The 60,957-nt window shown below is 41.6% G+C and overlaps 5 protein-coding genes across 9 annotated transcripts in view; 3 read left to right on the top strand and 2 right to left on the bottom strand.

Moving 5' to 3' along the window:
• The window catches only part of STARD3 (StAR related lipid transfer domain containing 3), a 43,357-nt gene extending 38,081 nt beyond the window's left edge, over positions 1-5,276 (top strand). For both annotated transcript variants that reach the window (XM_042474741.1, XM_042474740.1), the window contains 2 exons: positions 1,900-1,993; positions 2,433-5,276. In XM_042474741.1, coding sequence (XP_042330675.1) covers positions 1,900-1,993; positions 2,433-2,537 — 199 coding nt within the window. In that variant the 3' untranslated portion in view covers positions 2,538-5,276. The remainder of the gene's footprint in view (positions 1-1,899; positions 1,994-2,432) is intronic.
• A 2,841-nt stretch (positions 5,277-8,117) lies between these two features.
• On the top strand, positions 8,118-16,740 carry LOC121933055 (melanoregulin-like). Its single transcript, XM_042472268.1, has 5 exons — positions 8,118-8,254; positions 12,626-12,785; positions 13,598-13,688; positions 15,334-15,500; positions 16,284-16,740. Exons 1-5 carry the CDS (start codon positions 8,178-8,180, stop codon positions 16,521-16,523), a joined length of 735 nt encoding a protein of 244 aa, XP_042328202.1. The 5' UTR covers positions 8,118-8,177; the 3' UTR covers positions 16,524-16,740.
• Positions 16,741-28,139: 11,399 nt separating this feature from the next.
• Positions 28,140-32,250, bottom strand: LOC121935734 (titin-cap). Its single transcript, XM_042477557.1, has 2 exons — positions 32,027-32,250; positions 28,140-29,693 (listed from the first exon to the last, which is right to left on the bottom strand). The coding sequence occupies exons 1-2, from the start codon at positions 32,173-32,175 to the stop codon at positions 29,297-29,299; spliced, it is 546 nt and encodes a 181-aa protein (XP_042333491.1). The 5' UTR covers positions 32,176-32,250; the 3' UTR covers positions 28,140-29,296.
• A 6,111-nt stretch (positions 32,251-38,361) lies between these two features.
• PNMT (phenylethanolamine N-methyltransferase) lies at positions 38,362-42,921 on the top strand. Its single transcript, XM_042474422.1, has 3 exons — positions 38,362-38,521; positions 40,336-40,546; positions 42,358-42,921. Exons 1-3 carry the CDS (start codon positions 38,362-38,364, stop codon positions 42,785-42,787), a joined length of 801 nt encoding a protein of 266 aa, XP_042330356.1. The 3' UTR covers positions 42,788-42,921.
• On the bottom strand, positions 41,493-60,441 carry PGAP3 (post-GPI attachment to proteins phospholipase 3). 4 transcript variants are annotated; one of them, XR_006104585.1, is made up of 10 exons: positions 60,206-60,440; positions 57,908-58,005; positions 56,662-56,814; positions 56,022-56,084; positions 55,124-55,185; positions 54,086-54,222; positions 52,633-52,837; positions 49,266-51,738; positions 42,883-42,961; positions 41,493-42,363 (listed from the first exon to the last, which is right to left on the bottom strand). XR_006104585.1 is itself a non-coding variant. In XM_042474420.1 (8 exons), exons 1-8 carry the CDS (start codon positions 60,393-60,395, stop codon positions 51,675-51,677), a joined length of 942 nt encoding a protein of 313 aa, XP_042330354.1. In that variant the 5' UTR covers positions 60,396-60,441; the 3' UTR covers positions 45,986-51,674. The 4 variants fall into 4 exon arrangements, 2 of the variants coding, with proteins under 2 accessions (XP_042330354.1, XP_042330353.1); XR_006104586.1 differs by lacking the exon at positions 42,883-42,961; XM_042474420.1 differs by lacking the exons at positions 41,493-42,363; positions 42,883-42,961 and having other exon boundaries at positions 45,986-51,738; positions 56,662-56,784; positions 60,206-60,441.
• Positions 60,442-60,957: the final 516 nt, after the last annotated feature.

A 60,957-nucleotide genomic window follows, 5' to 3' on the forward strand; every position in this document is an offset into this window, starting at 1 on the left:
AAGATCGATATTCAGCTGACTCAGCCTAGTTTATCACCATATGAGTCAAAATACTTGATGTTTGGTAAACTGAATAAACTAGTACCTATTAATCACCTCTTGTCGCTATTATAAAGCATCTTTTCCTTGATCCCTCAGCCCAAACCTTGTATTCTTAAGAAGTGTTGGAGTAGCTCCCATAATCCCCCAGCTGTGTTGGAATGCCCAGGTGGAGGAAAGCTTGTCCCCTTTGTACTTCTTGCCCATATATTGTTTAATTGGGGGGGGGGGAATGAAATAAATTATTAATCCAAATTAAATTAATCTGAAATGTAAGAATCAATACTTCAACCATTATAGATCTTGTGAAAAAATGATCAGGTTTGGGTTTTTGCAATCTTGCAACAGGGAAATGTTTTTAAGATGATAGTGCTAGTTACCCAGAACTCCTTTTTGCACCTCATATTATGTTCCATCTCCTCATAAAAATGAAATTGCTACGAAGGTGCTCATGGTTAGAGTTGAGAAAAGTTGTGGTCCCTTACTTTTTCTACAGCCTTGAGGGCTAGAAATTTGTGATATTTCACTTTAAATTGGAAATTCTCAGATTATGTGTCTCATTATACAGGAGACTAAATAGTCACATTATTTTAGTATTTCAAAGTAGCTTCCCATATTGTGTCTGAATGCATACATGCATGCAAATGTGAATAGCTCTGCACCCTCTTGTTTTGATGTGACCAGAGGTCAATAAACCTTATTCCTAGAGAAGTGAGGGATTTTGTGGTATCCACCAATGACTGATTTTCAGTGAGCTGTCTCTTCAGCAGCACTCCTGAGTGTCTGGTCTCTTCCAGCTTCTATCTTGTGATGAGCTCAACTTCTGCCTAAGCATCTCCCAACAACAAGGCCTCTTTTGTTGTTATCAGAGTCTCTGCCTCAGGTGACCAGCCAGGGAAGGGCTTTGCTTACCATCTTCATTTTTTCTGAGTAATAGCATTAAAAAGTCATTGGCCTTTAGCTCACTGACTCTGCAGCTTCTGGGGAAATTTGTGAGGAGGGCAACATTCTTTTCACACTTCAAAGCACACAGTGAAATATGGTGTGTCTAGTCTCCTTGTCTTTTTCAAGAAGATTGGATTGCTAGCAGTTTAAATACTTGAGAAATGAGAGTAAGCTTTCTGCATCTAATGTCAAGAGTCAGAAACTAAGAGCAGTCAGCTCTCATTCCCAACATACTCTTGGGGGGAAATTCACCAGTCTCTTTTGTCTTGCTGTTGGTGAACAGTCTTCATTCTTCTCAATTCCCTATGGGGACAGGTTCCAATGGCAGTTTGAAAAACAAAGATGGTTTTATGTATAAAACAAAATACAAACAGTCCTGCACCAAATTCAAAATCTGAATCAAGATCTTCATTTTGCGGCTTCCTGGAACCATAACATACAGTCTTTATAACTTCTAAAATCCTAATGTCCTGGTCTCATTTCAGTACTGTATATCTATGACATTTCCATCCCCTGTATGAATTGATCTGTATATAATCCCTGTTTTGGATGTCCTTCCCTTGCTTCTTGGCAGCCTGTTTTGTGAAGGTTCTTATAATAACCCACCAGAACAGTCTAGGCTGGGTTTCAAATGGGAGGAATTTGAATTTTTAATCTGTGGCTCTAATACTGTATCACTGCAACCATTTTAAATACAGTACTTAACCAGATGTATTGGAGGAGAGGTTTGTATTTGGTGTTTTCATTCCTTAAATGTATGTTGCCTTGTGATCCACAACTGTTTAGGGAGGCAACTGAGATTATCTAATTAATAGCTACTTTACCTTAAAATCACAAGAAATTGCTTTGTTTATCTACTTGCTTCTGTTGTGACACACACCCCTCCCAATTTCTTCTGCCTTTGTCATTTTCTAGGGCAGAGAATGGTCCTGGGGGGTTTGTTGCTCTGAAATGCCCCACTAATCCAAACATCTGTACTTTGTTCTGGATCCTCAATACAGACCTGAAGGTAAAGTAAATCTGTCTCTTTATACTTTGTCTGAAATAAATATATTTGTGACCTCAAAGAAGCTTGTTCCACCATGGTTAGTGGGAGCTATAGTCCAAAAAAGTCAATTTTCCAGGCTCTGGTTAGGATTGAATGGTAGGTGAAGTACTCTGACACAAGTGCTAGTTGGATTCAGAGAAGCTTCCTCCATTAGAATAATGGTCTGACTCAGTACAAGAGGGTTTCTGATTTAAATCAACTGCACCATCTTAGGGAAAGTGGCCATAGTTTGGTAGCTCAAGCATCACTGTGGTTTCTGCAGTGAACATAATGTCAGAAAGCAGAGTGTGAGAAGACCCCTGTCTTCTTTGAGGACCTTTCAGTCAAAGTTTGCTGTTGTAGTATTTCTTCTAAGATTCATATGGACATGATGTTAATTCTCTCTGTTCATTTCTTGTAGGGTCGGCTCCCCCGATACCTTATCAACCAAAGTTTGTGTGCTACCATGACAGAATTTGTGTTCCACCTACGTAAACGGATTATGGAAGTCATGGCACGGTCTTAGGTTCTTAGCATCTTGCTCTGATGTTGCCTTTTGAGCATGCTCAAACAAACCAACAAGGTCCAAAAAACTGGATTTTCTTATCTTCGTACTGATGAGGGAAGATTGTATCTCACCACTGATCTTGAGGGTAAGGCTGAAGAGCTTTGACAGTGTCTTCATGAGGCTGACCAATTAAAGGATGAGATGATGATCAAATGGCAAACAGGAGACAAGACCACAGATGGTCCAAATCAGTGCAAATTAGAAAGAAGCATGAAGGAGGCTTCCTCAGGTCTTTCTCTGACCTGATGTAGCTAGTATCACTACGAGAACATGAGCCATTTCTGGATTAAGATGTGCCAAATTCTTTCATGGACATGCTTCCAGAATCTGCTAAGTGCTTACCTCTATTTCTGCCTTTGTTCTCTCCCCGGAATGCCTACCTCCCTGGGCATGATCATACTGTCTTTGCTGTGTTTTCATAAAACTATTCAAATGCCTTCCATAACAAAAAAAATGCCATCAAGTAATCCTGATGAGATGTGACAACGGTGCAAAAACTGGAGGTTTGCTTTCTAAACCAAACAGTTTTCTAGCTCACTACTGTGTCTCAAGACTCCAACCTTTCTGAAGGGCTGTATACCTAGCATAACTACCACTGAATCTTGAAGAATCTACTACCCAAATGTATGGGTATATTTTGTTGGCATATTTTAGAAGAGATGACAGAGGAAAGAAAATCAGCTACCAGTCATATTCCTGGACTTGAAAGGGACACCAAGCTGACATCTGTCCTGAGTGTATTGCTATCTCTATTCCACAATGCTTTCTTTCTAATTTCTCTTCTTCTTTCCCATGTGTAACAATGACTATGAAGAAAGGTTTTTTTCCTCTCCATTTAAAGTGACCCTTCTGCCGTGGCAAAAGTACCTGAATTATCTAATTATATTCTGCATGGGGAACCTAAGGCCCTTTTCTCTAGCTCTAGTATCTGTGTGTGTGTGTGTGTGTGAGAGAGAGAGAGAGAGAGAGAGTGTGTGTTTATGACAGAGAGAGAACATGCACATGCCAGAAAGGAGCACTGCTTCCTCTTGTCCTTATTGTATCATCTATTGTGGGTTGAAAGTGTCATAAAAATATGTGGAATTCATTTCGGACAGAGCTATCAGCAGAACAAGTGTCCAGAAGGCAGTTTAGGACTTTCCTATTTCCCCAGCAAAAATCCTAACTTGCTTTGCTCTTCTGCTTACACTGTTGGTACACATCTTTCTCATCTGAAAAAACTGCATTGGCCCACAGATGAGTTTGCAGATTTGAGGAGTTGTTTCTCTTTATCCCAGACTTACCCCTATTACTGGATAGATCACTTGTGATGTAGTGGTACAAGTGCTATCGGAGCATGTCTGCAGAACTCTTGTGTGCAGTTGCTAGAAGTTTGGCACAAATGGGAATCAGCATTTCAGCTCTTTTAAAAACAGGTTTGTTTTGGGATATAGAGTCTGGTCTGAGCAATACAGGCAGAAGTGAGATGCTCGCATTTTTAACAAGTGCAATATCCCTCACACACCAAATTAACCTACTGAATCTATACATGAGCAAAGACTGTGAATGTGGAAGTGGGGAAAAAGGTTTGACTGAGTTTGGTTTGGCTGGTTTTTCACTCTGAGGGAACTCCTGAACTGCACAAAGTTAAAAATTTCACTTAAGTTGTGGCTTTTGCTGACATATGTAGTGAAAAGGGAGCCTGTGGCAGATGAAAGCTGTGTTTTAAACAACTGTTGGATGATATACTCGCATGCTGCTCCTCTCCAGTATGGACATCTAAAATATCCCAGAAACTGCATGGGGTGTTCCATGGGTTCCTTAAGGTGTTCACCACCACCTCAACACAAAATGACTTCTGAAGTTCATCCGATGCTTTCATATGTGGGAGATGACTCCTCAAGAGATTTGTGCATTTTTTAGCTTCAGAATTTGAACTGGGAAGGTAGACTTGTCTACCTTCTGCTTGCACTCAGGTGCATATTTAGACCTTGAGGCAAAATGTAAGTCAAAAGATCATAGGTTGGATGGAATAACTATTCAGTGTCCTGTTTCTTGGGTAAGTAAGGTATATGATCAACTTCCTTAATAGCAGGGGAACTAGCAAACCTGCCAGACTTTGCCTGCAACCTTTAGGGCTGTTTTTGTTTTGTGTTTTTCCTTTTCAGCATTCAGCACCCTTCACTTCGTTATGCTGCTTTCTCTCTCCCTGCCATGGGAATGCCTTCTCCCATCCTTTTTTATTTGTGTGGATCAGTTGGTATTGCGTCCTGTGCAGTGGTGAAGCTTGTACCAAACACAATTCCCTCCATTTGAAATCTTTGGTATCTTTGCCAGAGATTGCAGGGTGCTGTGCTGTTACAATGGTGACCTTCCAATAGTGGAAAAGACTAGAGGCTCACTATCCAGATAAATTGTCAGCAAACTACTCCCCTTCAAGTCTTTTTTTTTAATTGCCAACATGAGACTCACAGGAAATCACATTTCTAGGAATCAACGAGTAAAACATGTTAAAGCGCCTTGGGTGATTCGTAAGCATTCCAGACAGACTGTGGAAAGAAGCTTGCGGACTTTGTGACTCTAATGCACATAACTTTTCCTTGACCGTGTGTGGGGAGTGGATCTCCCCATTTCCTTTGAAAAGCGACTTGAATAACACATATGCCTTTTGCATCAGATCTTTGTGACTTAATCTAATAAAATCTAATAAGAAAAACATCTGTGCTTTAGTGTGTCATCAATTTAGGGTAATTACTCTGTTGCCTTCAATTTTAACTTTTATGCTCAGTTAAAAAAAAGAACCGAAGCAATCCAACATAAGATAGTGAAAAAGCCTTTGTTCCCCCATTCTACTGTCTTCATTGGAGAGCCTCTTCTACCATAGCAACTCCTGTTCTGATGTTACCAGATGTATCAGTGGATCCATTTACCAGTAGCAGACTCACTCTGGATTTTACTACCAGTCTCCCATAGCAGCTCTGAGTCAAATATCAATGCAGGTCCCTAATTCTACTGGACATCCCTTGCCTTTACAATCATAAACCTACCATATATACTTGACTATAAGTCAACCTCATGTATAAGTTAAGGGCAAGTTTTGGGGCCAAAATTATGGAATTTGATATGACTCATGGATAAGTCAAGGGTAAAACTCAGGGGCATTTAGCAAATTATCTAAAGGATGAAGCAAATCAAAACACTGTCAGAAACTTAGAAAATTCCAGCAGACATAGCTCTTTGTGCTCACTCTTAAGGCTGATGGATGACAGAGTAGAGGGGATCATTGCTTCCAGGACACATTATACTCTTCCCTTTCACCAGGGGGTGTTTCCTTCTTTTTAATAAGAGTTAAGATACAGATTGACCTGTGGATGTTGACTCAGGGTTTTTTGGTCAATTTTGTGACCTAAATTACAGTACCTTCTCAGAAGTCCCTGTGTGTTCAATGACTAGCTCCCAAGGAAACATGCTAAGCAATTTCAAAGTAATATTACCTTGATTATTAAAGCCATTATGATATAGTGGTTTGAGTGCTCAACACCAGAAAACCCAGGTTCAACTTGGCCTTGGCCGTGGAAACCTGCTGGATGACTTTGGGCAAGCAGCAATCCGTTAAAGAGGAAGGCAATGCTAAGCCACCTCAGAACAAATCTTGGAAAGAAAATCCTAGGATAGAGTTGTCATAAGTCAAAGTCAACTTAAAGGCACATAACGATCTGATCAGCCCTGCAGGCTAGAAACAGCAGAGTCTTGTGATAGCTTTAAAGACATGCACATTTATTATGATATAAGATTTCATATACTGTAGCCCATAATGAACGTACCACAATTAACCAGATTCTGGCCTTGCAACTTTATCAGTCCTAGCCAGTGGTGAGCACATTGGAAGAGCATCACGTTGCCCATCCTGGTTTATACCATAATAAATTTGCTATTTACTAAATACTACAAGATTCTCTTCTTTAAATGTGACCGCCTCCATGAGTAGGTTACAGTTTTAGATTGCAAAGAATCCAGTGTATTGCCAACCCTTGCACTTAAAAGCTTTCCACAAAGTGGTCTGTTACCATTAGCAGTGTGAAATTAACATTCAGGAATCCTGTTTAAGAGTACAGCATTGATCTGTAAACCACTCCTGTAAGTGAGTAGGGCAGGGTGGGAGCAAAAAGCCAAAATCTGGCATTTTAATTGGAGTTGGTTTTTTGTTTTTTTTTAAAGACTGAGCCACCTGAGATCACACTGTGAGTTAATAGCTGAGCGGAGATGCACATCGCCTGAAAAGGGCAGGAGGAGAATTGCAGAATGAGCGTGTGGTTAAACATGGATGAAATAAGGCATATACCTCAGCTGATTTTATGTGTTACAAAAGGCCAGCAAATAATTGCTTAACTTGCTTAATGGTATTGTCATTGGCTATTTTTGTTTCGGACATCAAAAAGTGGTCTACTCTTGCCACTCCTATTGTTGAAGCAGGTGAAAATGCAAGAGTAAGCAGCCTGCTGTCCTCTCTCTATATATTTTAGACTGTAACTCCCACAGTCCCTGTCCATTAGCCATGCAGATACATCTTCATGTAGTCCAAAACATGGTTCTTGTGGTCGAAGCATGAAGAACATCGGTCTGCTTGTCCTTGATCTGAAACTTCCTGCCTTAGCCACCATTCATTCCCCTTGCATAAAGCCTGCATAAACTTGAATCCCATTGTGGGAGAAAGGTGAGAAATATAATATAATATAATATATATCCCTCCTCTGAAATCTTTCAAGAAGGATTTTGACAGCCTTGCTACTTGGATCGGAGGCTCCGTTACAAAGCCAAGCTTGGTGTGGGGGTCCAACAATGATGCTCCTATATGCCTGTGGTAGGCCACTGTCTGGGCCAGAGTCTGAAAATGTAAGGGGTGTGTACATATGTTTTTAAAGACTACATCTCCCAGAATCTCATGAGCAGTGTGCAAAAATATGTACACACCCCTTACATTCTGAAATTTATCATCTGAAAAATAAAATTTTCCAGATTTTGGTCATGGCCTACTTAGCATCACAAAGGCGGCTATGAAGATAAAAATGAACCAGCTCCTTTAATGCTATCCTGGACTGTTTGGAGATGGATAACACACAAGTAGAATGGTCCGTTATTTTATATACCAGATTTGCTAAAACTTCTAGTGACCAATAGAGAAGGGGGAGGAAACTTCATTCTGCTGTTCTCTCAGCTTTTTGTACATTTCTCTCTCTCTCATCTCCCTTCATGAGGTTACGCTGTACCTCACAACTTGCCTTTAACCCTGGTTTTTTTTTTCCCTCTTGAAGTTAGGAAAAACAAACCAACTTTTCATTTCATGTAAATGGCATGCCCACAGTGTACTATTTTAGACTGCCCATTTTCTTTAAAGGCCATGAGCTATGGAAGAAAGAGCTCACATGATAACTACTTATGACCTGGAGATAATGCTTAAAGAGAATTTTAAAACTGCCTCTTTCCAAGCCCAGTTCTTTTGAACTAACATCTGCCCTGGCAGTCCCCTCTCTACCATTTTCATTTCATCTTATTACATTTTGATATGCTGGTCACAGGAATATCTTAAAACCCACCAACATTCGCGAAGCAGAGTGAGAGATGGATTTCTGGTGCAGAGTTTGCTGTTGCTGCTGCTATAATGAAGAAGAACTGGAGAAGAATCCACTGGTTGTTGGGTATGTGATTCAGCAAACTAGCATCTCTCTAAATTATACAGGTCTTCAGTTCTGTCAGGTTCCACAATAAGTTATGCAATAACATATCTTTGTATGGATTCAAAGGAAGCTGGTGACTATGATCTCTTTGTTCAAGGGAAGGAAGGAAGAGAAGTTACTGAGAAGGTTTATCTGTAGCGCAAGCAAGGGAATCTGCCATGCAACACTACAGTGTGAGATCCTCTTCTTAAAGTACCAACCAGCCATGCCCTACTCCATTCCACTTACCTTCCTAGGCAACAGGCAACTAGCATTTAATGCCTACACTGAGCATGCTGTGTCTTCATCAGGTGCTTTGTGAGGTTTTGTATGCATCTGTGTATGAATTCAATTTGTTTCTAACGTTTTATTTACTTTTGCAAACCTTGGGATTCCTCCAAGGGAGATTCTGGGACTTAGGGCCTGAACAAAGAGGCCAAAATGAATCTGCTTCGGGTCACTTTGGAGGTATGCTGTTTAAATGACACACACATCTTAAGAGGCCAGAAGCTGCACCAAAGCTGCGCTCCAGTCCTAAGGACTGGAGCATGGCTTTGGCGTAACTTCCGACCTCTTAGGACGCATGCATCATTTAAACAGAATACCTCCAAAGTGACCTGAAGCAGCTTTATTTTGGCCTCTCTGTTCGGGCCCTTATGTAACTTTTCTGACCTCTGCATTTTGGCTACATAGAGAAGAACAACTGGGAATTAATTTGCTGTTACTGCACAGAAAATTATCCCGGCTTGTTTGCCTTGACTGTCCTTTACTATCCTTTGTATCTTCAATCTTGCGCTTTTCAATTGACTTCCTAATTTTGGGTTTATTAATACAAAAGCCTCTTGGAAAAGGCCAATGTAAACTTCAGCAAATTATGTTAATCCATTGTCCGTTGGGCATCAGCTTTAATTGGAAAAGGTAGACCTGAACATTAAAGCTGAAGCTGCTGTGTATTTTAAACTATAACTTTGTATCACAATAAAAGACTTAAAAGAGAAAATATTAAAGACAGATTTTCATCCCAAACATTGACGACAAAAGCCATAATTCAGTAGTAGGACAGATGCTTGGAATTCTTTGAATTCTGATCTCAGCATCTTTGATAGAAAGACTGGAAAATGCTGCTGGGATTTGGCTGGCAGAGACACAGCCAGTTAGAATAGACTAGGCCCCTTTTCTTACTGCACTGAAGTAAGTGCTATGGTTCTCCTTTAACTGCAGTGGTTGCATCGTATGGAATCCTGGGATTTACAGTTTGGTTATAGCACTACTGCTCTCTGGCTGAGAAATCTAAATGCCTTCTATCAACTGCAGATCCCACAGTTCTATAGGAAATAGTGATCTGATAGCAATTAAAATAGAATCATGGCACTATAATTGAGGAATGTGGAAGGGCTCCAGGGATGAGCAGAATTGAAGACAGATCTAGAACTACTGGTAAATATCTGTGATTTTGTAACAGATCAGCAAGAATTTTTTATTTGCAGTTGTTTAACCACAAGGGCACTATATAACCTCTTTTGCAAACCATACAAACACAGAGACAATCTGATTACTGAAATTTTGAAAGCTTGGGAGTAATGAGTTGAGGATTTTTGCATAAAAGGAGTATGAACTCCATTTAGATCTGGTACTCTACATTGTATGGTGGGGGGGAGGGAGTGTGGCACTCAGATGTTGTTGAACTGATACTGTCTCATCAGCTCTAATTCATATAACCAATGGTATGGGATGATGGGAGCACCAGTTCAGGAACATGAGAAGAGCCACATAAGTTGATCTCAAAACCTGTAGTATACAGTACCAAGCTAGGAAGATCAATTGATATAAAGCAGCTTTATATGTTTAGATTTAATATGAGTGTTTTCACTTTTCCTTCAATATCTCACCCATGCACACACACTGAGATTTTAGTAATACAAAATTTAGTAATGAAAAATTACTGGTTGTCTTCTTTCTATTCATATCACACATCGTGTCCTAGATGCCTACCATTATTCCTAGCACACATCATGTCCTATGCTACTCTAGGTACCATGGACACTGTTGAATAAATCCCAAAATTCTCTCTCCTTTCAAAATGTTCTAAAGAAAACCATATTTTATCAATCCTTTATTATTATATTTTGTTGAGTGAAACGGTAACAGTAGAAACACCAAAATAAGAGAATAACAAAGGAAATTCTCCATCCTATTTGTGGGCAGAGAAATTTGGAGAGAATTTCAGTTCCTCCAGAAAAAGTAGAAATCCCCCAACAGTTTCTCAGAGATGACATTTGCTCTTAGCAGTTATTGGGGCACAACTTGTTTTTATAAGGTTTTGTTGTTTTGTTTTTCTAAGGCCTGGTTTGTTTGATTCCTCTTTTGGTGCTGCCACTGTAAACCCGGCCACTATTTTGGCTGTTCTTGGGACATTGTTCTCTCTTGGTAGAGAGAAGACAACCAGTACACACACAGGCATGCATGCACAAACACACGCTAGCAAATTGTGCTTGGGTTAGTGTCTCTTTCATACTACTCAGCTATGGCAATTCAGCTTCAAACCTCCGGAAACATTTTACTGAACAGAAATATTAGGATTTCTGTTCTGATTTTCTCCTTATGGTCAAAGAAAGGTTTGGGTAAGGGGCTCATCTAGACAAGGCTGAATGTGTTCATGGGTTTTATTGTTGTACCTACCTCTAAGAGCTAAGAATCATTCCTGTGAGGGGCAACTTAGTGACCTGGATACTGTTTAGCCTGGAGATGAGAAAGTTAAGAAGTGACATGATAGCAATGCTTAAAGATTTCAATAGGTGTCATATTGAGGATGGAGCAAGTTTGTTTTCTGCTATTCTAGAAATTGAGCCATGGCTAGGGTTGCCATATTCCAGTCCCTTATATCCAGGCATCTGATCTGCATATTATGCAGATTATTGTAAGTATGCATATTATTAATTTGCATTCTGATTATGCAAATTCAATACATTAATAATTGCATCTTTTCTATCATTATGTTTCAACCTCAGCACCAGCATCAAGCTAAGAGCAATCCTTTTCTTCTTTTTCCCCCACTTGGTGTGAGATGGAATTTCAGGAGGTGTCACAAAGAGTGCCTTGTATCCTTGACTCACAAGTCATGAGTCACCACTCACTTTTCTTCTGAATAAATTAGAATCTAACTGCTCAATTTGCATTTGCAGTTTATGCACTGAATTAAAAGCTTATCATTTAAAAATTCAGTTTGTTCATCCGCAGCATTGTATGAGGTTCAATTTGTGGTTCAAAAATTAGAAATTAGACTTCTTCATCATTAAATGAGAGATTACTTTTTTAGGGGGTGCAAACATTACTCAAACCTGTCCTAGTGATGCAGCACATAGAAAAGATTGGAAACCACTGAGCTACAGCATCCCCAGCAGGTACCTGTCCAGCCTCTTTTTCAATATGTCCAGAGAAGGAGATCCCACCAGGCCTCTTGGCAATTGGTTCCATTGCCAAACTGCTCTTACTGTCAAGACGTTCCTTCTAATGTTAAATTGAAATCTACCCTCCTGTAGCTTAACACCCTTTGACCTGATCTGAGGCAGCAGAGATCAGGCCTGCCTCCTCCTTCCTATGACAGCTCTTGAAGTATTTAAAGCGTGCAATCATGCCACCCTTCAGTCTTCTCTTCATCAGTGTCCAGCTCCTTCAACCTTTTCTCATATGTATTGTTTTCCATACCTATTATCATCTATGTTCCCCTTCCCTGAACCCATCTCAACTTGTCCATATCCTTAAAATGAGGTACTCAGAACTGAATGCAGTACCCCCAGATGAGGTCTGAGACCAGTGCATTATATAGCAGGATTATTACTTCCCTCAACTTGGAAACTATGCTTCCATTAATGCAGACTAAAATCGCACTCACCTTTTTTGCTGCAGCATCACATTACTGGCTTATGTTCAATTTATGATCAACAATAATCCCAAATTCTTTTTCACATGTAGTAGTCCCATCCTATAACTGTGCATTTGGTTTTTGTGGCCTAAATGTAGAATTTTGTATTCATCCCTACGGAATTTCATTTTATTAGTTTCTGACCATTATTCTAGTTTAACAAGGTTCTTTTGAATTTTGTTCCCATTTCCCAATGTGTTAGTCACCCCTCCCAATTTTGTACTATCTGAAAACTTGATAAGGATTTCCCCTACTACATCAACTATGTCATTGTCAAAAACGTTGAAGACTAACAGCCCTAGGATAGACCTCTAAGGCACTCCATTTGAGACCTCTTTCCAGTTTGAAACCCAAATACAGATGATGACTCTTTGAGCACAGTTGGACCCAATCTATTATGGATCCATCTAACAGTATTTAATTTCTTGCAGCGATACACTTCAGTACATCACCAACTTGCAGAAACGGCGGCAAGCAGAAGCAGCAAACCTGTGGAATGAACCTGTGGACAAAACCCACATGGAGAGGGATGATGATCATGAGCTATATATGCTGCTGCAGAAGAGGTCAAAAATGCGCCGTGGATCAGAGGTCAGTTGCCTAGGCACATGGAACATTTTCATAGGCAGGAGAAGTTAGCTGTGTGGCTGTCCCCCACACACAATCAGATAGAGCTGGGCATGTGTTTCCAGTCTTGTGTTACATTCCGTACTTGTGTGTCACTGAAAGGCTTCTTCTCAGATAAGAATTTGGATGATGCCTTGAGCCAATAGGAAAAGCAAGGTATAAATGTGGGAACTAAATTCAGGTGAAATCTCTTGCAGCTGTAATACAGGGATTGGAATGATGTGGCCTTCCTCTCAGACTGCATCTGATCATTCCTTACCATTGACTATACTGTCTAGGGCTGCTGGGAGTCATAATACAATAGCATTTGGAGCGTCACATGATTCCTACCTATGGTCTAACACAGAGATTATATCATTGCTGAACTGCTTTATACAAGCTCATTGTCACGGTCATAAGGACTAGGAGGATGTTTTGGGTTTAAAATTCAATGTAATTCCCAGGAAACTGAAATCTATGCCAAATAATACAGTATGCCAAGAGATCCTGTGGATGTCATATATACATGGCCCTAAAAGTTTTCTACAAAATATGCAGTTATCTCACTCAGCCTATCATCAGAATTTCTAAGTTGGTTAGTTGAAAGTATATCTCCATCTGTGTCTTTATTCCTCTTACTGTCTCCCATGTGCACACAAGCTCAATTCCTATATCCTTCATTCTTCAAACAGATCTTGCCCATCACAGTGATTCATGTTTTGCTTGCTGTTATAGTGCAGGGATTCATTTTTAATGCTCTCTCTTAAAAATTAAGTATTATTATTACCTTAATCAAGGGCTACCGACGTTTGAGCTTTGACATCATTGCCCATCGACAGATCCGTCAGAAAGTGAAAGACAGATGGAAGCAGGTTCTGGACGTCTTAGGTATGATATCCTTGATCTTCATACTCTGCCTTTCTAACACTGGCCAAATAAAAATGTGTTAGGAGAATATTTACCATTACTGATTTTATACCGTTCAGTTTCTATTCACTTTCTCATCTTTTGGCTGCAAAGGCATTGTTCTCAGCAAATGTGAATGGGATTGTTTTATTTGAAAACCCTAACAATGGATCACTTTCAAATCCGAATGTTCCTCTTTGTCAGGTTGCGATTATATCTGCAAATTCATTTTACATGAAAAGACATCAAGGTCCCGGTGTTATCTGCGACTATGTGATCTTACCTATTGTTGCTGGAACTTAATTTTTGAATTAAATTTAATTAATATTAGGAATGGAATCTAAACTACAATATTAATTGAAAAATAAATGCATTCACCATCTGATTTATTCTGAAGAGAATGTTTAAAATTTACCAGCAAAATGTCACAAATTAGTTTCTGATATTCTTGGTAAAATATCTGACAAAAACAAGTAAGGTCTACAGAATCACTGTTTTGATAAGTTGTCCAAAATGCTGTGATACCACTGAATGCTCATCATCATGCTAGCTGTGTCATGCTGAAGGGTAAAGTAGCTGCCAATTAATTGATTTGATTGATTATGTACTCTGAATATAGAGAAAGATCAGTTTGTGGCTGATGAGAAAAGGAAATTTAGATCTTTTTGTAACCTGTGAAGACTAAAGTAAACAAAAAGTGATACTGTGAAGAATCCAGGAATTACCCTTTGAATTGGAAAGCTGGAAGTTGACTATTGAGTAGAACTTTGATGGCTTAGATATGTCCTGCCAGTACTGCTAGTTATGCCTAGAGAAACAAGCCTAGGTACTCAAGTTTCACCTCTGGTTCTGGGCTGATGCTTGATTTGGGGGCTCAGAACTAAGCCCTACTGGATCAGTTATAAGATGTCTGTTCTCTGGCCAGTTTTGCTTGGAACACTGCAATGATTTGTATCATGTATTTAGCTTTGAAAACAGTATGAAGATGCAAGCTACTCCAAAATAGAGCTGTAAAACTGTTAACTGGGATGGGATGATCAGAAGATCATCCATGGGGTTTCATGTGCCCATACCCCCAGTTCATTTATGGGCATAATTCAAAGGGGAGATCTTGACCTTTAAAGCCCTAAACTTTAAAGATCAGACCATCTCCTCCAACATGGGAATACTTAGAGCCTGAGTACATCTTCAGTGGACTTTTTTCGGGTGCCCTTACAAGGACAATGCAACCCCAGGCATGAAGAGATCTTCACAAAGATGCTTGCTTGCTCCCAGGTGAAGATGTTTTTGTTTCCACATGCCTTTGAAGCTTATATGTGTTTAATGTTTTTGACATCTTGAATATGTTTTTTTTTTTTTAAAAAAAATCAATCTTAAATGTGTTCAATTTTTTATTGTGTGTGACTTTGTACTGATTTTGGATACTTTTGTTGCAAAAATGTTTGTTAAGACACCACTTTTTTTTTTGGTTTGGATTAAGCTTTGTTTGAGCAATTGTTATTGTTATGGGAAGTTGCCCAGAGAATTCTAGCTATCTGGCAAGATATAAAACCTGTGTGTAAGAAAAATGGCAGAAGAACATTGTGGGTAATGAAAATGGGGGTTAAATGGTCACTTGTCAATGCAGGATTCAAAGATGAAGCAGATGGTCTTCTCACTGTCACCTCCAGCACCTCATATGAATCCCTTCGCAAGCCTCAGGAGGCCCGCAAGCTCCATACCGCCTTGGCTGAACAGACAACCATTTTTGGTCGTCACCGTGGTGGCCCACCAGAGAGATATCTTTTTGTCCTTGTAAGTAAGGAAGTAAACACTCCTTAGCAGAGTTGCAAGAAGTTAATAATAATTGGCTGTGGATTTTGAGATGTGAAGTCCAAGTAAATCCCCCCCCCCCCATCTTTGCCAAGTCAAGAGTCATCCTGGGACCACATGCAGCGCTCAGCTGCCCCCTGTGTAACTGCTGTCCCCAACCACTGCTATTCACTGGCTTCCCAGATAAATGTTTTCTCCTCATGTGTAACAGTGAGGAAAACAATCTTGGTGAAGATAGCAGGGGAATGAGAGAGGAGAAAGTGTCTCTCAGCTTCTTGCCTTCTGACCTTGCCTCCCAAAAAAATATTATTTGCTGGCAACAAAGAATCAGCCATCTAAATGCTGACTAGTGGGTTTCATTGGACAAGAAAGGGAAGTTTAAACCCTCCACCATTTTATGTGTTGAGATCTGGAGACAATCAGGGGTGGGTTGCGGGGGAGTTAGCTTACAGTTGTAAACTACTTAGACATTGCTAGTTCAGTATGAAGCGGTATATAAATGAAGCTGTTTGTTTGTTTGTTTGTTTGTTTGTTTGTCTGTTTGAGTGGGGAGAGAGATGAAAGAGTGTGTGTGTGAGAGAGAAAATGAGAATATGTGTCCGCACACTTGTACACAGCCATTTGATATTGCCCTGGGCCAGAAAAAGTTGTGCACCCCTGCTTTAGGGGGGTTGTGTTGTTAGCATTGTGAGTGAACATGTATGCCTACTTCTTCAATATCTTTGTCTACCCCCCCTACACACCTTCCCAATCCTCCAATTCCAGGATAGGCTCCTTCTCCTGGATATAGGAGATGACTTTCTTTCGGCAGCTCGTCACTTTTACCCAGTGGAGGAGGAAGAAGAGGACAACACATCTTCTAGCGATGGAGGTCCTCCAACCCCTGGTCCTGTCTTAGTCAAATTGGGCAGTGAAACTCAGGAACAGGCTGGAGTGGAAGAGGAAGAAGAAGGAGATGAGGAGGAGGAAGAGGAGGAGGAAGAAGAAGACCCTGATGTAGAATAAGGCAAAGAGGAAGAAGCTGAGGAAGACACAATGGAGTGTACCCAGCTCAACCTCTGGATGGAAAAGCAAATGCAATGTTGATGAGTTCAGAACTACAATAGATTAATGGTTGACTCTATCACATTGCTATAGTGAATTACAGACTTGTTCGAAATCTTTCTTGACACCAATCACTCGCCCCTTCTTTTTTCCAGTGAACCCATTTACTTTTTGCTAAATTTTCACCCCCAAAGGTACACAAGTAGTTGCTTTTTAGCACTGAGAACATAGACAATTTTTTTTTCCTTTGGGGGGGGGGGGGGGGGGGGGAATGCTGGATGTTTTCTACAACTGTTTCAGGAGCACCAAAATCAGCATTTTCATTTCACAGTCCAGCATTCCAAGCACCTCTGTTTGCCAGGGGTGGGGATGAGTTAACAAAGATTCTAGCTCCAGTGGGGTGGGTAAAAATAGGTTTGAAAATGAAAAGGCTGAGTTTGATGAAGTCTCAAAAGCCCAAGGAGAGGCTGATAGGAGAAATACTGTGTAGCTTCCCTACATTATTGGCAGAAGCTGGATAAATTCAGGAAATGTGTCAATATATGCAAGTCAAGTTCCTTCGCCTGACGCATGCAGCTTACAGGAATGGATTTTTTGGCACAGAAAGAGAGTTACTTAGATCTTGGCAAGATGCTGTGGGGTGGGGTTGTTGTTGGTATACAGTGTATAAACATTGCACCCTAGCCTGCCTAGAAAGGGCCTTTTCTGTACGCTGTGAAAATAAGATCCCCTTTCCCTCCTCCTCCTCCTTTTTGCCTGTCCACTTTTGTGCTTCCTGGCCACCTGTTCTCCTGTCATCACTACTCTCTCCTCATATCTCTGTGTACAAACTGTCCCCTGTTATACAAGCCAGTTGAGCCTGGATGACATGATTGCTGTTCCCTCCACTGCTAATCCTTCTGGCTCCTCTTACTAAATAGCAGGGCCTCCAGTTGTTGAGAACAAAGGGCCAGCTTAGGAAATTCTTCCCATCTCCCTTTCTCCCTCCTCTCAAAAAGTCCAGCCAGCTGTTTCCTGACATCTGTGACCCAGAGTTCAAGTGCCAGTCAAGATTCTTGGCAAGGAATGTAGGAAACCTATGGACTTGCATCCCTCCTGGACTTGCACCTCCTCCTACCCTTACTGTCACCATCGTCCTTTCTAACAGCTGAGAAGAAAGACATGGGTTGTTAAAGGCGTAATTGCCCTGGGACGACTTTACTTCTGTCTTCCCTAAAGTGTCTGTGGTTTTACACTCTCACAAGAATCTCAAACCTCTTGTAAGGAAGATTTTGCAAAGCTACTGTGCGGTTTGTACACATAACCAAGGCTGGCCCTACCATTCAACACCTCAGGCAGCAGATCTGAGGTGTCATGAAAGGACACCAATTACTTAGCACATTTCTGTTATTGTATTTTGAGTGCCAAGAATGGGAAGCTCCACTTGTGAGATCTGGTGCCCAACTTGCCAGGGACACCATGCTCTGTTATTTGAGGGGAAGAGAGAGCATAATTTATTGGCCTCCTTCAGGCATCAAAATGTCTTGGGCTGACCCTGGTGACACTCTGCTTTCAAGCTATATAAGAATTAGCAATGAAAATAAATTAATCTTAATCACCACTTACTATATATTATTATATTAGTATAGTATTAGGCAAGTATAATATATATATCTCCTGCATTTTCACCAGGCCTGGGATTCAAGGTAGCTTTGTTGTTGTTGTTGTTGTTGTTGTTGTTGTTGTTGTTTTCCTCCAAGTTGTTTCTGACTTATGGCAATCTTGAAGTGAACTTCTCACGCTATTTTCTGGGACTGAGTGTGTGTGACTCACCCAAGATCACCAGGTAGGTTTCTTAAAAAGTTAAAAGAAGTACAAATAAAAGTCTACATCATTAAAACAAACAAAAGTTTAAAAAAATATTAAGTTATAAAGATGAATGAAACGCATTATAAAATCAGATCCATTAAACAACAAAATAAATACCTTTTCCCCCTGAGCAATTAGGTCCTAAAGACTTGTCTGGAAGGGCATGATGGGAACCGTAGTCAAGGGAACATGAAGGGCTGGAAGTTTACCAATTTGAGCTTTAAAAAGGAAAGGCATGGGAAGGCATGAGCAATATCGATGAAATATCTTAATTGAAGTGATATAATTATTTTGGACTGAGATAATATGACAATCTGGCTTTCTCCAATGAAATAGTTTGTAGATGGGGGGAAATTAAAAATTTTTAAATGGTTTCAATAAAATGTTTCTTCAGTGTTGAGCTACCATGATAAAATTCCTGGACTGACAAGAATCTTTGCAGTTTGAGACTTGGTTCTACGCAATGTTCACATCTGCTTGTTTTGCAGAGAAACCATCATTGAATGTGAGAGGTAGAAGAGGCACCAGAGAAGTTTGATTATGTCCTGCTTGTGAACTGTTGGGGTATCAAAATGTCCACTCTTGGAATCTTCTTTCAGTCTGATTCTGAGTTCCCTCACCCACCCCCCCCCCAAAACACAGTTTTTCCAAGTTTGATTCCTTCTACACCTACCATCTACAAGAGGCAGATGATGACATGAAGTTTCTGAAGTGTCCAACTCCACCTGGCTAGCATGTTGCTAACTGTTTAGAATGATTAAACCTCCTTCTGCATCTCCTGCCTTTATCCTCCAGTTGATGGTTGCAAGGGCATCTGCCAGCCAAGACTACTCTATTTAAAGCCTTTCTTCCCGTCTGGATTTGAGAGATACAGACAGAGAGGGCTGTTGGTTGGGGTTTCAAGAGGCAGCAGAGCTGCTTTTATCCTAAAGTCTCATGTTCCTTCTGCTACATCCACATCACTTTCCCACTTGCTGGATGTTCTGACCTTTGGTCACGTTGGCGACTTTGTGCTGTTATGTTAGGAAGCAGTCCCACATGGAGGGAGTGGGCTTTTTAAAAATAACAGCAAATAAACCAGGGTGTTATCACTTACAAGGCAACACATGTTTTTTTGGAGGAGGAGAGGTGGTGATAATCTGTCTGCACAATCCTTTTATAGTCCATCCCATTGCCTCTGGGAATGATTACCCCTCTCCAGCTCACCTTCCTTGCTTACCCTGTCACCAACACATAACATACACAAAGGGTTCCTTCTCTCTGTCTAGAAACCAGAAACAGGATGCCATAGCCTTGTTCTATTTTTAAAGCTGTTCCCCATTTAAAGAGAGATAAACAGAGACAGCATCCTATTTTGCTTCCAAATGCAGAAGTGCAATCTACTCTTTTTTAACCTAGGAAAGCAGAGAATACTAAGCACTACGGTGGGATCACGTCCACTTATCAGAGGACTCACCTTGACTGGGAATATGTGCTGAGTTATATCACATTTATAAATTAATTATATCCATTTTATGTTGCATCTTGAGATATCTTGATGTCTTCACATCCAAACACATTCCTGACTTTTCAGAGCAGCACATTTAAGTTCGTTTGTGGGTGTCTTGATAGGGGTCTGTCCAACTTTCTCAAATCCCCCAGAAATGCTTTGAAAGTTTTGCAATCCTCATATTGTTTCCATCTGTTTCTCTTCCAGTGTCTCCTCAATCTTTTTTAGATTGAAAATATTCTTTAGAAGTATAGTGCTAAAATGGTAAATTGTAGTAGTGCAAGACAACCTTGCCTCCACAGCTCTGCTCAGTTCTTAAAGACTTGTGGCTGTGGATTCCTTGATTGACTTTATCCTTTTGTTATGCAATCTTCCTCTTTTCCTGCTGCCTTCTACCTTCTCTAGCACTAATGTCTTTTCTAGTAAGTTGTGCCTTCTCATGATATAACCAAAGAGCTTCAATTTAGTTATTTTGTCTTCCAAGGAAAGTTATGGCTTGATTTGCTCTATGATGCATTGATTTGCCATTTTAGTGGTGCCATTTTAGTGGTTCACATTATCTAGAACTCTTCTCTAGAACCACATGTCAAATGAGTTGATCTTCTTCCTATCAGCTTTCCTCATTGTCCAACTCTCACATCCATCCACAGTGATGGGAAATACAATTGCATGGACAATTCTAAATTTACTATTCAGTGAAATATCTTTGCACTTCAAGATCTTGTCCAGTTCTTTCATAGCTGCCCTTCTAAGTCCTAGTCTTTTGATTTCTTGACTGCAATCTCCATTCTGATCAATGACTAATCCAAAGTGTGGAAAAATCTTTGACTATTTCAATTTATTCATTGTCTACATTACATTTATATAAATCATCGGTGTCATTATTTTTGTTTTCTTTATGTTCAACATTAAACCTGCCTTAGCACTTTCCTTTTTGACTTTGCAGCCTTATATGACCTCCATTCTGATTTGAAACCATTCTGTTCCTCCATATTCTGTTCTAACAGTAGCCTCTTGTCCTGAGTACAGGTTGCACATCAGTGCAATCGGATGTAGTGGTCCATTTGTTTAAGAGCCGAACATAGCTTTTTGTGATCAATACAATCAAAGGCTTTGCTGTAATCTATAAGGCACATGATTATTTTCTTTCGGAATTTTTTGGTGTGCTCCATTATCCAACATATGTTTGTAATGTGATCCCTAGTGCTTCTTCCTTTCCCGAATCCAGGTTAAAAACCTTGCATTTCTTCCTCAGTATATACTAGAAGTTTTTGCTGTAGAATTTTGAGAGTGACTTTATTTGCATGAAAGAATATTGCAGTGCATTCTTTTGTGTCCCCTTTTTAATGGATTGGAATGTATAATGAACATTTCCAGTCTGTGAGCCATTGTTTTGTTTTGCATGTTTGTTGGCAGCTTTAAGTTAGGACTAGAGTGAATTCTGTCTCTGTAGTTTGAAGCAGCTCTAATGGTATGTCATCTGTTCCTGGTGATTTATTTTTTGCCAGAGCGGAGCTTTCACTTTAATTTCTAAAACTAGACATTCATCTTCATATCATTCATCTAATAATGAATAATTCATCCTTTCAGTTCTTCTATGTACTGTTTCCATTGTCTTTTTATTTCATTTTTAATGCGTTTTCCTGCTGATCATAGTGTATCCCAACCCTTGGTTATGTTTTCTTTTGATTTCTAGGATCTTGTAGATGAATTCTCTTGTTCTTCCTTTTTTGTTATCAGCTTCTATTATTGAAGTAGTTCTCTTTATCCATGTGCATTAGTCATTGAACAGATGCATTCAGGGTTCAGGCTCTATTTCAGTTACCTTTTTGCTTTTTCTTCTTGTCTGTTCTTTACTACCCGAAGTGTTTTTCTGTCATCCATTGGACCTTCTCTTTCTTTTTGGCATTCCTCCTTGACAATGTCCCTGGCTTCAGTCTGTAGGTCATATCCTTTCCAGTCAATTAACCTTAGCATTTCAAATCTATTTTTCACATTATGTTTAAATTCTATTAGGATAGTCATCAGATTATGTTTTGGCATGATGGTTTAATGTCCACAAAGGAAGGAGCAGCACCAGCAGCAGAAACCCTTCCTTGGTTAAGGGGAGAGCAGGAGGCAGCTGAGCAATTCAAACCCAGAAGATGGATGCTGATGGAGGAGGAAAGGGGGCATCTGGAGGAAGAAAGGCAAGACTGATGGGGAAGCAAATATAGAAGACATGGACAAGAATGAAGGGGCAATTTCTCTCTTCATGCTCAGATATACAATACCTTTCAGGGTTCCTCACAGACCCTTTCTCTATATACACAGTCCTAGTTCTGGATAATGTCTATTGCACACAGCCTAATTACATCACTTGATAAGACTCTAAGTGCCACTACTCCATCCTGTAAAATCCTGGGATTTGTAGTTTAATTAGATATTTAGAATTCTCTGCCAGAGAGCTCTTGTCCCTTGTCTGTATGTGTGTGTGTGTGCATGCGCATGCACCTTCAAGTCGCCTCTTAACTTATGGTGACCCCATGAATTTAATAGGGTCCTCTTAGGCAAGGAATATTCAAAGGTGGTTTTGCCAGTTCTTTCTTCTTACCAAACTACACTTCTAAGAATTTCATAGGATACAGACATGGCAGTTAAAGTGGCATCAAAGTGCTATAATTATGTAGTATGAAAGATACCTAAGTTGTAGTCTAAAATAGTAACTATTACAGGATCTGGTGTCTTTTCTTTACCAGGAAAAATATATATGTTAAGAAGGAACAGGTGGAATAGCTGCCCAATGTCTTGTAGTGATAGTAACCTCAGTAGCATTCACAGAGTATGAGAATATATTGCCCTGACTGCCATTAGCGTGTTTGTCACATAAAGAAAAACAAATTATTGTCCAGATAAAACTATTATGTCAGGAACAGATCTGCTACACACGTTTCCTCCTGCTAGTTTTGCATTAACTGTGATGGTATGTTCTCAGGCAAAAACACCAAGAGAAGCTTAACATTTCTGTAGAATTAGTAAAGATTCTCAGGAGAGTTTTCTCCATCTCAAGTCTGGCTTTGAATTTCAGCTCCGTTGAAATGCTGGCAGTGTTGCACTTCTCAAGGTCAGCTGAAGATATCTGGGTGCAAGTGGCAAAAAAAATCAAAATCAAAATGGCAGCTCCTTATTAGCATGGGAAACAATTAATTGAGGACGAAATCCTCCTGACAGCTTGGTCTTAAACCAGCTGGCACAGGATAATATCCCAGAGGATTTACTCTTTTAATCTGGTCTCTTTTCTTGTACTCTACTCATGCCCTTAATGCCATCCTAGATGCCCTTTTGAGGCAGTTCACCTATCTTCCTCCTTGTAGAGCAGCACCTCCTGGGCAGCCAACCTGTTTTATAGCTGAGAGGGACAGAATAAAACCCAAAGTTGTACGTATTACTTTTGGGAACTATGGGCCCATACAGACAGGCTAAAATAAAGTGTATTTGGGTCATTTTGGAGGTATGCTGTTTAAATGACACACACATCTTAAGAGGCCAGAAAGTGCACCAAAGCTGTGCTCCAGTCCTTAGGACTGCAGTGTGGCTTTGGCATGGCTTCTGGCCTCTTAGGACACATGTGTCATTTAAACAGCATACCACCAAAGTGACTCAAAGCAGCTTTATTTGGCCTGTCTGTATGGGCTCTATGTTTCCCAGCATTCCTCATCCAGCCCAGCCATAGTGACAGAGATATTCTAGGAGGTGTAGTCCAAGAAAGTAATATTTCTAGGCTCTGAGGTCTAGACCTCTGGGGAGAGGAATAGGCAACCTAACCTGGAAAATATCCCTTTTTGCTGTAACCATGCAGCCTCCACTCTCTCCTTAAGAGTATAAATAATATTTGCAAGTCCTAGCTTTGAGCCTGTGAGATCACTGTCTTTAGTTGAGTTGTTGGAATGGGTTTGGCTTGGCAGCCTTGTCCTTTTGCATTATATAACACTCTCTCCACCCACACTCCATATCTTGTATTGTTGCCAAATCCCCGGGTCCTGCCTTGGCATCACAAACAAGGCCCAAAGGCTCAGGTGACCCATACCATCCTTCTCTCGCCACAGGGTCTCTCTCTCTCCCACCTCCCCAAGTGCCAGCCTGCCCTGTTCTACCCATCCTCCTAATGACCTTGGACTCCACACGGGGGAGATACACGTGAAAGCCAAACAGGGTGGGGTCTAAACCTGTGTCTCAGGCTATCTTTGGGGACAGTTGTTGCTGTCTGATGTCTTCTCAAAGGTTGCTATTGGCAAGAGGTTTGCAAGGGTTGCTACAGAAGAGGGAGCTAAAGGGAGCAAGCTGGACTCACTGTTCAGTTTGTGCAGAGAGAGATATGCTTTATTATTTGATTGCAAGAGGAATTGGAACAACATGTTGGTGTGGTGAGTGCTCTTTTTTGGGGTGCTGGCCACCCAGTGTGTCACCCTCCATTCTATACTCCATTCTGTCCCAACCCCAGCTTTCATTCCCATATACCTTCAATAGTCAACCTGCTTTCCATACCAACTGAGCATGGTCGGTCCTGTTTGGATTGTTTTGTAGAGTGGAATTCTTGCTCCCTTATTTTTCCTCTTCTAAATATTTTTGTAGTCCCTGCAGACCATGGGTTTCCCATCTCCTCTTGGATACGTCTGTTGGATACCTCTCTGTTGCATACAGATGGTGCAGTTTTGGATACATAAGGGTCTACACAAGGAAAATATAAGTCTGCTTTTACAGTCAGCCCTCTGTATCTTTATCCACAGATTCAAGCATCCATAGCTTGAAAATATCCCAAAAACATATAAATTCAAAAAAAACTCAAACCCTGATTTTCCCATTTTACTATAGAATTGTATTTCTATAGGGGTCTTGAGCATCCACGGATTTTGGTATCCACAGAGGGTCCTGGAACTAAACCCCAGTGGATACCAAGGACCCACTGTATTATAGATCTTGGTACCATCTCTTAGCTAGTCTGGTGTTTGCTCCCTGAAGACCCAGTATCACAAGCATCTTCTTTAAGGAATATCACTGTTGGATCAAGGATTCTCTAGTGGTGTTGTGTGGTGTTGTTTTATAAATTATATATACTGCTTCCTGTATAAGGCTTATTGGGTATGGCTAAGTGAAGGAGGTGCCCCTAAGGTTGCTCAGTAGACTTCTGAGATTACCTGTAATTTAATAATACAAAGAAATAAATGTTTATAATTAAGTCAGAGTAGCCTACTGGCAAACCTAGGCCTGTTACAGACTGCCAAAATAAAGCTGCTTCGGGTCTCTTTGGAGGTATGCTATTTAAATGATGCATGCATCCTAACAATCTGGAAGGTGCACCAAAAGCTGCACTCCAGTGCTTAGGAATGGAGTGTGGCTTTGGTGTGACCTCCGGACTCTTAGGACCCATGCATCATTTAAATAGCATACCTCCAAAGAGACCCGAAGCAGCTTTATTTTGGCAGTCTGTAACAGGCCAATGTATTCTACTCTGCATCCACTGGAATTGCTCCTCTACTCCCATGTCAATAGTAAGTGTGGCTCTTATCTTTGATACAACCAATATCAATGCCTGTAGCCAATTCCTCAGATTACAGCCCATTTTTGTATTGCACTCTTATAGGAATATAGTCCAGTCATTGGTTTAGGTAATATCATCTGTGCTTGACTTTTCAGACAGGAGTCTTTCCCAGCTCTCTGTAGAGATGCTTGGGAGTACATCTGGAGACGTTTGCATGCAAGGCACTGAGCTACAACCATTTCCATCATCCACACTTCCACCCTGACCTTGGAAGGAAGCAAGGCCAGAGCAGTTATTCAGATGTGTGGATGTACCAGGGTACAGCCACAGTGGGAGGGCTACGTGAAACTCTCAGGAACCTTCATTTACTTATTTATTATGGCCCATTAGTGGTTCTTCCAGTATATGATCTGGGATAGTCTCATTCCTCCAGCCAGTGTGATCCGTGTTCACAAAAGTAGGTGTGGCAACTTTACAATTATGGTTCTTAATTATGGTTTCATAGATTGCCCTCTGTTTCTTGTACTGTACAGTTCATCCCAAAAGCCACACTACACAAGCTCTTCTAACCTTCATTGAGGGGGGGGGACTAAGCTTTTAAGCTGCTGCCACACTGCAGAATTAAAGCAGTTTGTGATAAAGGGGGGATAGAGCAGAGTAAACCCTTTCATCAATTACTGAATGGTGACTCAGTCGATTTACTTAAATTAGGAATAACAACAGAATTTCAGCATAAATGTGTGAGCAGGGTTGCCGGCATTTCTTTTCAGGGTAGCGTTATGTTGAAAGCTCTGTTTTGCTAGTCATACCTCAAAATAGGATGGGCAAATTAGAGCTTCAAAGAGTTATATTGGAGTCATATCAACTGCAATTGCCAAAACAGCAGCAAAACAAAACAAAACATTCTTTAAAAGTGATTTCCCTCTTTAAAACAGTGGTTCTCAATCTTTGGTCCTCTAGGTGTTTTCATCTCCCAGAATCCACCAGCACTGGCCATGCTGGCAAAGACTTCTGGGAGCTGCAAAACTGCTGAGGATCCATGTTTGAGCATCCCTGCTTTAAAAGGAGATGCATGCTTTCCATATGCTCATCCACAAGCAAATTCCTTTTTTCCCCCAAGAGGCTGTTATATCTGTCTTCACTCTTAAGCTCATGCAAATGCGAACTCATTGGATCTGTCTGTGATACCTTTGAGGAGCCATTAGTTTGAATAAAGGCTGAGGAAGAAAGTGACAAAACCACCTCTGAGTAGTGCTTGCCTAAGAAAACTTTATGAGATTCATTAGGTTATAAGTCAAAAAATGACTTGAACACACACACACACACTTGTTGTTGTTGCTGTTGTTGTGTGTCTTTATGAGTTCTGGCTTATGGCAACCCTAAGGCAAACCTATTATGGGGTTTTCCTGGCAAGATTTGTTCAGGGGAGGTTTACCATTGCCATCCCCTGAGGCTGAGAGCATATGACTTCCCCAGGGTCACCTAGTGGGTTTTCATGACTGAGCTCAGAACCAAACCCTGGTCTCCAGAGTTGTAGTGCAACACTCAAACCACTACTCCACATTAGCTCCCAAACACACACATACACACAGGTTAATCAGGTTGCTAATCCAATTAATTAACTAATGCATTAATTAATAGATTGATGGAGGCAAATGTTCAACAATGGTGAGTCAGAGATTTCCGTCATGAAAAAGAGTTTGCTTTAAAGGATGCATTTTTTAACTGAGATGGGCCTCCTATACATTTTAAAGTACTTCTTAAAGTTACTTTTTCTTGCCACATAATTATCAGAGGCAAAAGTTCTCCTGAGGAATGTGTGTGTTTAATAAAAGAGAAAATGGGTTGCCATCTCATCGCCCCACTTCTAAGTAGCCTTGTTGGGATTAAACTGGAGGGATGCTTACTGGTAGCTGTTTTGGAAGATATTTGGGCAATGGCAGAATGGCTCCAATATCAATGCGATGGTGAAGCCTTTCCAGGGCTCAGTACAAACTTTAAAGGACCTGTCCACAGTGCTGAACTTGTTTTAATGATATGGTTTGGCATCTTGCAAAACTCCTTTAAAGTTCAGTCTAAACCCCAAAGTGGATTCACTGCCTCACTGACATCACAGCTTGCCAGGATCCACTACATTTGTGCTCTGGCAGGTAAGAGGAATAAGAGCATGCCAATACTTCCAATAAGGCAATAGCACAGAGGTATGCTTTGAAGGGCAGGCATTCATACTGACAGATCACATAACCACATCTACAATGAAGATCCTGAAAAAGGGACAGCTGTGATGATCCATATCAAGAAACTAGTTCCAACAGTTTTCATCTCCACCAGAAGCAATACTTTTGCAAAGTTAATGGGTCTTATTTGCACAGTCATGCCCAATCTACCCCAAAATCCTTTGCTTTGTAACAAAGGTAGTTCACAATAATATATTATTGCTAGGGAAATTTACTGCCAAGGAACAGAGAAGTGGAGATGTTGGTGAGAGAGATTTGTAAAGTAGATTTGTTTCTGACACTTTAGTCCAGGGAGTCCCAGTTCTGCCACATGAGTGTTCATCTTGATAAAACAGAACATTTTCATACACAACCATACACTCTCTCACATCATTTTCTTCTCCTTTGTCTTTGACAGAGTTATATGTTGATCTTAACTGTGCACACTTAATATAAAAGACAGATTAACAAGTTTGGTGAAGTTCTTGAAAAGAAAGAGGTGCCCGTTTGATCATTTCCCTCATTTTATTATTCTATAAGAATACAATAGTTAAAAATACAGCATTTTACTACAATGGATCTTTTAATGTTCTTTACAAGAAGAACACAGGACAAGAACTACAGGGTGTTTGGAAACAGTCACACCAGAATTCTCCAATCTACTTGGCTAAATTTGTAGAGTGTGTGTGTGTAAAGCCAAATCTGCATACGCTGTTCTGTCCAGGCTAAAATGTTTTGCCATTTCTCTAAACCCTTCAGCCTTCAACTTGCCAAGTCACAGTGGCTCCTCTTTTTAAATGGCACATGCCGATCTCCTGGGACATCTTACTGTGACAAACAGTCTCATGTATTAAATGATAGAACTGGCAAGTAGCAGGGGATTGAGTCCTGGAAGTCACTGCTAAACCTAGTCCCGTTAGCCTCTCTCTCCTCTACTATTCTCTTGCTGTAAAACCACTACATAATCAAGAACAGCAACATAACCAAGAACATCACCAGCATCCTTCACATTTTCCCACATGCTTCTAACCATTCAGCCTTCTTCCCCTTAGAGAACTTGGAAAGAACCCTATCCTTGTTCTCTCCTGATAAATCCAGAAACCCAACCATCATTCCATACCTCAACCCCTTTGCCTAAAAATTTATTTCACATTATCATTGTGTAACTTTAGAGAGTTCTTTTCAAACAATTCATTGGTATTTGTTTTACTGCCTGCCTTTTCCACTTCAAGTACAATGGGCTCTACCTACTCTCTTGACTGTTAAAAAATACATAGTAAAGAAAACCACTAGAAGTGCATGACACTGTACATCTATTTGTATAAACATAGCCAGAGCTTGGAAAATTCACTTTTTTCTTTTTTGGATTACAACTTCCAGAATGTCCTCAGCCAGCAAGCTAGCTGGGGGATTCTGAGATATGTAATCCCCAAAAGTCAAAGTTTCTGGGCTGTGAAACTAACATGGATACAATCACAGTCTCTGCTCCTTCCCAAAGGAGCTTGTCTCGATGGATTCAGTCCTACCAAATCTTTTCTACGTATCTGGGCCCCTTTAGATGGTCCTCATGCAGCAACAGACACAGAGGCCCGAAGCACCCAAGCCAGTTCCTGATAAGGAACCATTGATTTTTTTTTGTAGGGGACAACATGTCACATTGGCCTCAGCCTCTCTGGGCCTCTTGAGACATGGAGCGGGACAATGAGCGTGGGAGACCAGCTTTCTTGAAGTCAGGGCAGCTGGGCTGGATGACGAGGGGCAATTCCTTGGTGATCTCAGCCAGAGGTTTCTTGTCAAAACACACGCCTGTCACTGGCAGTGACTCCACAGACTCTGAGGGAGTGGGTGTGAATTCCCGCTCAGCCTTGGCACTCAGTTTGGCAGGAGTGAAGATGGGCAAGGGCAAGGCCCGCTGATATGGCAAGTGGTAGGAGGTCAGAGGTTCACCTAGCAAACCCAGGCGGAGGACACCCCAAGGTGACCGTTGCACTATGACTCGAGCCTCCTGTTGTTGGCGGTAGGTTTCTTTGCGCCGTTTGTCCACTTCAAACCGAGACCAGCTGCAGAGAAGGGAAAGGAAGATCATTAGTGTTAGGTTCTGCTCCAAAAGAGCTCCTACAGTACATCACCCCACCCTTGAAATCCATATGGCAAGGATGTGAAACCCTTGTGTCCTCTGGATGTTTAGGACTAAAAACACTCACAGTCTCTTTCCATTGGTTATGCTGTAAGGGGCTTCTGGGATAAGCCTGAAGGACCAAAGGTTCCTCATCCCTGCCTGACATATCAGAATCTCGTCCCATTCCATATCTAGAATAGCAAATTCCTTATGCAACTTTAATGACGCCACAATGACTATTATCACCTTCTGCTTTCATACTCACATACTTGCTGCCCTCAGCTTGAAAGAGTTGCTATTTTAGCCAGTGTGTATGTGGAATACCAAGGCGTTGCTTAGGCAAGGAATACTCAGAGGTGGTCCATTGCCTTCCTCTGAAATACAGCCTAGTGGCTGGAATTCCTTGGTGGTCCCCCATCCAAGTACTATCATGCTGGGTGGGGAATTCTAGCAGTTTTAGTCTAAAATTAACTTTTCCAAGCTCTTCTCATCTTTGTTTGCTCTTGATGACAGCAAACTACTGAAGGAAGAAAAGGGAGTTATGAAGAACTCTGAAAGGATGTCTGCAAAGTGGACTGGGGAAGACTAAAGGATGTACTTCCATTGTCTGGTGGTACAGTTTGCTACAACAAAATGTGGTGATAGCCAACAATATATTATCAGGGTTTGGAAACCTGTGGCCCTTCAGGTACTGGTGAACTCTTAGTCCCATCATTGTTGTCCTGACTGGCTAATGTTGAGTGTTCAGCAAGATCTAAAATGCGATTGGTTCCTCAGCCCTTAGATGGGTTTAAATTTAAATTAGATTAATGGGGAATAAGGCTATCAATTAGTACTAGTCAATGGGGCTACGTGCCACCTCTAGAATAGAGGCAGCATGCCTCTGAATGTTGGGGGACATGAATGGGTGGGTGGTACATCCCTCTTTGCCTCTCTTGTGTGGACTTCGGTGAGGCATCTGGCTGGGACGCTGTGGAAAAGAGGATGCTAGCCTAGAGAGACTTTGGGTCAAGGCTTCTGTTAGGTTAAGTGGCAGAAACCAGACATTACAGACAAAGTACAGGAAGGGAGACAGCCATCCTCGATGTGTTTTGTGAGCTCCCCAGAATCAGGTGCTTGGCCCATTCTTGGGACAGAAAACTATACTACATGCAACTGGGTCTGAACTAGTGGCCAGACAGGCTGGGACATTCTGGAAGTTACAGTACAAAACAAGTAATTTCCCCAAAGTCTACTCTGAACCATCAAAGTAAATTCATAATGTTGTTTACCATGTATATGCATTGAGACTATAAGGTGAAAAATGCCCTTTAAAAACTGCTTTCATTAAAGGGGTAACAAGTTTAGTTATTAATTCACATTAGGTCATCATAAACATGTACCTCACACCATTTTCACCCTCAACTCACTCCATCCATTTAAACAGTCACTGTCTCTTAACTTGAGTCCATGTGACTGAAACAAAAGCTGACCTGCGTATGTGTATGACTATCCTTGCTAATTTTCACTCCTTTTGCTTTATCGCTTCCTTTGTTTCTCCTTTTGTCAAAATTTAGGTTGTAATATCTCAGGGGAGGTACCTGTTATTACTGATTTGTATGGCATCATGGATGGAGGAATAGTTATATACATAATAATTACCGATGTAGACCATTTATAGCACTACAACCAAACCTATATCACTTTGTTTGGAGCAGCTTCCTCATCCCAGTGCCCTCCAGATGTTTTGTGGCTCTTCTGGCTGGGGATAGTGGGAACAGGTTGGAAAAGGGAAACAGGTTGGAAAACCCTTATCTGAGCCATGGCAAAGAATAAATATTGCTGGAGATCTTGCGTCCTTGATGGCCCATCTTTTCACAGTATACAGTATATCTAAACATTAGGAAGAACTTCCTGACAGTAAGAGCTGTTTTAGAGTGGAATACACTGCCTCTGAGCGTGGTGGAGTCTCCTCCTTTGGGGTTTTTTAAACAGAGGCTGGATGGCCATCTTTTGGGAAAGTTTTGATTTTGTATTGCTGCGTAACAGGGGGGTTGGACTGGATGGTCCTTGTGGTCTTTTCCAACTCTATGATTCTATTGCTTGAACCCAGCATGTCTAGACCTGACTGTGTTTGAATGGTTTGATGGCTCTACCACGACTTGATTTTTCTTTTTCTAAGCTTCTTTGGGGGATCCCAATCCAAGTAGTAATTTTGTGACCATTTGTTTTATGACCCCTTTGACGAAGCCTGACTCAAACCCTACTTAACCCAAAGCCCATTAAAACACTCACCCTTCTTCAGGCCTTGTAGTGAGAGACAGGTCTTTCCATTCAGCAGTGAAGGACTCCTTCCGTGCCGTATTCCTCTCAGCCACCTGACAGGCCAGCTCAGCCGCTGACAGTGTTCCAGAGCTCCGGAGGACCACACTCTTGCCGTGCATCGTTGCACCTGAGTCTCTGCTTCAGCTAGGATGCGTTCTTAAAGCCTCTGTTCTGTCTGGTCTATTGTCCCAGCCACGGGTGACTTATATAGTTTTCCAAGTGCCCATTCCCAAGGGGTTGGCGTCTGGAGCTATACTAGGCATGCTGAGTCACTGGTGGAGCATTCTGATACTGGACACTTCTCTTCCCCTCCCTCCCTTTGCCTCCTTGGGTTGTAAGTGTTACTGGAAACCATATTTGTGATGCTACAATATTTTTACATTCACTTAACCCTTCTCTTGCTGGAGAGAACTAGCAGCTGTAAACATGCTATTTAATTCATTGGTTGTCAAAAGTATCTAATGTTTAACTTTAAAATATAGACTAATCTGCAATAGCCATGCAGTTGGAAAAATGTCACATTAAATACATTTACTTTAGCACTACAAGTTTGGCACCACTGAAGTCATGACGGTAAGATGCCCTTTGGCTCTCTTAACAGGAATGCCACATTTTCATCCAGTGTTTCCTCTTATCCATGAGAATAGCTCAGCCACAGGGAACATATGAAAGATTAAAAGATGTACCTCTGATTGCATGCAGATTGCATGCATTTCCTTTCCACTAAAGGATAATGAAATCTCACCCACAATTTCAACTGCTTTAGACTTTGGGATCTCTTTAATTGTTTGGGATCACTCTCAAATACCAAACATTGTTATTTATTAAATATGTATGGCCCCTTGTATGTTCAATATCACCATGGTTTTAATATTTGATAAGAATTCAGTTAAGATGTAAGCTAATCAGAAATTATTTTGCATCCAGATTTATAGAGCAATTTCAGTTTAGATTATTCATCCCTCCCAGCAGTGAATGAAGACATTAAGTCAGGTTCCTGCTGAGACTGAGGGGAACTTATGAGCCAGTGAGTATGTAATTCAGAAAGGCATTTGGTGATGGATGGAAGGGTTGAGAGATTTCTTGATGGGAGCAGTCTGTGCTGAGCCGGCACAGCTGTGTGACGTGTCTGTGACATGAAGTCATTGGAAAGAAGATCTTTCCATCCAGTCACTCAACCCACCCACTCACCTCCTCAGGTTTCAGGACCATCATCTCAGCCCCTCTGCATGATCACTTACACACACACATACACAAAACCAACCTCATACATGCTTCCCTCAGCCCTAGGGAGACTACAATGTCAAAGCTCTGGCCTTACTGGGAGGGAATGTCCTACAAGGAGGGGAACTAGGGACAAGCCAAAACAACATGCGATGTTGACTAGGCAAAAGGCCACTAGGGAGAAAGGGGAGTCAAGGATCTGTGGGCAGCATAGGGAAGATTCTTGCAGCCCCACACTTCAGAGGAATGATGCTAGAAGGAGGGAGCAGTGAAGAAAGAGAGGGTAGGAAGGGCAACCAGTGAGGTGGAGACTCTGAGCCAGCCTCGGCTCAAATCCCATCCTAGAAGCTCCCTGGATGACCTTAGATTTAGTTGCCCTCACTTAACCTAACCCACTATACAGGGTTGTTGTATGGATACAATGTCAGAGATGTGTCCACCTTGTATGCCTCCCCAAGCTCCTTGAAGTGCAGATGAAATGTGATAAAGAAAGCTTTGTTTATATGATTTAAGAAACAGATGTTAGTATTCAAGATATATAGGATGCTGCTTGAAGATTGATTTCTATAGCCCAGGAGTTCAGCTCACCAGGCATTCTGGAATACAACCCTCATAATCCCTTACCATGAGAAACATCTGGTAGTATCTGTTGTGGATTCTGGGAGCTGAAGTCCTAAGCACCTGAAGGGGCAGTTCCCTCTCCAACCTCTTTTATACTGCACCATTATGACATTGTGGTTTCACTTTAAGTGCTGTGGACTCCTGCAGCTTGTGGACATTAAGTGTCTCTTGAAGAGAATTCTAAATGCTTCTCTCTAAACTACAAATCTCAGGATCCCATAGTATGCATCCATAGCAGTTAAATGGAAACAAAATACTATAACTGTATACGGTGAAAGAGGCTTTCATCTACACTGACTGATAGCAACCTCCTAGGTTTTTAGCTAGGAGCCTCTCTCTGTCCAGAGATGAAGGGAGTTGAACCCAGATCATGTTAATAGAAAGCTTGTGGTATAAAAGCATTAATAGCCAAGCATTTCCCAAAGGACAATTGCTGGAACAATTCAAACTTAAGCCCAGATGAGTGTGAACAATGCAGAAGAGGAGTTTCTTCTGTTTCAGAATTTATTATGTTCCACACAGCTAGTGTGGTCAATAGTGCTAGCAAAAGTAGTAATCATTGTAGCCACTACAGCTTACTTTAAAAATGTACTGTAAAGTTGGCTGCTGAGAGCCAAATCCTCCAGGATCAAAGGAGGGCAACTAAAATAGTGAAGGGTCTGGAAACCATGCCCTATGAGGGAACGACTTGGAGCTGAGGATGTTTAGCCTGGAAAAGAGAAGGTTAAAAGGTGATTTGATAGCCCTGTTTAAATATTTGAAGGGATGTGATATTGATGAGAGAGCAAGCTTGTTTTCTGCTGCTCTGGAGACTAGGACCCAGAACAATGGATGCAAGCTCCAGGAAAAGAGATTCCACCTCAACATTAGGAGGAACTTCCTGACAGTAAGGGCTGTTTGACAGTGGAACACATTCCCTCGGAGTGTAGTGTAGTCTTCTTCCTTAGCAGTCTTTAAACAGAGGCTGGATGGCCATCTATTGGGGATGCTTTGATTGAGATTTCCTGCATGGCAGAATGAGGTTGGACTGGATGGCCCTTGTGGTCTCTTCCAACTCTATTATTCTATGATTCTATGATTCTATGACAGTGTGTCTCTTTTGAGTGAATGCCTGGAGGAGGTAATAGGCTGAATGAAGGAAAACAAATTGAAACTAAATACAGATAAAGACAGAGGTGCTTACTATTAAGAGTCCTAATCTGGATTTAGAAGTGTGTCAACCTGTTCTGGATGGAGTTACACTCCCCTGAAAAGACTGTGTTTGCAGCTTGGGGAGTCCTCCTGGATCTGTCCATCAGGCCTCCCTCCAACTTCTGATCTATTGTTGCCTGATAACAGTAGCAACACCTTTCCTAAATAACCCCCAGGCCTTCCCTTATCTTGGGAAGGTGGGAGAGATATCCCAGGCACCAGTGTTGACATGTGGGTGATTGCTTTGGAAAAGCCTGCTTTTACACTCAGCTTCTCCAAGTGGGCCTCCCATCTTGCATCAAAGAGATCTAATGTTAACAGAGGGCATCTCTGTGCACACTGACACATCCAATGGTAGCAGTTGCTGGGGAAGTGAGGATGTAACAGCCCCTGGCTCTGCTTTATCAGGTGTAAATGCTTTTTCAGAAGGATGGCCAGCCAGCAGATCCAGTTCGTGTTGAGTCTAGGCAGCAAACTAGTATCCATCAAACATGCATGCATACACATATGTGTGTGCAGTGTTGATGGGAATGGTGTATCCACCAGATGCTGTTGAATTGCAACTCCTAGAAGTCTTAGCCATCACAGCCAATTGTGAGGGATGACGGGAATTTCAATCCAACAATATCTGGAGAGTTGTACAATTCCCATCCCTGGAGTAAAGGAAGAAGGGTGTCTCTGGTCAGTGTGGCCAGGAAGTGCAAATCTTGTTCAAGCAAACACAAATGCTTGCAGAAATAATTATTCTACCATTTATTTTAAACATAGACCTCCACAGAGACAAGAGAGTAGCCTTCCCCTTTTATTATCTTATACACAAGCCAATAGCCCAGGTGAATGTCAGTATTAATAGCCTAGTTGCTAGTCTCATATATAGATGACCTATGGAATCAAAGGGAAATTGGAAGTCACTAGCTGTTGCGTGACTTCAAGTTGTTTCTACTTTATTGTAATCCTAAGTGGTTTTCTTGGTAAGATTTGTTCCAAGGTGAGTTGCCATTGCTCTACTCCTAAGACTGAGAGAGTGTAATTTGGCTGAGGGTCACCCAGTAGGTTCCCATTGAAAGTAGGAATTTGAACCCTGGTCTCCCAGAGGGTGCATCTAAACTATAAAAACAATGCAGTTTGACACCACTTAAAGTTCTGTAGCTCCATCCTATGTAATCCTGAGATCTGTAGTATTACAAGGTCTTTAGCTTTCTCTGTCAAAGAATGCTGGTGCTTCACAAAACTACAAATCCCAGGATTTTATGGGGTGGAGCCATGGCAGTCAAGCTGCCTTATTTCTACACTGTGATGACCCAGAGTTATAGTCCAACGCTCAAACCACTACACCACACCGGCTCAGTCATTACTTCAATATTTTTAATTGTGTCAATAAGTCCTACACTAGTTGGGACTAACAATAGGATTTAGGCAAGGGGTAAGAATGGTGTGGCTCTCCAACTATTTTTATATGACAACTCCCAGGAGCACTAGCCAGCATCCTCGGAGATGAGGCTTGCTAGGGGTTGCAGTCCAACAACACTGGAAAGGTTTGATCATCCCTACTCCTAACATAAACCACTGTCTGTACAAGAAATGTCTTTTAAAAGGCAATGGAGCATGGACACAAGATGGTGGTGGGGTTTCAGTCATGTCTTACATCTTCCACCCACTTTAAGAATGAGATAGTTAAGAAGGTTGCCTGTGGTTCCTCAAGCAGACCTCCCAAACCTGGAACCTTCCAGGTTTGTTGTTGTTGTTGTTGTTGTTGTTGTTGTTGTGTGTCTTAAAGCCATTTCTCTGACTTCTGGTGATCCTCATATTGAGGATGGAGCAAGCTTGTTTTCTGCTGCTGCAGAGAATAGGACCTGGATCAATGGATTCAGACACCTCAATGTTAGGAAGAACTTCCTGACAGTAAGAGCTGTTTAGCAGTGGAACACACTCTCTCAAAGCGTGGTGGAGTTTCATTCTTTGGAGATTTTTAAACAGAGGCCGATGGCCATCTTTTGGCGGTGCTTTGATTCTGTGTTCCTGCATGGCAAGGGCTGGAATCGATGGCTTTTGAAGTCTCTTTCAATTCCATGATTCTATGATTCAGACAAACCTATCATGTGGTTTTCTTGGCAAGTTTCTTCAGAGGAGGTTTGTCATTGCTATCCTCTGAGGCTGACAGAGTGTGACTTGCCCAAGGTCACCCAGTGGCTTTCATGGCTGGGCAGAGATTCGAACCTTGGTCTCCAGAGTTGTATAGTCCAACTCTCAAACCACTATGCCATGCTGGACTACAACTCCCATCACCCTGCTAGCTTTCCTGCCCTGGTTGGGAGTGATGTATTAGATGAAAGCTCTCTCATGAATGGGCAGTCTGGAGTGCTAGGAGTTGTAGTCCAACAGCTCAGAGGGTACCTTGGTTTTGGAAAGTTTATATTATTTTTTTTAAACACTGGGAAATTTGATCACACATCTCTCCTGTATAACACATTGCCTGTCTCTGTTTTATTGACTGGTGCTGAAATCTAATATTTAGAAGAGTGAGCACAAAGGTAGAATCTTCATTCTGTGGCCCAGATAGTGCATAGACTAATACGATGGGCAGGAAGGGTGATTTGCAGCTGTCGCTCCAAGCTGAGTAGGAACTTAGAGTGTTCTGAGAGCTCAGAAACTTTCATTTGTTTGAAGCACAACTTCCAGAATTCTTCAGCCACATGGCCATTTACAACCAGTCTCCCTTTGCCGTCATCTCACTGGCCATACTGGCTGAGACAATTTGACCCCCAAAAGTAACTCTTCCAAATTTTGATTAAATCCAGGTGCCTGGCAAGATTTGTCATCAAGTCTCTTCTACCCTGAAGGATGGTGCTGTCCAGCTTTCTCTAGTTCCTGACATTAATTTGGTTACACTGGATGGACGGCTTCAATAAAGTGTCCTTTCAATACAGTTATTAAATGACTATCCGGTGAGAGATAAGGCAATCTGTTCCCAGCCCCACTCCTGCCCCCACAGCACTGCCTGGGCCTCCATCAAGCTCTTGGGAAAAGGTCTTCTCAATTACTCCACAAGCGGAAGGGCGTGGATGTGTGTTAGAGAAATGGGCCCAATTTATAGATCCCCTGCAGGGATACTCTGATGGTATCAGCCCAAAGTACTTGGCGCTAATCAGATTGGGTCCATTTACCTGTTTTGATGCCTTGGGCAAGAAGGACTATAAAACCACTTGCCCAATGTCAGCCTGGTGAGTGAGCTGAAAGCACAGCCAAGCTTCTTCTTCACATCTCAAGCCATGAATGCCATTGGAGTGGCAGCGGTGGCTGAAAGCTACCAGACATTCAACCCCAGGGCCTACTTGCAGAATAACTATATGCCACCTCGTGCTAACTTCACAAGTGAAGAGTTTGCTGTGCCTTGGAAACTCCGTCGACTGGCAGATGCCTTTGCCACAGGTACGTATGCACCTGTAACCTTTTTCTCTGCAAAGTGGAGATATTCTGGGTTGCTTTGTTTTAAAGGCCTACTTACAGGTAAAGTTTGTGCCCGCTTCACAAGTGAATTTTTTAAAAAGACAATCTCCCTTTGTCATGTGCCTCCTTGAAAAATTTTTGTCCATTTGCCTAGTTTACATAAGTTATTCTTGAAAGACGTATTGTCCATGAACATTTACTTTCATGTCAATTCCTAGCCAAAAGCCTATTTCAAAAAGCTGAATTGTAAATAATGTTTATCAGCTTTGCAAAACTTGAGCTGCTACCTCAAAGCAGAGCTTGCAAAACCTCAGCATATGTTATTCACTGCTTTTCGATCGAACTGATGCAGCTGAAGCTATTTGCTAGATGTGTGGGATTTTTGCTTTGCACATCCTGTGACAGTAGTTGACCATTGTTAAATCAAGACAGTGTGTTTTGCGAGAGAGTTCCAATATTTTGCACACACCACAAGAGAACTCAGCTTAATATTTGAAAGTTGGTCACCTGATTAAACTTGAGTGCATAGAGTGATCATATATCCTGCGTTACATAGGACTCTTCCATTTGAAAGGCTGTCAGGGATGTGACAGTCCTCTATTTAATCAGATCTCTTAACTGCAAAACTCTCAAACGGAAGCCTGGTTTAAAATTAAAGAACCATAAAGAGAGAAGGAGCTTGAATTTAACCATCAGCATTTAGGAACTGACCAGCTGATGGAGCAAATACCAAGTATCTTCTAGTGAGATATACAAATTCTAAATTTGCATAGATGCGTATAGATTAGCATGTGCAATTTTTTTTAATGCACACCTTCACCTTCTTATGTTCTTTATTTTGACAATGTATGTCGTCTTTTTTGAGCTGATGCTCAAGTGGATGCTGTGAGAATGCCACACCAACGGTCTTAACAAGCAAACACGCCCCATCTTTCCAATACAAGAATGTGGAAATTCTGACCCCACATTTTTGTGGCCTTAACTCCCCCTGAAGCTCCCAAAGCCTACACACACACGCTTTTATTGTTTTTGGTCCTTCACCAGTGCCACACCATGCTCTGAAACCCCACAAAATCCTGAACAATGGCCAAAAGGAAACAGGAAAGTACATCACTTTAGGAGCTGATTTTCATGCACTTTTTGGCTTAAAATCTGATACTGTGACCCTCTGCAGGGATGAAAGCCCCATCACAGTTGCTCACTCCTGCTCTAGTCATTCAGGTTAAGCCAAATTTCTTTCCACCTCTTTAGCTTATTTGACTGACAGAAACAAGGTAAAGGAGATGCAAACAAATTAAGATTTTCAAATGGAGTAGTTGATATCTATGCTAAGAAAGCAGAGTGGGTTACTGCTGTGAGTTTATAAAATAGGAAAGGGGGAAATAAAATCTCATATTATTGCTACAGGAAAAAGAACACATAGTTGCTACAGTTTTCTTCTACTCATCTTCCTTTCATTTTGGTGCAAACTTACTCTGTAAACTGAACTGCTGTGTTTCAAGGCATGCAGTCTCCCTGCCTGTCAACCACCCACCCACCTCTAATGGCTCCCAGTAGAAAAGCCTTTGATGGTAAATCACCTCTTGGAAGAAAACTAGGATTCAAGTTATCAGATTGTCTTGTGTGTTGTTTGAGGTTATACAGCTGGGAGATATATTTGGGACTGTTTCCCCCCACCCTGTGAAGTCTTGCTGTTTTCAGCCTGTATTTTGAAATTTAAGTTTCTGGTCCTCATGAAATGGTCTGTCATGACATGAGCACATTTTACTTTGTTCCCCTCTGTGCACCCTCTGCAGGGAAAATCCATGGCAAGACTCTTATCGATATTGGCTCAGGCCCCACCATCTACCAGCTCCTCAGTGCCTGCGACTTTTTTGATGAGATTGTGGCTACTGACTACTTGGAAGTGAACCGGTCTGAGATCCACAGTTGGGTGCATGGTGACAATCCAGGGGCATTTGACTGGTCCCCATATATCCAGCATGTCTGTAAGATTGAGGGGAAAGGGTAAGAAATGAAGGAGGGTGATATCAGGTTTCAAAAGGCTATGTAACACGGGGAGGAGGGTTTCCTAACATTGTTCTATCTGGCCCACTAGTCAGCAGAAGGACTGTGTCTTGGAATACATGACCAAGGAGTCTACTGTATATACACATGTGTAAGTCTAGACATTTTAGTTAAAAAATTGACCCCAAAAATCTGAGTCAACATCTCCACGAGTCATTATAAGTACTGTACGTTAACTCTTATTTTAAAAGGAACCATCCCCTGGTGACTGTTTTCCTTTGCTTCCTCTTTTAAATCCTTTGTTACATGTCCCTAGGTTTTACCCTCAACATATCCATGGTTCATACTTTTCATCCATATCTCTGGCTCCAAAACCTGCCCTCAACTAAAACCTGCCCTCAACTTGTAGTTTAATATGTATGGTAATTTTTAGATCTGCATTAGGAATATGCTTTCCAAAGCCAGCATGATAAGCAAGTTAATTTGTTTTCTTATTTACTTTTGGGCAGAGGAGGATTCTGGGCATTCCAAGAGTTGCAATGCACAAATTAACCTTTTGGGCCTCTTGACTCTACCCACACCTTCCAGAAGGCCACCATATTCATGGAGCTGAATGCCCCCTACATAATCCCCAACCATACCACATCATAATTTAGCACTGGCCTTGAGAAACTTTGATCACTGGATGTTTCGGTCTAAAACTTCCATCAGCTTTGTCATGATGGCCAATTGATAAGGGATTGTGGGAATTGCAGTGCCCATAATTAGGTCATCAGTACTGATATCTCCTCATTAGTCCAAGAGTAGAACTTTATGTTGCCTCCCTGTTCTGCCACGGTGTTCCAAACACTTCATCATATGGTGATCATCCAGGAGCTTGCTACCCAACTAATCTGCCATCAATTCAGTTATGTAGTAGTAAATCATGAAGTGCAAGGGTAGACATTCCAATATTTCACAGATAAAAATCAGGATACACATCACAAAACAACAGCAGTGTGTGATCAAGGAGGCAAAAGTTATTAATGAAGAGCACACATGTTAGGAGTGGGTGCAGCAATTTGCTTTTGCCTAAATCTACTGGGAAGGGCAAGAGTCCACCCTTTCTTCCTTTCTTCTCCCCTGTGATGAGTTAAGTGAGAGCAAATTACTTTTGTGCTTTGAAGTCACTTTGAAGAAATGAGGACAAAGGGAGGAAGTGGGAGGAGAGAGAAACTGCAACATTTTAAAAACAGCTGTAAAAGTGGGATAACAGAGGAGTAACATAGACTGTCAAAATTGGGACAGTTGAAGAGTATGCAGGGACTGCTCATGACAGTATCCATGGCCATACCCCAAGGAGAGTCCAACAGTTCAGGTAGCTGTTTTGTTTCATATTCACAAATCACTCCTAACAGTTTTAATCGCCACCAGGAGCAGGTCTTTTGTAAACCTAGTGGCTGTTTAACTACCCTTGCAAGACCAAGTCACCTCTGAATGCTCTGCATTAAAGCAGGACTAGATCACAACAATATATTGTTTTTTGGAAGATCTATTCACATTTCCCCAGCTACTGTGAAGATTGCAAATAGGATCACAGAGAACAGGGAAACCTAGGTAGTGGTAGCAGCAACGGATGAGCAACAGACTAGTTATGAGCCCATACTGTTCAACAAGTCCTGGTGCTTTGATCGTGCATGGAGAAACCAGAAGAAATATTGACTGGAGAAATAGTAGTGTAGTCCTGAGCAGAGATTAAAAGTTACTTTTTTACACAGCTCCAAGAATCCTCAGCAGCCTGACTTTGTCTATTTTGCTCCTGGCTCCTGTAGGGAACCCTGGAAAGAGAAAGAGCAGAAGCTCAAGAAGAAGCTCAAGAAGATCCTTCCCATTGATGTCCACCAACCCAATCCATTAGGTTTTGTGCTCAGCCAACCAGCTGATGCCTTGGTCTCTACTTTCTGCATCGAGGCTGTGAGCCCAGATCGACCAAGCTTTGATCGAGCTCTTCAGAACGTCACCACCCTCCTCAAGCCTGGTGGCCATTTCCTTATGATCGGGGGTTTGGAAGAGTCCTTCTACTTGGCTGGAGAAGCCAAACTGTCAGTTGTACCCATGAAGGAAGAAGACGTCAAGGAATCTTTTATCAAGGCTGGCTATCGCATCCACGACTTCCACTCCTACTCTATGCCACCAAGCCTGAAGATTGGTGTGGATGATGTACAAGGGATCTTTTTCATCAATGGGCAGAAGTCAGCTTGATTCCAAACTGATCAGTGGCTCCATCCTGCCCCTCACCAAAGAAACATCATATTGCATTATACATAGGTAGAAAGCTTGCTCGCTTATACTGTTACCTCCTGTGCTAGTGCTGCTATGCTCAAGAGCTGTGCATTGTCCGGTTTTCTTTATTTTAATTCATTAAATTCATTCTCACTGCAAAAATACGACACAGTTCATTCAATACGCAAGGCAGGTTTGTTTGTTTTTTAAAGTACCCTCCAACATTTCACAGATAAAAATGAGGGCAAATGTGGTCAAACAACATCAGACTATGGTCAAGAAGGCAAAAGTTATTAGTAAGAAAAATCAGACAAGCTAGTGGAGGACTGGAATGGTTCATTTTTCTCTGAGCCTATAAGAAAGGATAAGATTCTGCACCCTTGTCTCTTCTCCCAACTCCTGAGTTAAATGAGTGCAAACTACTTTTGCACTTTAAACCTAGCTTGCAGCACTGAGGACATGAGGGAAAGTGAGAGCAACAAAAGCAGTTGAAAAAGTGTGGGGACAGAGGATTCATGGGGACTGTCCCTGTTAAATTGGGACAGTTTTAGGGTTGATATGTGCCTTCAGAGCATTTGGGAACAATTTTATTTAAAATCTGGGAGGAACAGCAGGCCACAAAAGCCATCCTGACAGGCTGCATGCAGTCCACAATTACATTTTGCTCAGCCCCGAGAGGTAGTGTGGCCTGAAGTGAGTCAAGTGGTGGGAGTTTAAAATAGCCCTTTTGTGATAAAGTCCAAATCAGCTCCCCACTGTCTTCTGTAACTTCACTAGGCATTAGCCATGTATTCTCAAACACCTCACTGCACCAAAAAGGGCTAGTACCTTTTTGCTTCCTTTGGTCTTTGGTCTATAAAAAACAGTATATTTTGCACATGTTCATACTATGTGAAAGAACCCTAAAATACCCAAAGACAGAACATTCCATGTCATTGTAGGGAAATCAGAATGAAAGGTGCTGCTCAACCCATTATAGTGTGTGTAACTGTCTGTCTGTGTCTGTCTGTCTGTGTCCCAGTTGCTCAGGCTGATGATTTTGTTCATGACATATTTGACAATGACAAAACAGTTGTGATGCGCCTTTGTAACACATAGCTAGTGAACATGAAAAGCTGTAGCAGGTGGGGTTTTTTTCCCAGTCAATTTTTACTGTGTAATTTAAGAATATTTCCCTTAAAAATTATCGGAAATATATTTGGGAATCATACATTGTCTGTTCAGTAATCTTGTGTTGGATGTTTTTCCTTGATTATAATTGTGCACGCTCTCTCTCTTTCTCTCTCTTGCACACACACACAAAATGTGTTTGTGGAGGGGAGGGCTGTCAGGTGGCCTTCACATGCTTGACCTTTACTAAATATTTTCCACATTACCACACTCACCAAAAGGTATTTTAGATGTTACAGAGGATTACAGTAGATAAGTCCTTGTTCCAAGTTGGTCACTATTCAGGCCTCTCAGCATCATCACAAATGTCCCATATGAGCTGGGAAGGTAACCTAAGATTTAGCCAGCATTTACTTGCCTTCCCAGCTGGGGAAAATAGTATTAGGAGACAAGCGGCCATTCTGTGTGTGTGTTGTGTGCCTTGAAGTCCTTTCCGGCTTATGGCAATCCTAAGGCCATATCATAGGGTTTTCTTAGCAAGATTTATTTGGAGGAGACTTGCCATTACCTTCCCTTGAGGTGGAGAGAATGTGACTTGCCTGTTGTCACCCAGTGGGTTTCATGGCTGAGTGGGGAATCAAACCCTGGTCTCCAGAGTTGTAATTCAACATTCAAACCACTATTCCAGGCTGGCACTAGCCTTTCTGTACCATTGTTATTTCCTGTTTTCAGCATTCAAGCTTTGAGTGGTGATGATTTTTTAGCTGTAACAGTACCACACATATTCCTGTGGGAAGTATATCAGCCATCTTATAATGCAAAATACCGGGGGGGGGGGGGGGCCAAAAACTCTGAATGGGATGGCCCAAAACAGCACAGTGTGGGCAAAGCATGCTTAAGTGGCCACAGGATGCTGAATTGACTGTGAAGTGGTAAACTATAAGCAAGTGACAAGATAAATGGTGTATTCCAGAGGAAGAAAAGGCTGGATTAACAGGAATAGTCCACAAACTACAGTATTTTAGCCAAGATCCTGAATGAGGAGACCTAAAATTCCACACAATCAAAACTATGAAACAGTACACCCACCCCAACTTTTAAACTGCTGCACTTTCCTCCTTGACTACCACCATTCACTAGCTGGTGGAGAGCAGGGTAGGTGGAGGAGAAGCAGCTGTTTAGAGGATTATTAGATGAACGTGGGATTAATCTCTGTTGTTCACATGCATTTTGAATACATGTGCTAACATTTGGGGGAGGGCTACCCAAAACCCCACAAATCCCAGGCTAATCAATCTCAGGATTTTTTCTGAGTTTTCCTAAAAGTTTTGCATTGTTGACTGTGTGAATAATCAATGCAAATAGACCCGGGATAAAATGGGATAAAACTCTGCATGCCTTGAACATGTTTTGAATACATCCATATCATTGACTCCATCTTTATTCACAGTACTGACACATGTGAGCAGCAAAACTTGCAGAGATGTGCTTTCTGTTCTGTTTCCCCTCATTGTTACTTTCCTTGTTTACATGGCCCTGATGCCAAGGAAGCTCTGGCACATAGTACTGTGGATCCACTGTATCCAGGACTAACCAATGCCTGAGAAATGGTTCACATGAAATATTTATACCTACATGGTTAAACACGTGCCACCATTAATCCCACACTCCAGCTTTTGTACAGTCAAGAGAGCCATGTGTTTTCTACATGTGGGCTACTTTTGCTGGATTAAAGCAGAGCTCCAATAAGTTACTTTGAACACAACTCCCAGAATGATGTGGCCATGTGAGCTGGGTTTCTGGGACCCATAGTCTTAAAAAGTAACGTCTCCAAACTTTGGATTGCAGCATGTGATTATCAGATCGATCCCATGCCATCGTCAGTCATCACCTTTCCAGGTCCACAAACCTTTCTGACCCTTTGTGGAACTCTTGAATTTCAGCTGCTGCCCTTGAAGCAACTGGAGTTTCAAAAATAAGTGGAGATTAAAGGGCTATTATTATGAGTTGGAAAGATTTTCTTCACAATTTCAAACTGCTAAATCAGGCAAGTCAAGAGTTTAGAGCTTAAATTTAATTACCATTCTTTTTTTAATTGGAATTGCAACATACATCAGCTGAGACTTAAGTCTCAAAACATTTGATTTGGAAACTGATACTCCAGCAGTGGCAGACAATGACATTCCCACAGAACAGTTCAATCCTGCACAATATAACCCAGCTTTCCCCAACATGATGTCCTGCAGATGGGCTGGACAACAACTTTCAAGATCCCCCAGGCAGTACAACTTTTTGTTTGTGCTCATAAATAGCAGAAACAGACCCAGCCAAAGAAAAAGCAGTACATATCAGGAAAAATACATACATGTATACTCTGTATAATTTACTGTGCTTGCAAAATGTAGCTCTTACAATCATAAAGTTGGAAGAGACCACAGGTATTTTCTCTTGATAAAGAACTTGAGCTCAGCAGTAGAAGGCACTCATTCTATCATTTCACTGGGTTTTCAACCACAGTGATAGAAACGTTGGCACCTGCTTTATAACAAGTCAGACTATGGCTGAGATCCCAGAAGCACACTGTCTGAAAGCTTCATCAGTGCACTGATGCCATGGGGGGGGGGGCTTGTGAATACAGTTCTGTATTCTTGGGCACCAATTGGCAAAAGGGTGAACCTCAGGGTATTCTGGCTCTACTTGCCTCCAGCAAAGCTTCCTCCACAATTGTGAAGCTGCTCCCTTACAATGAAGAAGGTGAAGTTTCTCCTCTTTCTTCTCTGAGTGTGTGAAGGCAGCCAGAATGTGGCCATATGCATCCCATAGCCAATGGGTGGCTCAGGGCATTGAGATGGGCTTGCCAACCTCTCCTCTCATTGCTGCTGCTCCATACTAGGGCATACCTTCTTCCATAACATCCCCAAAACACACACATACACACACATATATACATAATCAAAGGTTATGCCTGCATATATCATCATCAGAATTGTAGCCTATTTATCTGCCCAACACAGGACTGCCTGCTTTAACAGAACTGCTCCAGGCAGAAGTCTTTCTGCTTTGTACTTTTTGCTGGAAATGCCAGGATGTGAACCCAGGAGCTTCTGCATACAAAGCAAGGGCTCAACAACAATAAGGTTACCATCATTGCTGCCCAGAGACCAAGAGCTTTGCCTCAATGGATTTAGGGAAGCAGCTCTCTGACGTTCTCTGACCTTCACAACAAATGCCACGGCCTTTGATGCAAGTCTGAACAGGTCATCAGCAGCCGTCCAGTTTCCAAGCTCTCAGCCAAAAGGGCTGGCAAAGCTTGTGTGGAATGTACAGTTCCTAGAAACTGGGCCACCATAGAAGGGGGGCTTTTGGATTGTAGTGACAGGATTAAGAGTTAATCGTGAAGGTGGCTACTATATAAAAGCAGGCATGCAAAAATTTCCTGGAGGCTCAAAAGTTGCCCCTGGCAACTGGGTGAAGAGGACAGAAAGCTGGTTTCTCCTGCTGTGTCAATGATTGAACTTTATACTCTCTACTCCCTCTGCCAATTTAGCTGGTTGGCTTTCCATGCATTACACTGGTTTCGAGGGGGATTGTACTAGAAGAGAAAGCAGAGACCTGTCTGCCACATCTTCCTCTCAATTCAGCCCTGGCTAAGTGGAAATGAGTTGAGACATGGACAAGCAGCACCTTACCAACAAATGGGATTTCTTCTGTCTCTGGCACATGTGGCTTCTGAATGTTCAACATGTTTCACATCTCTGATATATGTCATCCTTCACCCTTCCTCAACCTGGTCCCCTACCTTCCAGCTGTGCTCGACTGCAACACCCACATCCCTTGCCATGATAGCTACTGGCCCTGCTAGCTGGGGATGATGGAGATCTTAGCCCAAATCTGGAAGGCATCAGACTGAGAAAGTTAGCCAAACACGTAGACAGATGTCTAATATTAGCATCAAGTGATTCATGGCTGGAATCCTCTTGATTTGTGTAATGCAAATGTTTTTAAACACTACAGAAGGAGGTTGTCAATACCTCCTTTGTTGTGTGCCTTCAAGTAATTTCCAATTTATGGCAACCCTAAGCTGAACTTATCACAGGGTTTTCTGGGAGAGTGTGTGACTTGCCCAAGGTTGCCCAGTGGCCCATGGCTGAGTGGGGAATTGAACCCTGATCTCTAGACCTGCAATCAGTGGTATTTCCCTGATTGTACAATGGCAGCCAGACAGAGTAGGAATGCATGAAATTGCATGATTGGTTTCTTATAGGCAAGAATCCTGAAATTTCCATACAAGATTTAACCAAATGCTAAATTCTAAATTTGTGTGATAGGCTGGGACAGATAATTATACCCCCCTGGTCTTTACACTGTTGCAAATCCAACAGACACAGCTTGCCCTTGCTCCAGCTATGTTTTGGGTCTGGCAACTACACCTGTGCCAGATATCAGGCATATCTATACCAACTGAAACAAGTTTACATTTATTTTTGCCACCTTCTCTGACAGCCTGACAATGTAAGCCAACCTGTTTGGATCCCCTTGTTTAACCTCTTTGGCAGAGTGAGCTCTATCCATGTTCACTGGAAAGAACAAATCCTGCCATAGAGTTAGAAAAAAAGATTTGCCGCTTTTCCTCCTTTTCTTGGCAAAGTTCTTGTGCCTTGAGCAGCTCTGGAACAGGGAGAACTTGACTAGTCATGAAGGTTGTGTTATTTTATTTATCTGTTATGTTTATATCCTACTTTTCCTCCAACCAGCTCAATAATTCTCCTTCCATAAGAATCCTCTGAGGCAGATCAGGCTGCCCAAGATCAATCATTGACTTTCAACTAAATGAAGACTTGAACCCAGATCTTTCAAGTCCCAGTCTAATATACTATTACACCAGTTTGCATACTGATTTTCCAGACTAACATGGCTATGTCTTTGACTTCATTACACCAGTGCTACTCAGAGTAGTGGTCCTTTGACTGCTGTTGGTCAATGAGCCATGGGCTGCTGGCCCCTGCAAAGTTTCCAGGGAAGAAGGAAACAACTGTAGCCAACGGGAACAAATTTAGTGCCAGAAAAAAATAATTGCACATCATTTCTACATCATATTTCCTGAGAAGCACTGCATTACCAACTCTATTTCTTGACATGGAGATATGGCAATGGTGGAGATAGCTGAGTCCTGAATGTCTGCCTGTCACACAGCCTATAGAGGCATGGGGCCCTGCCAGCAAGAGTGGGATAGGGAATCACAATGAAACATAACCTCCTGGTCTTTCCAATCGTTTTCTTCTTGGATCTAGTGAAAATTATAATTGTAAATGTTACCCATTGAAACAGATTTTTTTGAACTTCCTACCTTCATTAAACTCTTTACACAGTAACCCAGGTGCCAGAGAACCCCAGTAAATTGCAAAGAATTCTGGGGCATGATCAAGAAGTCACACACTCAGATTACATAGAACTCTTCAACCATGGGCATACCAAGGTACTCTGTAGCTATGTCCTGCAAAAGACAAAAAGTAATGTTTAGCAAACAGTGCCACTGCTGATCTGCTCATTGAGTAACCCTTAACAGTCTTCTAAAGACATCCCTAGTTTGGAAAAGAAAAGAAAACTGTATTAAAATAAAATATGAATAACACCCAAGTCTATTATCAGATAGATCCCAATTAAAGGAGTCTTTCAAAGCACTGATGAATTATCATCCATTGCCACCTGGTGGCTGATTAAAGTCCCAACAACTACATTGGCAATCCAGACGGCCTTTTTTTCCTTTTAAAACTTTGGTTCTTTTGTTTTCCTGTGTAACTTTGGAACACTTTGGCACTCCTTGCACAAAAGGCACTTCAGGCCTCCTCCTGCTTCATCTTCTGTGTTATCTTCCAGAAGATTTTCCTAAGAGGCAGAACATATTCATGTGTTCCAGCTGACTTTGCTGAACTTGCAGTGCCGAATCTGATGTCATTTCAAGGCGGCAGAGATGTGCAAAGATTAGAAGATGCCTCTCTAGGAAGGTGCAAGAAATCACTTCCTTGAAAGCAGCTTTTTGCTTTCAGTCCCAGACCAGAAGGGACTCTTAACTTTAAGCTCTTCCAAAAGACAAAAAGAAGATGTACGTACGCAAAAAGTAAACAAGAAATCTTTAGGCTTTGTGAACTGAATTCAGGTGGGACTCCATTGGTCCAGTGACAATACCTAGCCAGAGCAGCCAAAAAGAGAACCTGAGACAATAGACTTCAAAAATTCTGGGGAGAGGCAGCAGAGGAAGAATCTTCACATCAGGCCTTGCTTGTGAACTTCTCAGTAGCAGCTGACTGGAGGCTGATGCTGATGGCCTGGATGGAGTTTTGCTGGAGATAGGAAAGCAAATTTTACTGTCCACATGCTCAACCCCCACTCTAGTCCACAGTGTCTATATCGCTATTTTAAAAATAGAGAGCAGATGAAAAAGATAAATGCTACTTATTTCTTTGCTAGATCTGGCTTGCATTTCAGTTTGATTCTTAAATAGGTTTTAGGTAAGAATAGTCTCTTTGATTAAAAATTCACAGCATTCATCTCAACTTGTTGTTGATATTTGTATTCAACTTGTTGATATTTGTTTTCAGTCAAGTAAATCCTTAAGATTTTCTCCATCCATAATTTGGGCCATGGCTTAGACCCCATATTCAGGATTAAGTTCTCTGGACCATGTGCTATAGTAATACTAATGGAGTGTCTCTGAGCATGTACAGCGTATCCACGCCAACAAGGAGAAATTAATTATAATTGGGATGGGATATACGTGTGGATGAAAGCTTCAGTGTTAAGAGAACATGTCTTCTACAAGGGTTGAATCTAGCACTATGTGCTGTTGTTTGTTTAAAAGCAGTCACAACAACCTAGAATCAATGTTGTTTTTCTTTCTACAGCAGAAGTGGAGCTCTTTTAGCAAAAGTTTCTGATACTTCAGCAAAGAAAGAGGGAAATGGTCTTGTCAATAAGGCCAGTCTCATACATTTATTGTCTGAGGCCAATAATGTGCCTTCCTCCATTTCATGCACATAATCTGACCAGAATATCAGTTCTCCCCAGAGAGGCATGAAACACTGGTGAAGAGATGTTTCTTACTGCATCTGAGGACAGCAGGTTAAATTAGAGAGTCCAGGGCAGGTTTTATGGCACACACAGTTCCGCTTGCTTCTCATATCTACTATCCATATCTACTATCTAAGGTGGCTGTTTCAACTCTATCTAATGGTAGGGCTGGCCCTACCTCTCAGCAAAGCAGCATAACACAACTCTTTTTCAGAAACAATTGATCCTTCAAGTCAAGCATAGAAGGTTGCAGCACAAACTCCACTTTCACAAAGTAGCTGTTGCCATTTTCAATGCTGTTTTTGAAGCCCTGTTAGCAAAACCTAATTCCAAGAAAGCCACTCAGAAAAGAAAAAATTGAGTAGAACAAGCAAAATAGTTCCTGTTCTCCCCAGAGAGGCATGAAACGAGTTGGGAAGGCAAAATGAGGAATCGAAATCAGGTTCCATGGAAAATGGTATATATCCTGATATTGCTAGGAAAGAAGGCAGTCTGTTTATTATATCATGGCAACAGAATCTGAATATGGATGCTTTAGATGTAAAAGGACAGAAATTAGTGCCAGTCATCACAGATTCTCAGAACAAAGTAGGCCTAAAGCAGTGCACTCCTTGGATGATGGAAGTAATTTATGGGTATTTTCCAGAAAGTATAATGCCCTGCTCCAAGCAATGTTCCACCAAAGGCTTCAGTCTATTTTAAGTACATCAGAGTTGGCCTTCAAAAGATACAGGCTGTCGTCAACAAGGAAACTGCAGGGAGAAGAGGAATGACAAAGTTACTGGAATGGCAATCAAGTGGTGGACTAAATTAGCTAATCAGCATATAGATAAATTAGAACATGTCTTTATAATTGGTATGATCTGTACTGTACCAAAAAAAAATTGGGGTTTTCTACTTATCAGAGCTTGGAAAAGTTATTTTTCAATGACAGCTTTCAGAATCTTCCAGCTATCATGGCCACGGGTATTCTGAGAGCTCCAGGTCAAAAATTAACTTGCCCAAGATCTGCTACCTCTAACCATATCCTGACTCTGCCTCCATCTCCTCCTACCTCCATCTACCACATTCCAACACTTCACAGGTGCATATTAACAAGATACACATTACATCTTGAAATGTGACTCTACAAAAACAGCAGAAACATGGAGTGTCTTGCACATTATTCTCTGGTCAAACAAAGTAAATGTAGACTTGTTCTGCAGTATAAACTATATTTTTAATTTGACTGCCTACACAAATATTCCAAAATCTACCAGCCTATGGAGTAAAATATGGTGCAGGTTAGGGATAGAAGTCTTGTGGCTCTCTAGAAATTGGTCAGTTCCCACCAGTCCCAGCCAACATGGCTAGTGGTTAGGCCTGATGAGAGTTGCAGTCTATTTTGAGGATCAAATGTTCCCTACATCTGCTGTAGATAATTATCTTCTCCAGTTTATCCCCATCATCTCATATTTACAGATAGACTGACTCTGAACATGTGAGTTACTGCTAATAATGGTTGAGAGATCTATACCTTCCATGGGCTCATCCAATCTTTTTTCAAAACCCATTCAAATATGGTAAAAGGGCCACAGCTTGTAGCAATAACCTCTGAGATCAGAAGACGCACGACTTACTGGGGGGGGGGGGGAATTAAGGCTGACCTGTAGAAAAGGATGTTGACAGGAATAGTGCTGATGTGCCAGATGGCATGGGCATCGAAGACCCAAAACAAGGGGGGGAAATCCAGAAGCTCTAGAAGAGCCAATGCCTGGAGCAGCAGCACGACTGCCACACACTTCCAGACATAAGGCAGGCGTTGCTGGTTCCTCATGCACCAGCCCAGCCACCAGAAAAGATTGAGGAGGCCTGTAAAGATTAGCAGAAGAACAAAAGAGAATAAGAATATCAACAGAGTAGCGGACAGTACTTCTGGCCTAAGATGCTTCACTGACAGAGCCAAAGGCCAAGAGGTCACTGCCATCTACTGAGGCCTCCCTAGTCAATGTACATAATATTGACAGGATGGGAAGTTGAATTTTACCTTAATACTCATGATGGGCCAAGCACACACACACACTACTGCACATGTAGGTGGCAGACTTAATTTAGTGGATATAAGACAGACTATACAACACCCACAGCTCTATTCTCTGACAATTCCCCACTGCTCCCGGCCTTCTAGCAGCTGTTTCACTCTGCCTTATATCACTATCAGAGCATGGCAGCATCAGTAGCTTTTAGGAACTGTCTTATAATTGCTATGTAAACAGCAATACAGCAAGGCCAGTATACATATGAAACAATTTTGACACTTAGGTCCAAAACACACTGAAGAAATAATCCAGTTTGAGACCACTTTAACTGCCATGGCTCAATGCTAGAGAATTCTGGAAACTGTAGTTTTATGAGACATTTAGCCCTCTCTTGTCAGAGAGCTCTGGTGCCACAATAAACTACAATTCCCATGATTCCATAGCACTGAGCCAGGACAGTTAAAGTGGTCTCAAACTGGATTATTTTGGACCTTAGCCTTTTCTTTTAACTAAGATAGGCCAGGAGAATTCCTACATAGGGCTTTCCTCAGTAATAGGCAACATAGGACCCATAAGGCACTTGCTTCTCTTCTTGGCACCTTGCTCCACCCTACTGCTCCACCCTACTGCTGCCATGCATGATGGATCTGTCAGCTTGGTTGTGACACCAAGAAAAGAAAAAGAAGAGCATCATTCTGCATTTAAATTTGCTGCTGCATGACCAAATTTTGGTGGCATGTTGACCAAATAAACAAACATGGCAAGCACTTCTGCTGTAAAACAAGATGTGGAGGAAGTTCATGTCATTTTAAAACAAATGAGTGCTACCACCAGCCTCCCAGGACACTAACTTGGCTTCAGAAAAAGGCATGATGTTCTCATGTGTTTTGTTTTAAAGAAGGGCTCATTTTCAAGTGTTTTATTTTAAAATGCCACAGTGTCACCCAAAGCAACCAAACAACCCACAGAGGTTATTCCTCATATTATCTCCTGACACACACACACAAGCTCTACCAACATATCAGTTGTTCATATCAGCTTGTCTAAAAAAATAAATGGATGTCACTCCATTGAGCCTCACCAATTGCCACATTAGCAGCCATGTTGTAACCATAGTCAAAGCGCACGAGTGTGAGGTACGAGACGTGACAGGCCAGGAAGAGGAGCAGGAAGCCCCCAAAGGCAGTGGCGAAGGTTGGATATTTTAGACCCAGGGTTCTGCAAAGAAAAGCAGATGTACTAAAGAAATTGCCAAAGGGTATAACAGGTTGTGGGCATCATAGCTGACCTGTTTCCTCTACGCATATAGGTACACATATGCTGCAGAGGCAAACCCACTGCTAGGAATCTTGGCTGACACAACACAAATACAGTATATATTTTGCTCACCTTTGCAGGAGAAAATTGGTTGATCTTAGCTCTAGCTAAACACTCTGCTTTATTTCAGAACATGTATTGCTACTCTTGTTCTCCTAAATTGCTATTCTTTCTTATTGTCATTATTTTAAAATAAATTGTCCTTAGTTGTCTCTAAGACTGTTTCCTTTTCATGTCCATATCTTATTGAGTTCTTGGCCTATTCTTTTGATGCTGTCCAAATTGACAGTAAAAGCTAAACACGCAAACAGAGAATTGTGGGACTGCAGAGACAAAGGTAAGGAGATGAGATGTCCTTCTAACCTTTCCTGTTGAAAATCTGTAGAAGATATTGAATGCAGCTAGGAAAAATTAAATGGCTTTACATATCCATACAAATATATCCATTTTATGCACCTCAAGACTGACAGCAAGAGAGAATTCGTTTTGCTTCAGAAATCTGTCTTGTAAGTCTTGTAAATCATTTTGCTCACAGTGGATAGGAGGCATACAAAAACAAGTATCAGTTTCAAAAAGTGTGCATGACTATATACATTTGGAAAGTGAGCACAAACGGTTAGTCAATCCAAAAATATATACAAGAATGTCTTTCACACAATCACGGATGGAATAAGGACGGGAGAGCAATCTGCTTTGCTCCTGTCCCTGTCTGATAGTCTCCACTGTCATTAAAAGCAGCAAAGTTCAGTCAGATGGAAAAGTACAGAGACTTTTGCACTGTGATTCTTCTCAGAAGACTCACCTGACACAACACAAGTAAACAGAATGAAGGATGACTGCTGATGCACAGAAGTAGTCCATTTTCTGTGGGAAGATAAAGCTGCATTAAAGATCTCACTCAATGTCATAAATAAATATAATAGCTTAAAATATTTCATGCTTCCTCCTTTCTTTTTTAGAGTAACATGGAGATCCTCCACATTACTCTTTCTCCCAAAATATGAAAAGGTTTTGTGTGTAATTCTTGACTAGGGCATTTTAGGTAGGCTTTGCCCTAGTAACATCACCCTCCTTATTGTGTCTCAAAGTCTGCATCTTCCAAAGTCTTTGTGGTTCTGATGCAGTGGATAGACTGTTGGACTAGAATAGAGCCATGAAGCTCACTGGGTCACCCTGGCCCAGCAATTTTTCTCTGGACAACCTGTTTCACAGGGCTGTTGCAAGGAGAAAATGAGGCATGGGCAAGATAATCATGCACTTCACCTTGAATTCTTTTATGTAAAGGTGAGAAATAAATGTCACATGATAAATAAATTTGGCAAAACTGATAGACCTCATTCCCTAACAATAAACTGAACTATGCATAACATGTACTGAAATATCATTATTCATCTTTACCCCTTTTTCCTTTATATCATGTCTCAAATAGTGTTCCTTTTGGCACAAGGAGCTGTCTTTATTGCAAAATGCAACACATACTATTTGTGATAATTTAGCTTGAAAACATTCTGATCTCAATTATCTGGAAGAAAGTCTCATGAGGTTTGTGCTGTTTACGTGGGGGGGCAAGAATTAACCTGCAATTTAATATTTATCCTAAAAGAAATAACAACTGGCAAGAGCCATCAAAATTTTCCAACAACAGATATCCCTACTCAGATTTGACAATGTTTTCATGACACATAAATGTAATTGCTCACCTCAGTTAGGTTTGTTTCTCGAGTGTGAAAAACTGTAGACCAGAACCAGGCATTTAATGAAACCTGAAGGGAAGCAAGAGAAGAATAGCCAGAAAATACCACATTCTATAAGATCAATCAATAAAGCTATGAAGCAAACACTGCAGAAATATACAAAAATGAGCTGCTCATCTAAGCCCCCAGCTGATTCTCATATGGTACTGATATCAATAAACCTGATTCAGATATGAAATTATGGAAATGATGAGATGAAAAAAGCATCAGTAAAAGAAAAGTGCTTCCTGAATCCTTGCTCTCTCATTGTCCAGGCCTCTAAGTCTGGAACTAATTTTATACCTCTCTATTCCCTCTTTTTAATAATAATAATAATAATAATAATAATAATAATAATAATAATAATTTGTATCCCGCCCCTCTGAGAACAATCAGGGCGGCTTTTTTACATCTCTTCCCCCCCCCCTTTTAGTACCTCAGCCACAACTTCAATGGACAGATAATGATGCTTATCTAGCTTACCAACTAGTGTAATTTAAGACCACCACCACCCCCGCAAAGGCATCATGTAAGGTAGCTTCTGATGTACACTGACACATATAAAAGGATTATGACCATAGGAAAACAACATTTAAAAATCACTCACCCAAGCAAAGGCGATACAGGTATGGTACATGGGAGAAGAACGAGGGACAAGAGCTTTGTATCTGTTCAGCATCACCAAATTGGCAAGTCCATTAAGTAACGAAGCAAAGGCAGAAGCTGGTTCCTGAAAAAACAGGAAACGGGAAAAGGGCCACTATGGAGAGTGGGCAGGGGAGAAGAGAAGGACAGCAAGAAGAAAAAAAGAATGTCATCTACTAGAAATGAGAACATATATATCCTTTCCCCAAGAAGGCTTAGAGATAAAGTAGCCTTTACCAAATTAAGCCCTCCAGGACTACTGGACCATAAAATCCTTCATTACCAGACAAAATGCTATTTGACTGTGGAGGTTGGGAATTGGGGGTGTGGGGGTGGGAGTGGTAGCGGGGGGACACTGGATTTGAGGGGGCTGCACTAACCCAATATTTTCAAAAGAGAATGCCAAATGAGGTGGGCAGAGAACAGACAACCTAAGTGAAGATGCAGCTGTGTGGTTTTCCAGTGGGGCCAGAGAAAAGAGGACAAAATCAGAAAGATTTGCATTTTTACCTTTTCTATGATCAAGCTAGGTTTGAATCCAGTCACAAAATTAACAATTGCATAATTATTTAAAAGTAAATAGCTAAATACCCTAAAAGCAGAATATCCTGATTCTGGATGCTAAACATGGTCAGCTGTGGTTAGTGCTTGGATGGGAGACCACCAATGAATACCAGGTAATGTAGGCTATATTTCAGAGGAAGGTAATGGCAAAACCACCATCTCTGAGTATTCCTTGTCTAAGAAAAACGTATCAAATTCATGGGGATGACAAAAGTAAAAATATTCTTGGGACTATTGGTCCAAAAATTTATTTCTGTATGAAGATGTCATAACATGGCACAGCATGCACCTTGCATATTAAAGGCCTTATGTTCAAGCCCTGTCATTTGTATTTGAAGGTTCCCACAAGACAAAGATAAGAAAGTCCTCTGTTGGAAGTCCTAAAGAGTAACTGCAATATTGTGGGGGAGGAAAAATGTGTAGCCTTCTCAATATTGGACTGCAACTCCCAGCAGCCTTTTCAGTACAGCCAGTGGTGAGGGATGATAGGAGCGGGACTCCAACAGCTCCTGGGATTTCAAATGTTCCTTACCTCTAAAACTCCACAACACTGGGCAAGTTAGACTAATAGCCTGAATCTGAGAAAATGCAACTTCACATATTCAAACAGTGGAAGCAGTTTGGCTTTACAAACATGGCTTTACCTTTCCATGAAACTGAGGCACTTTGTAGCCTTCCTGGACATAAAGCCCCACTGTAAGCCACATACATTCATATTTACAATCATCTCTGCAGGTCCAGCCTAGAACAGAAATGGAGGGAAATTTGTAAAGCAAAGATAAATAGTTATTGGACAATACCTGAAAGTGCTGGAGTCATCAAAATAATTGGAATAGGGTGGGATTAGGAGATACATGATCTTGCCTTGCCACATATGTTTTATTTAAAAGGAGTCAATTAATTTCTCTGATTTTATTTTCTTCTGGCTAGTAAAACTGAACAGCAAAACTGATGTTTTGATTTTAACGATGCAGATCAATTGTGGCCTTAACCTGCTTGGACAGAGAAATCCAAAATGCAAATATAATATTTATATTAAAATCACAATCTAGTATCCTATCTGGATTTCTTGGAAATAAATGGATTTTTGAAACTTGGATTTGTCAATTGCAACTCAGACGCACCACCTGAGAAGCAATTTCTGAAGGTGAAAAGGATTAAACTTTCGTGAGAGGCAAGGTGAGAAACGTTTAATGATGCAATGCTATATACACAGGTTTGAATTATTATATGCGTGTCTGACCTGTCCTTCAAAGAGAAGGTGACATATATGGATGTCCCCCAATGTTGCCCTCAGGATAACCCTCTGGCAGGTTATGCTGAGAAGGCCTAACAGGCCTAGTTGGGTTCCTGAGGGAGAATTTGAGCACTGGTCTCCTTGACCTGAGTTTCACACTGGAACAGACCTCTGGTTCCATTTAATTGGGACCATGCTTAACCAGTGAACTTATTTTTGTATACAATTGTATGTACACAGAAGTATATTTTATATCATTGACATGGAACCTCAAAAGTAATGGAATTGTGGTTCTTCCTTACTAACCATAGCACAGTGTTTTTCCTACTTACACAAAGGAAGGTGACATGCTGCATTCCAAGAAAGCATCTTCTTTGAGTTGCAAATGGAGATTAAATTTCCTTGACTTTGAAAATCTACCAGTGACCACATGGCTAAAAAAAGGGGCAGATGCCAGCCTGCAGATAGCCCTCCTCCCTACCATCTGAACTAAGACCAGAAATTGAAAATGCAGGCTTATGACTCACATCTTCCATTTCTTTCTCCTGTTTGCCTTATGAAGAAGCCAGTGTGACTTTGAAAGCTTGCAACATGTAATTGTGCATTTTGGTCCAATAAAGTTATCACTGTTTGGATGTCATTGGATTCTCTTGATTCTAGACACTCTACTTCTATTGATGCAGCTTGGAATTGCATTGGCCTTTTTAGCTGCGGCATCACAGTGCTGACTCACGTTCGATTTGTGGTCTACTAGGACTCCTAGATCCCTTTCACATATAGGTTGAGAGGTAAAGATTCCCAACTAAGCTATGAAACAAAAACCTTACCTTAGCCCTCCCTACCATCTGAACCAAGACCAGAAACAGCAAAATGCAGGCCTATGACTAACATTTTCCAATTTCTTTCTCCTTTGCTTGATAAAGAAGTCAGTGTGACTTCAAAAGCTTGCAAAAGCAGTAATAATACATTTATTTATTTCCCACCTCTCCTCAAGGCTTAAGGTGGAGTACGACGTGTTAAAACATTTTATTTATTGGTGAAAGAAAGGAAGGAGAAGGTAAGATTGATAATAAGAGTTTTAGGTATGTAGTGGAAGGTATGTGTAGGTGCTGAAGGTAAAGGGGAAGAATGTGTAGAGTGTAACAGAGGGAGGGGAAGGAGAGGAGAGGAAAGTAGGAAGGAAGGAGAAAGGAGGTAGTAGAAGGAAGAGGAAAGGAAAGTAGGAAGGATTTAATGTATAGAGAAGGTAAAGAGAAGAGTGAAGATGAAAGAAGATGATAAAAAGAAGGAATAAATGTGTTTGCATGATTGAATTAATTTTATTGTTTGTACGGTTGATTAAGATGATAAATAATGCTAAATAAAAGATATTGAACTAAAAAGTATTTGTTTGTTTGTTTCATTTTTATGCCGCCTTTCTCCCAAAGAGACCCAAGGCGGCTTTCAAGACAACATGATAAATAACTAGGTAAACAGTACTTCTCCCCGCCCGCCAATGCATAAAGCGTCAGTGATTGGCCAAGAACCCAAGTAAGCGGCGCCACAAAGCGACCCGCGGACCAATAGGGAAGAGGGGGCGTGGCCCTGTGCGTTGTGGGCGTGGCTATATAAAAGGAGACCACGCTGCCGACCTCGAATTCAGTCGCCCGCTGCGGTGGGCGCGGCAGGAGCTCCCTCACAAAGGTAGAACTTCGCCCCGCTTTACCTGTGAGGCTCATGTAGAGCGGCTGGTGGGAGCGGAAGTGCCTCAAGCCGGGCCCGGAGCAGTTGCGCCTCTCGCAGTGGTTCAGGCAGTCGCGGTAGACGGGTTCCCGGTCCCCCCGGGAGCCCTGGGCGGGGACAGGTCCGGCTCCCGCCGCCCCCAGCAGAAGCAGCAGCGCCGCTCGAGCCGCCATCCCGCCTCCCGGGAGGCCGGAAGCTCCACTTCCGGTTTGGGGCCGGAAGTGGTCCTTGGCTTTTTAACTCGCTCAAAGGAAACCATAGATTTGTGGAAGGAAGGTTCCGCCTCACCTTGACGGCCGTGGCTGAGGATTGTGGGAAATGTAGTTTTTATGCTTGCAGGTTAATGTTTGAGGCTGGAGTAAGAAAGAAGCCCAGAGACAGCGGGGGGGGGGGAGTGGTTTGAGTGTTGGACTGTGACTCTGGAGACCAGGGTCCGAGTCCCAGCTTGGCCATGATGAAGCCCACGTTAGGCAAGGCACACTCTCTCAGCCTCAGAGGATGGCCATGGCAAACCATTTCTGTGGAGAAGTATGCCAAGGAAACCCTGTGATAGGTCCTCCAACTGTGCCCTTTAAGAGATTTTTTTTGGACTTCAACTCCCAGAAGTCTCAGCCAGCAGTGGAGGGAGGGAAGGAAAGAGGGGAGGGAAGTTGGAGACAACTTCTGGATTTGCCATGCGCCTATGCTCAAATCCGCGCATGGCAAATCCGTGTATAAGGAGGGCTGACTGTATAT

Source organism: Sceloporus undulatus, chromosome 6 (genome assembly GCF_019175285.1).
Source record: "Sceloporus undulatus isolate JIND9_A2432 ecotype Alabama chromosome 6, SceUnd_v1.1, whole genome shotgun sequence".
NCBI lineage: Eukaryota > Metazoa > Chordata > Lepidosauria > Squamata > Phrynosomatidae > Sceloporus > Sceloporus undulatus.

Bases quoted from the DNA above. Each gene is read 5' to 3' on its own strand.
- PNMT (XM_042474422.1), top strand. From the start codon at position 38,362: ATGAATGCCATTGGAGTGGCAGCGGTGGCTGAAAGCTACCAGACATTC. The intron at 38,522-40,335 runs GTACGTATGCAC...CACCCTCTGCAG, and splicing joins GGCAGATGCCTTTGCCACAG to GGAAAATCCATGGCAAGACT. The intron at 40,547-42,357 runs GTAAGAAATGAA...TGGCTCCTGTAG, and splicing joins TGTAAGATTGAGGGGAAAGG to GGAACCCTGGAAAGAGAAAG.
- PGAP3 (XM_042474419.1), bottom strand. From the start codon at position 60,395: ATGGCGGCTCGAGCGGCGCTGCTGCTTCTGCTGGGGGCGGCGGGAGCC. The intron at 56,815-57,907 runs GTAAAGCCATGT...CACTCTCCATAG, and splicing joins TGCCTCAGTTTCATGGAAAG to TGGCCCTTTTCCCGTTTCCT. The intron at 56,085-56,661 runs GTGAGTGATTTT...GCTTCCCTTCAG, and splicing joins CCTGTATCGCCTTTGCTTGG to GTTTCATTAAATGCCTGGTT.
- LOC121933055 (XM_042472268.1), top strand. From the start codon at position 8,178: ATGGATTTCTGGTGCAGAGTTTGCTGTTGCTGCTGCTATAATGAAGAA. The intron at 8,255-12,625 runs GTATGTGATTCA...AATTTCTTGCAG, and splicing joins AAGAATCCACTGGTTGTTGG to CGATACACTTCAGTACATCA. The intron at 15,501-16,283 runs GTAAGTAAGGAA...CTCCAATTCCAG, and splicing joins AGAGATATCTTTTTGTCCTT to GATAGGCTCCTTCTCCTGGA.
- LOC121935734 (XM_042477557.1), bottom strand. From the start codon at position 32,175: ATGCACGGCAAGAGTGTGGTCCTCCGGAGCTCTGGAACACTGTCAGCG. The intron at 29,694-32,026 runs GTGAGTGTTTTA...CCTTCTCTGCAG, and splicing joins ACTACAAGGCCTGAAGAAGG to CTGGTCTCGGTTTGAAGTGG.